Here is a 59,176-nt window from a genome sequence, read left to right on the forward strand (position 1 = left end):
TAAAAGCCTGATGGCTGAAACATCAGAGGAGATCTGAATAAAGCATCTCTCATGGTATAACATCTTTAAGAGTACAATAAGTATAAAACATTGTATAGACACTCAATAATGTTTTACTCAATACCACGGAGGGCTAGATACTGCATGTATAACATGCATTACAATTTATCACAGTTATGCTAATATAGATGCGTTAATCTATATTTCTGCATCATGTTCTTGCTTATTTGAAAGAGAAGTATTTGACCTTACACTAAAAGTATACATTGTTGTAGACTGAGTTCTGTTTAGTTTATATATCCATCACAATCACTCATAGATTTCACATCTTCAGGCAAGTTGAATTTCTATCTTAATGCAATCGTTGTTTTTTTCGATGACAGCTTTTATTTAAAAGATTGAACTGATTGTACTGAAGTAGTTTTATGGTACTGAAATAATGGTCAAAGACATGCAGATAATGCCAGAGAGATGGTTCCATTAAGAGAAACCAATTAAATTTCCTCTTAATTTGTCCATTCACTTCTCTAATTACAGCATGTTAACTAAATCTGCATAATTAGACTTTCACTGATCTGTGCTGCCTGACTGACATTTAAATATGTCATCTGAACAAATTAGCAATTAGAGACGCATACAGCAAAAAAAAAATGATAATCAGCCCTCATGACTTCATTAAGAAACTAGTGAGGTAAACCCATGACTGCTTCAAGTCATAGGTGACAGAAAGAATCAGAGTCATGCTGGGATAACAGAAAAAAAGTCTGTATTATTACTTTCACAGGCTTAAGCCAAGTCTGAGCTGGTTCAACTAAAAGAAACTTGCACTGACTGATCTTAAAATATGTCATTACCTTTGTTTTGTCTCAAGATGCACAACAGTAATGTTTTTTATCTAAGTACGTTTATAAAAATTACTTAAATATACTAACTGAACTATGACCTAGCTTAGTTTAAGCCCTGTCCATGAAACCGGGCTTTAGAGTGACAAAGAAATCAGTCAATCAAATGTCTCCACATTTTCTGCTATTTTTAGACTGTTTAAAAAAATAAGAGTGTCTTCCTGTATAAGTGGGTGGATCTTGGCTGGAATAGGCTGCAATATGGACTCAATCTTATTTAATAGTAAAGTTCAGGGCAGGCTACATGAGATTAGTGGAAGTTTATCCCTATCAGATTTTTGAACATTTTAGTGACCGATAGGCCTGCCAAAAGTGTTAGAGCTCTTTTAGATCTTCAGAACAATGCTTAAGAAATGCTTACCTAAATCACAGCTTTTAAACTTTTTCCACTGTTCTACTTACTTATAGTTACTTAACTCTTCATTTTAAATAAAAGGTTCCATTCGAATTTAAAAATATTTTCAAAGCTGGATGTCATAGAACATTTTTTTTAGCCTGGTTTAGGGCTGGTGCTCTAAAAGCAGGGGTTTTCGAACTTGTTGATGCCAAGGACAACCAAATATAATATACAGGCAGCTATCTATCTTCATGTACAAAGACCCAAACTGTGAGTAAAATATATAGATATATATATATATATTGTTCTAACGGCAAAGCAAATTATTAAACTATTATCTGGAAGATAGAAAACACATTTTCGGTTAAATAAAATAATTTTCCGCAATAAATTTTCTTCGAAAGCAGATTTACAGCCATTCAGACTCCCAGTAAACAACCCAAAGGTGACTATGGCAAGGAGAAACTCCACAGAAACATGACACAAACTGTGATTAAATGTATGTACAATACAATGAAAAGAGATTTAATGACTTATTTTGAACAAAATCAAACTATTACTATGTGTTAGTTAAATACAGGGCTATCAATGAAATAAAATAATAGCTATGATGTCCATTCAGCCTTTAGAAAGTGAGATGAAACAGTATCAGATTTGGTTAAAATGTGTTAAGGCCATGTTAAACATTTAACTAATATTTTTTAGTTAACGTTAACTTTGACAGCCCTAAAAACTGCGTTTAAAAAAAAAAAAATGCAGAAACTCTTGCACCCCCTGGTGGTCTCATGGGGGCCCCTGAATCCCAGTTTAAAACCCGTAGAAAACATGTATTAAAATCGAGACAGTTTAAGTCTCCAAAGAACTCAAGAACCATATGCAAGATGATTGATAAGAATAATGTATTATTCTAGTACTCAGCTGAATTATGGTATATTAGCATTACTTGTAATGTTTTGTTTAAATGTCACAATGGACAAAAGCATCTGACAAATAAATAAACTTAAATGTCTATGGCTATAAACAGAGAAACTGTCCAGACATCCACAGTCTCTTCAGTCCTTCACAATATAAAGGTCGCTATTAAATCAAGAAGCCATGTACCCCAAACAGTAGAGCATGAGATGCTTTGATGCCCAGGAAATGGATGAACAAATAAAATATTTACTGCTAACACAATGTACATCACTTCGGATAAAAGCGTCTTGCCAAAAACACAAAGATTTTTTTGGGAAAATGTGGTCTGAAGGCCTTCTATATTCTTTAATGAATTATCCTTTTCACTTTTAATTATTAGATTTGAATGTACACAGTCTCGTATAATGGCTACAGACCTTGGCTTTCTCACATCCAGCTGGTCAGGGATCTCCTGTGGCCATCAGGACCTCTGGCATTACGTCCGGCTTTCTGAAACACCTGCTTCTGAATTGGCAAAGAAGTGTGGGATCCTGAGAGATTGGAACGCAGCCATCTGTTCCTCTATGCCACTGCACCCAAAAAGTGCCTGTCCAGCATCGCCTATAGAAGGAGACAATGCAGGATGAAATAACCTGTTAAAATATCCACTTACAGAATTACATAATTAAATGGTATTATGCGTTTCTATTAGGGAGACAACGGCAGGTGAAAGCCAGTTGGTGGTAGATATTGTGGTGGTAGCATTTCTGCTAAGGGAGAATTCTCTTAAGCTGCTAAGGGAGACATAGATTAATTTATTTACTTTGAAATAGACTGCCAAAATGCTAAAATACTACAGACACCTCACAAACAAGCTTGTTTAGTAAGTAGAAGGTACTTAAATGACAATGTGATCACTTGAGTTACTATTAACCCTGCTGAAAAAACAATAGACACCATTACAAAAATTGTAATGGTTTTACTGGTTATAATGGAACTTGTATTGGTTAATGGACCCTGTTGGTCTCTACTGGTAATTGGTCACCTTCTATTGGTGGCTTGTTAAAACCAATAAATCATAATGGAATATGTCCCAAAACACACTACAGAAAACCATTTTTAATAGTTTTAATAAATAAAAGTTGATAGTTTGTAATGTTTGTAGTGGAAACCATTAGAATTCACTGTAATGGTTCTATTGTGTTTTTTTCAGCAGGGATGCAGCTACTGTGACTAAGGACTAGATATTCTAGTGTGAGGATGACATATTTCATCAGTTAGATAATAAAATGATAAGGAAAATGTCATATTTTTACCATGTAGTATCAGTTTTACAACAGCAATAAGGTATTTGATGTTGAGTTAGTAAACATATGTTTGCTGTCCCTTACAGCACTTTTTAGCGTGACTATATTCAAAACATTAAACCTTATTGCTCAGATATAACAAGCTGAAACAAAGCAACGTTATTTAGCTTACAAGTTATTATTAAACAAACTTAAACATTCCTTGCGTCCTCTTCACGTCTCCATACCATGGATGCTGCACTGAGAGACTGCATTTCCCACAGACCCTTGTGGCCGCTACAGCTCTTTGCACATGCGCAGTGTGAGGCGCGAGTGCCGCTTCTCTGTGCGCATGCGTAGTATGCTGTTCTGTGCGCATGCGCAGTGTGAAACGCGTTTGTAAGATGGCGGTGTGAGCGCGCGGCCTGCTCCTGTATGCGCGAGATTCCCGCGGTCATCATTCAAACACTTGATACTGTGTGTGTGGCGCGAACGGTTGGCGAGAGACTGTGTGAGGTATGTGTAGAACTTCATAAAATAGTGATTTGTTTCACACGGGTCCGTGTTACATCATATTCATATTTACTCAAAAACCGGCCCGTCATTAGCACATTTAAAGCATCATATTCACATAAACGTACTGTATCAACAGATAAGCACATTGTGATTATAGTATATTGTGATTTGAATCAGATATTAAGCGATTAAAATCATTTCTGAGCTGTCTAATATTCATCTGCCGGTAGTTTGCGCAATCGGTAACGTCATTCAAATGAAATGCGCTTTAAAGACCTAATTAAGGAGTCATATTGTTAACATCTAAGGGCTTTTTAGCACTATTTGAGTTGTTTTAGTTATTATAATGTGTTTTGAATGTTCCCTTACCTTTAATGAGTCAAATTTAATAGTACGGTTAAGAACAGAAGACTAAATTAGGTCTGTTACAGTCAATTGATATTTGAATATTGGTCTAGGACCCGGTCCTGCTTGTGTACGTCAAGTAAAGCTAGTTAACAGGCCTGCAAAACTGACGTTAACCCGTTTCAAATTGTCTGCTCTTTGAGTATGCTTCTGTGGTGAAAAACAAACGTGAAGATTGTTTTTCTTTGTTAAACAAGTAACCTTTAACGTTACTTTGTAATGTAATTTAGCCTTTCTCCATTTTATTTGTATTTGACATGTTTATATTTGACAGCTGAGCTGTGATGGCCAAGCGGATAGCGGAAAAAGAGTTGACGGACAGGAACTGGGATCAGGAAGATGAAGGAGAGGAGGTGTGACGCTTTTGTACACTTCTACATTTCACTGTCAAGGCTCTTTACATTTGCAGTGGAAACACTTTTATCCAAAGCATCCTAAAGTTAATTGTTTCAACCAAGAACAATTTTGTGTGAAAAAATTATCTTGTGTCCTCAGGCAGGAACATTTTCAATTGCGAGTGAAGATGTGATGAAGAATCGCGCCATCAAGAAAGCCAAGCGTCGTAACGTAGGAGCAGAGGTAACGAGTCTCTCATGTCCCGGCAGACATCCAGTTATGTTTTCCAAGAGTGTTTTATAGATGAGGTTTTTTTTGTTTTGTCACAGGGAGAGAGTGGAGGGGCTTTCAAAGCATTTAAGGGGTTCTCTCTGACCCCTAACACAGGGACGGCATCATTCTCTGGCTTTGGTAATGGTGCTGGTTTCAAACCTCTGTCCAGCCTGACCAATGGCAGCGTAGCACCGGTGGCCCCATCCTTTGCTGGTTTTAATGTTCCCACGTCAGCTAAAACTAACAGTGGTAAGTTTTTTACATTTAATGGGAAGTCCAGGGTCCAAAATAAACACTTTGTCTTGGGCCAAATCTGAATGAAATTAGGTTTGAGTGGTAAATGAAATGAGTTACTGGTTAGCTGATAACTTAATTATGGTTTGCAGAAGTAACCGATGATATAAATAGCAATTCATGAAACAATAGCACATGGATTCTTTTTCCAATAATCACTGTGCTGCCTTTTAATTAATTAGTCTGGAGAAGTTGACGCAAGTTAGCGAAAATTTTTATCATTGTTTTATATTTTATTTAATTTAAATTTCGTTTTTGCTAGGGGTGACCCCGAGTAGTTGATGATTTGATGCTTCAATAGGATGAGCCTGATTTGACTACCAATTTCTCAGTCGAATCTTCGCAGAGGTGTTACGAAACAAGGATCATACCATTTTGGCTCTATGCGGGTGCTCAATGACTGAGACAGAAAGACACTTTTAATAAATATTTTTAACGTGCGTGAATAAATCCAAACATCCTTGTGACAGATTCAAGTTTCACTTTCCATGAACCGTAGTCTTGGCGGCAGGGACTTAAATCTTTTACAAGACTCAAATTGACAGACAGCAGGCGTGTTTCCATTACAGATTTGTGCAAAACTTTGGCGATATTTTATAAATGTCGATAAAAAAGTATTGTGAAATGTCAAAGTTTCCATTAACCTATGTTATGCAACTAAAACGTAATTTGTTCCTCTTGCGATAAGTCATGTCAACGGAATTTGGTGGGATTTAGACAGATTTTGGCTTTATTTATTTGAAAGAGGCGTATGCGTGTATCTTTACAGAAGCAGCGCAGAGAGCCGCTTCAGAAACGTGTGCGACGCTGCTGGTTTAAACATAACATCAGCTCCAGTGACTGTGTCGGAGCCGTTACGTGCCGCAGATGCGTGCAGGGTACATAGTCTAAGCATTAATATCAGGGAAAGCCCCTTATACTTGAGAGTGGCTACGTATGAAGTGTTTCTTGAAGTTTATGGTACATTGAAGAATGGTCATGTGTCTGTTTACATATGCCATGTGACCTGTAAATGCGAAAAAGCAGTTTCCATTGCAATTTTGTGAAATATTCCTTTTTCGAATTGCCTGAAAAACCACCTCATGCAAGCATGAATCCTAGTGAATCCTAGTGAACAGAATTCTTAAATGCTTATTAGAGTGTCATGTTCATACCTTAGCAGTATGCTAAAAGTCAGGTTTGATGCGGTTGTAATGTAGTTCTCGCTTTCAGGGTTTAGTTTCAATTATCTATCCATGTAGATAGACAGCAATGCAGCTCACTACAGTTAGGTCTACACTGCTTTGCTGCAAAATAAGGAAGCAAAACTGCTTAATTCAGTTGATTACCAAAAAAAAAAAACCTTACAAATTCCCCAAGCAAGCATAGCAATGTTGTTTTTTTTTGTTTTTTTTTAATGTCGTTCCAAACCCTTAAAACCTTTGTTCATCTTCGGAACACAAATTTAGATATTTTGATGAAATCTGAGAGCTCTCTGACCCTCCATAGACAGCAGGGGTTCTACCTAATTCAATGTCTAGAAAGGTACTAAGAACATTGGCAAAATGGAATGTGACGTTAGTGCTTCAACCATAATTTTGTGAAGCTACGAGAATACGTTTTGTTAAGCAAAAAAACTAAAATAACTTTATTTAACAGTTCTTCTCCTTCACGTCACCTTAGCGCCATTTTGGAGTTTACGTGCAGATCAAAGCACATGCATATGTCGTAGTACAAAATTGTGCTAGGGTGATGCAGAGGAGAAGAATTGTTGAATAAAGTTATTTTAGTTTTTTGTGCAACAAAAAGTATTGTCGTAGCTTCATGAGATTATGGTTGAACCACTGATGTCACATGCACTTTTTTGTCGATGTTAATCTAGGTGCCTTTCTGGACCTTAAACATGGTAGAAACCTTGCTGTCTGTGGAGGGTCAGCTCTCAGATTTCATCAAAAATAATCTTAATTTGTGTTCCAAAGACAAATGAAGGTCTTACGGGTTTGGAATGGCATGAGGGTGAGTGAGTAATGACAGAATTTTCGTTTTTGAGTGAACTATCCCTTTAATTGATTTTTTTTTTTTTTATATAATTTTATTTAGACATAGAGCACGATCTAGCACATATGATGTGCTACCGTTTGCCTCAAATCCGAGGGTGAACTGATGGAGTACTCTGACAATATTGCTCTACATTCACAAATCATCTTGTAGATGGGGCTCTTTCTACCTTCATAAATAATCCAGTTGTTTGTGGCTCACTTTGGATATGGTCTCAATTCATATTCTATTTTGAGCAGAAGTGTTCTCAGCTGCTTTTGTATTCCAGCTCTTCATTTGGCAATCACAGGGACTGTTTATCCTAAAACCACAAACTATTATTTTTAGTGTTGTGGCATCAACCAAATCTGAAATGATGCCCAGCACTGAGCACATTCAGAACTGGCTTCCTTTCAGTTCAGGAGTTTTACAGTCACACAACCAAGGGAAATGCATTAGTATGACACAAGTTTTGACAAGACATAATTTTAAAATTAATTGGTGTGTCCATCTAGCTTTGATGTAATACATAATTAAAAAAATATATAAGTAATTATAACTGGTAAGTGTTACCCCTGGTAAGTGTTAAATGCATTTATTTTATATATTTAATATTTAAGTATAGTTCAAGTCTATTAACATTTACTGACATATTGCTCGAGACTTACTGATATAAAAATTATAATTAAACTTTATTTGGAGTACTACTTGTGCACAATGCACATTTCTTAATATTAAGCCTAAAATATGTTTTAATGTCACTATTGACGAGGATTTTATGATCTTTAAATAATATCAGTCTGTAAATGCGAAATATTTAAAGTGTACCGAAAGTGTACTTGTAATAGTTCCACTTTAGCACAATCTTAAGCATATCTCTAGTTGAACTTCAGCACTACTTCCGCACACTTGAAGTGCATTAGGTACAAAATTAGATATTTCAGTTTAGCAGACTTTAAATATACCAAGCACAACTGCATGGGTATTTTTATTAAGTACATAATACGTAAATGTACTTTTAGTATACTTAGCATGAAATGTATTTTAGATGTATATTAATTTTTGACTAGGGACACTAAGGGAAACCAATCTATGAATTTCTTCTAGTCACTGCATACTACATTGGCATGTGATAAAGTATTTGAATTCTGGCACATTCCCCTCCTCCTGCTTAACATTTTTAAGAAAACCAGAATTTGTCTATAGGCGTTGCCTTTCAGTGCCCTTATATGGGTCACATATCTGTTCATGACTTAAAATGACTTAAACATTGGCATTAAATCAGGTCATATGGCTTGAATTGGCTGCACTTGTTGTAATATTACAACTATTACAGGTGGTCACCTGATGTCTCTCCTTTCATCCTCAGCTCCCTTAACGTTTAACAGCTCCACCCCATCCAAACCCACAGATGATGTCACCTCTAATGGCTCCGCCCCCAGCTGTAAAGAGTACAACCGGCAGCTCACCGCACTAAACTGCTCTGTGCGAGACTGGATCACCAAGCATGTCAATGACAACCCCCTGTGCGACCTCAACCCCATCTTCCGTGACTACGAGCGACACCTGGCCAGCATTGAAAAGAAATATGGCAGCGGCGCGTCAGACAGTGGGGCGGAGAGCGCATCATTTGGAGGAGAGCAGAAGCAGCTTCTGAAGAGCGGAACAACAGCTTCTGTTTCCGGCACGAGTGCTACTGTGACCGCGTCAGTCACCAGTGCAGCGCCACAGCTCTTCTCATTTAAAGACAAGGATGCTCCTACAGCAGACAAACCAGCAGCGGTGGCTCCTCCAGGCGTCTCCTTTAATTTCGGCCAGAAGGTGGACAGCTCTGTGCTTGGTGCACTTACGTCCAGCGGAGCACCGTCTTTCTCGTTTTCTTCCTCTTCCTCCTCTTCAGGCGTGTCTTTGTTTGGATCAGCAGTCAGTAGTATCAGTCCTGCGGTGCCATCCTCTCTGAATGCAGCCAGCAACAGCCAGTCTGCAGGTACGTTAGCAACATGTGCTGAGTGTGTTCACTAATTGACAGTCAAAAGACAGGTTCTCACTGTAAGTGACGTGTCATTTAGTTTGTATTTTAAGGCAGTTTTCTGTTTCATTTCAGTTTATTTAGTATAATATATAGTATTTATTGTAGAAGAAATGGACAGTCTTTACCAGACCTTTATAATTTCATTAATGTACAGAACATTCTTCATTCGTTAACAAGAAAGAAAAAAAGAAATTTAGGCTGCAATTAACAACTATTTTGCTAATTGGTTAAATTAAATTAAAATTAAAAAAATTAAAAATATCACTTTGTTTTTGGGGGAAATTGTTTTAAATAACAGTATTTGAATAGCATATTTTATATTTATATTTATATTGTCCATTCTAGTTTTAAAACAAAATCTGCAAATTGAAGTTTCTTAAAAATCTAAAGATATAATATCAAGATATACATCGTTCATTGTGTAAAAAACATTGTTTTTGATTTTCGTATAAGTGTTTTTGCAGGTTGCATTTATTTAATTATTTATTTATTTTAACTAAACATATTAGTTGTCTAATACATATTCAATATGGGCATTAGGTTCTAACTGATGATGAAATTGGCTGTGGGCTTTCATTATCGATTTTCCTAATTAGAACTTATGCATAGTTGTATAATTTAACATGAGAGTGCTCTCACAGAGCTAACATTTATAACAGGATTTTTATTTTTGCTAAATGTTTTTGTAAAATGTTTTCTCATTACTTTACTGTGAATTTTTCTGTTTTAGATGAAAATGGGGAGGAATCAGACGAGCCGCCCATTCCTGTGGTGAAAGAGATCAAGGAAAAAGACGCCTTCTATTCCAAAAAGTACACATCATGCCCAGTCACTCAATCTTTAAACACATCTAATTTCTCTCATACGTCATCTTTCAAATTGTCTTTCTGCAGGTGCAAGTTGTTTTATAAGAAGGACGGAGAGTTTAAGGAGAAGGGGGTCGGAACACTGCATCTGAAGATGGTGGCTGAGAGCAAACTTCAGCTTTTAGTGCGAGCCGACACCAACCTGGGTAACTGTCTGCATCTGTGTGTCGTCAGTGAACTGAATCTAGATACGTATTTATCTTATATGAAACTTTTAGGCTGATAATTGATGACAATAGTTCAGCTCTGTGTTAAAGTGATTGTGTTAATTGTGAGATACCAAGTCACAGTCACAAGAAGTAATCACAGTTATCACTGCAATTTTATCTCAGAGTGTCAGAAATGAAGTTGCGGTTGTTAGAAGGTGCATGGTGTGTTTAATTAACAGATCAATTATTAGAGGAAATCTGGATCCCCCTGCAGGGCATTTCATGACATGCAGTTAACTATTTTGTAGTTCAATTAGTTTAAACAGTGGCAGTCATCACCAGGTATCGTTAGTTAACAGAACATTGCCAAGTTGTCACTAAAGCGCTCCCTAAACATTATTCTTCTATGCTGATAGAGATGGGTACCGAAACCCAGTATTAAATCGGCCCCGGTGCTAAATTATGAAAGACTGGAGCATCGATAAACTCTGACGCTTACGGTTCTACTATCGGTACTGGAGAAATTAACAAAATAAACACATTTATTATTGCTATATATACATTATCTTGCTAATTCTATCTCCCCAGAGTCACCAGCTGTTTTTATATGTAATAATATGACATTTATCTGTGATGCATTTTTGCTATTCGCAGTTTAGAAGAGAGATTGTGCTCACGCAGAGGACCTACAGAGCGCACAATATGAAAAGCCCTGTTTAATACTGATGATAGATGACAGAGCTATACAATCAAACGTCTGCTTACATTTTAGAAATGTGGCTATATGATAGTAAGCCAATTTTATTGTTGGTTTCTAGTGATCATAAAAAAAGAAGATAGCCTATGAAGTAAAGCTATTCTTTCAACTTCTTTACCTTCACAGTCTTTACCTGCACAATTGTTCTTCCCTAAAACCCAAACCTAATATTGGAATCAGGACAATCTGTGATTGCTTCAAAATGCAGTCTTTACTGTGGCTAAATTGCAGAGCATGTTTGATAAAATGTTGAATCACAATCCATTTGAAAGATGCTGTTCCCCAGGCTGAATTGTGTGTGCTCGCGCTCCAAAACGGACAAGCAAAATACACTTTGGGCTTCGATTGTGCCTCCAAATGATCAAATACACACACAGTAATATGTCAAAGTGGCTGGCTTGGAGAGTATTCATTTAAAGGAGAAGTTCACTTCCAGAACAACAATTTACAGATAATGTACTCGCCCCCTTGTCATCCAAGATGTCTTTCTTCAGTCGTAAAGAATTTTTGTTTTTTGAGGAAAACATTTCAGGATTTTTCTCCATATAATGGACTGATATGGTGCCCCGAGTTTGAACTTTCAAAATGTAGTTTAAATGCAGCTTCAAACGATACCAAATGCGGTTGTAAATGATCCCACAATATACTTTTTAATGTCAAACGCTCGTCTTGCTCTTTTCAACCTCTGCTTTTTTCTGGTTCATGACAGTTAGTGTATGACGACAAACTCCTATCTCATGTTACCTTTTTTGTTAAGGGTGTTTGATCTTTGCATGTTTACTTTGCAAAGACTGGGTTGGAACTTCTGCAGCGATGTAGGATGGTTTTGAAATGATTTTTGAAGTTGAGGGAGAAAATACGATGGGTGTTTTTTGACATACCCTAACTGTCTTGAGCTAGAATACATAGAATTCAGGGAGAGCAAGACAAGATGTGTGTTTGAGTTTAAAAAGTATTTAAATTGTTTTTTTTTTTTAATGAAAATAACCGATCGTTTCGCTAGATAAGACCCTTCTTCCTCGGCCGGGATCGTTTACAACTGCATTTGGGATCGTTTGAAGCCGCATTTAAACTGCATTTTGGAAACTCAAACTCGGGGCACCATATCAGTCCATTATATGGAGAAAAATCCTTAAATGTTTTCCTCAAAAAACACAATTTCTTTACGACTGAAGAAAGAAAAACATGAACATCTTAGATGACAAGGGGGTGAGTATATTATCTGTAAAATGTTGTTCTGGAAGTGGACTACTCCTTTAATGTGTTTATGTAGTACAGATCACCAGTGGTACAGTTACCACTGTTTTGGCCCCTCTGTTTTGTTCAGCTCATTTAATTATTACATTACACAGAGTATAATTTAAACACAGTTTATGTCTTGGACGAGAACAGCTGTGAGAAAATCGTATCAATAATCACGAGTTTGTGTTTCTATTTGGCATACTATTTATACGCAGAATTTGACTTTGGTGTGCATATGATATGCAGTGGCTAGGATTAGGGGTGGGGGGGTAGGTGTGTATTATTATTTTTACGCCAAAATTGTGTATCATATGCACGCCAAGACATTGCGTATCATATGCACATCACAACTGTGTATCATATGAGTGGCAAATTTTGTGCATCATATTCACGCAAAAATTGCCTATTATATGCATATTATATTATATATATTGCTTATAAATAGCACGCAAAAGAAAATCCCTCACAGCTCCAAATCTGAATACGTTATATTTAATAAGCATTAATCTATCAACTTTTGCAGTGAAAACTATGCTACCATTTAGATGTTTAGGTTAAATAAGATAATAAAAAAAAGACAAATACATCAAGAACACATTCAGCTGATCAAAAGTGACGGAAGAATATTAAATTCTTTTTTGAACTTTTCAACTAGTTCATAATAATATGCATCATAATTGTATCATCATCACTTTCTTTTCATCTATTCATTTTTCTTTTCTCTTTTTTTTTTTTTTTTATATGCAGGTTTAGTTTGTATACATAACAGAACTACACATAGCATGTGATATATGTGTACTTACTGGCTTCTCTGGTTTTTCATAGGGAACATCTTGCTGAACATCATGGTGCCCTCTTCCATGCCCTGCTCACGAACTGGCAAAAACAACGTGATGGTGGTGTGCGTGCCAAATCCTCCTGTGGATGACAAGAACCCCAGCACACCCGTCCCAGTGCTCATACGTGTGAAAACGGCAGAGGATGCAGACGAGCTGCATCGAATCCTGCAAGAGAAAAAAGCCTAAAGCAGCATCCACCCCCACTCATATGTGTTTGACTGAATGTGGCTCGTACGACCCCATTTACACGACACACACATTTACTCTGTCTGTCTGATCTAGAACTGTTCGTTTGCGTCCAGTTAATCGTCTAGAAGAATGACGGAAACCGATCGGTTCACCTACTGTGAAATCACTCGTGGTCCTACTGTAAATGCTGCTCATTGTATCAGAGATGGTTGAGAAAAGTCGATCAATAATGATGACGGCCACATTTGTTATAGCAAAGACACGAGTCTGGATTCATCGACATTCCTTTGCTTTTTAATTTAGCTGCTATTTAAGGAATTCTTCGAGGTTTAGATGGAGCTGACTGTTTTACAAGAATCGTTTTGTTAATTTGTTTTTAATTCTGTGACTCGATTTTCAAAGGCAAGTGTGGAGAAGATCAGTTCTGTACAGTTTTCCGTGCTTGCGGGAGGAATTGTTTAGAGGTCAGTATTACATTGAAGATCTTGAAATATTGATTTGCTTCTAACTTTTTTTTTTTTGAGAACAAAATAGGCATCAGCACATTTCCACTGCTCTAATCAAAAGTAATTCCCCACAGTTCTTCATATGAGGAAGTGATCAGATAGACCTAGTTATTTTTTATATATATATATATCTCATTTTTTCACAGTACTTTCTGTGATGGTATTTATTTGGGATTATGGCATGTGTGGATGTTGTGTTCTGTACATTGAATGATCTGATGTATGTAAACCACAGAACTGCTGAGGTTGAGAATGAATGCTTAATGGCAATCTGTCTTGAAGATGATCTCTGGATGTTTTTTTTTTCTTTCCCCTGTAAGTGGCCTTTTTACTGCCTCACACGATGAGGTATGTGTTTTACGTGTTGAGCAGCACTAGATCTACCTTGCATTCATTTACTGGTGAATAAATCAAATGAACCTGACATGATTTGTTTCATTTCCAGCACACGCATGGTGGTGTAAATCACATTTTTGTACAAATGGGTATCCTACTTGCTGAATGAATCTTAAAGATTAAAAATAGTGTTCTAATTGACAATCTGTTGTATTTGGTAATTTATTGCAGAAAAAAATTTTAGTAACAACATGCTGTCATCAACTTACCATGTGATACTCCCTACAACCCAACATTTTGTCAAAAACTTACTAGTACTTAAACAGTAGTTCAAAGAAAAAAAAAAGGCTCTGATCACTCTCATTTCATTTAAAGCATTGTATGGACAAAAAAAAAAATCTTGTGCAAGGCAGGTTTAGATCAACATGATGGTTCTCAAACCACAGACCCAAATATCAGTAATAAGGTTGCAAACCTCATTAAACAAGTTAGTTAATACAGCAGCTTATTTAGTAGTTTGTCTTATGGACCGTTGATTTTATGTATTTTAATGGATAATGTATTCTAAAGGTTAAGCACCTACTTTCATTTGTTTGTTAAAGAACTGTCTATTAAGACAGCAGATTTGTGTTGTAAGATTCTGTTGAAGTGCTGCCCCCTTGTGTTTATGCAAGTTTGAACTGGAATCACTGACCAACCAACTCCATATCACAAGCATGAATTAAGAGATCCTTGAGTTTGGATTCATGATTTAATACCACTGATTTTCAAGATATATTTTCAGATGTATGCAAAACACAACCTGACATGCTTCTGAATATGTATAGACTGTAAATATTACGAAGTTTTTCTTTGAATAATTTTCTAGCAACAATAGAATTAAAATTAAAACTATGAAGTTAAAAAGATAAACAGAACTGATAACAGGGCTGACAAATCAATGTTTTCAAACAGTGGAAAGCTGCTGTAGAAACTAATAATGTTAACCATTTAGTATATACAGTAGTCAACATTTGATGTGGATCAAAACTTTTCATCAAAGTTGTCCTAAAACTAAAACAATACCTGTTCTTGTCTCTTTTTTTTTTTAATAATTTAAATTATTTTGTTGTTTTAATTTAAAGGGGGAAATGCTGAAGTAACATGCGAAATGCGGGAGGCAGTCGGGATATTGTTGTTTTTTTTTTTATTGATTGATTTTATTTATTTATTTGTAAAAAAAAATCATTTAAAATTCATTTTTACTACAATTAATTTTGGTTCAAAAGATTTTTGATGCTGAATTGGATGTGGTTTTATAATGGTTTGCTCACTGAGTTCTGTTTGTACATACAATCACCAACATTTAGCTATATAAATGACTTCACATTATTATGAGTTCACGGTTTGTGAATTCAATCTGAAAACCACTTTCTATTGCATTGTCATTACTGTCGGCATGCAGAAAACATACAGCATGATGTGCTGGTCAATTTGTTCTATGCAGTTCTTTTTAGAGAATCAATTGAATCAAACAGTTGTCAGCCTAAATCAATGACTGCCACAAATCATAGAATCGTGAAACTGTTGCAGATATGTACACATGTATACTACAAAAAAAAATCTGTCTAAATAATGTTTTGCAAAACAATTGCAAATCTATTAAATGTATTTATTAAATGTAACCTACAAATAATTAAATATATATATATATATTTGTAAACTGTAGTGCTAATTTTATGTTTAATTGGCAAGGCTTGGCAAACTAAGCAATTAAATATTGCTTTTTTGTATTATGCAAGCATATATACTAAAATTGAACTGAAATAATTTTAAAAAGAACCACATCAATGACATTTAGCGGCTAAGCATCAGTACTTCGAAATGTTTATAAACCAAAGTTTGAAACAGTATGACCAAAAAACTCCAAGGCCAGTAGTAATAAAATCATCTGTTTTGCCCAGCAGAGCCTTGTTTGCTGAAATTTCATGATGTGGCCAGTTCAACAAGCTCTGAAACAGATTGGAAGCTTCATATAGCTGTCAGTGTTTCGAAAGTGCCCATCACTAATCCACATCAGTAAGAGGATTCAGTTTTGTTGTACATTGTACAGGTGCAACTCAGAAAATTAGAATATTGTGAGAAAAGTTTATTTTTTGTTTGTAACTTATTTCAAAAACTGAAACTTTCATATATTCTAGATTCATTACATATAAAGTAAAACATTTCAAAAGTGTTTTTTTTTTTTCATAAGGTCAAATCAAGAAAAGGATTTGCAAAACAGAAATGTTCAAGTTCTTTAAAGTATGCTCATTTATGCACTCAATACTTGGTCGGCAGCGCAAATGACTTGCTGCTAGCACAAATTACAGCATCAGTGAGGTGTGGCATGGAAGTGATCAGCCTGTGGCACTGCTGAGGCACTACTGAGCCTTCAGCTTGTCTGTATATTGTTGGATCGACTCTTTCTCATCTTTCTCTTGAAAATATCCCATAGATTCCATATGGGGTTCAGGTCAGGCATGTTGGCTGGCCAATCAAGGACAGTAATATCATGGTCAGCAAACCACTTGGAAGTGTTTTTTTGCACTGTGGGCAGGTGCTAAAGTCCTGCTGGAAAAGGAAATCAGCATCTCCATAAAGCTTGTCCACAGATGGAAGCATAAAGTGCTCCAAAATCTCCTTGTAGATGGCTGCACTGACTTTGGACTTGATAAAACACAGTGGACCAACACCAGCAGACGTCACGGCAGCCCAAATCATCACTGACTTCACACTGGACTTCAAGCAGCTTGGATTCTGTGCCTCTCCAGTCTTCCTCCAGACTCTGGAGGACCATGATTTCAGCATGAAATGCACAATTTACTTTTATCTGAAAATAGGACTTTGGACCACTAAGCAACAGTCCAGTTCATTTTCTCCTTAGCCCAGGTAAGATGCTTCTGACGTTGTTTCTGTTTTAGAATTGGCTTGGTAGCCCTTTTCCTGAGACGTCTGAGTGTGGTGACTCGATGCGTTGACTCCGGCTTCAGTCCACTCCTTGTGAAGCTCTCCCAAATGTTTGAATTGGCTTTTCTTGACAGTATTCTTAAGCTTGCAAAATATCCCTGTTGCTTGTGCACCTTTTTCTACTCAATTTCTTCCTTCAAGTCAACTTTGCATTTAATATTCTTTGAAACAGCACTCTGTAACAGCCACCTCTTTCTGTAATGACCTTCTGTGACCTATCCTCTTTGTAAAGGGTGTCAGTGACTGTCTTCTGGACCATTGCCAAGTCAGCAGTCTCTCCATTATTGTGGTTTCAAAGAACACGAGATACCTGGAATTTATACTGCAGGGATGGACATTTAATGAAACTCAAGTGTAAATATTCTAATATTTTGAAATACTGGAAACAAAAAAACTTTTGAAATATTTTACTTTACATGTAATGAATCTAGAATATCTGAAAGTTTCAGTTTTTGAAATATTTTGCAAACAAAAAAAACTTTTTCACGATGCACCTGTATGCTAATACTACTGGGCCTCCATAATAAATTATTTTTACCCCAAATTTTCATAATTATTCTTATTGTCAGTATACATTTATACTGAAATTCACAGTTTTTGAAATTAACTGAATCAACACTATACTAACCTGAGCTGAATAATAACACTATTGTATATTTTTAAAGCAGCAGGATTTGAATTTGTCTCATGTTTGAGGAAGTTTGCATCTGGTGTTTCCTTTGAAACAGTCTGTAGCCCTACATAAATCAAGGTGATCCCTACACATTTTGCAATCTCCAAGAATTTGTGTGATGTCCCACAATATACTTTTAGTAAAAGAGCAATAAATTTCAACAAGTTTTTTTTTATAATGTGTATTTTCATAAAGATGTACAGAAAAGGTGTATATATATTACAACATAAATAACGACAACATGCACATTTACTGCTAAATTACCACTTGATACAAAAGCGCATGTAAAGCATTTAACAAACTGGGACTTCCTTAAAAACAGCCTTCCACTGAAGCTTTGCACCTTAAGCAAAAAACAAAATAAAACTGAAGACTAGGGTCTTAAAATAGTTTGAACAACATTTTTGAAATGCTGCTGGCAAATCTGCCTATCAAATATCAAATAGATATTAAAGCTGTCGGATCAGTTATTACATTCAGCTGACACACATGTACAAAACAAAATAATACTGACACTTTGGGTTGGCGATACATGTTCAACTCCAAAAGCCCTTTAGTGCAAAAGAGTTTTCAAAACTGAAACTCAAAGACGACAGTCACCAAACTCGAAGAAACACAGCAAATCCAAAAATTAAAAAAAGCAACGTCTGCTGGGTGGGATCGTGTGATCTAGTGTCACGTTTAAGGACAAAGTGTCTTTGTGGACGGAGATGTTTCCAAAAACTGTGCTCAGGTGGTGTCGTCATCCATCTACCGGAAATGGCTTACGGCCTACGAAACCGGCCTACGAAACATGCGTCAGAGTCTTCTCAGGAGATACGTCATGTTCGCTAGTGTTTGGAAATAATGAATCCCCTCAAATGTATCAAGTAATAGACAGTCTTATAAGTACAGGAGGACATCTGCTGGACATCTGCGATTCATTCAGCGATGGGCTATTAAAAAGACGACGTTTGATATATATTAGCTGGTTAGTGATGTATTAAGGCCTAGAGCTGAGAGGAAACGTCCTTTGGAAAATATACTACACACAAAATCAGTAATGTCGTGAAACCTACGAGTGTCTCTTGAAGGAGGGTTGAAGGGAGACGGCTGTGGTCGGTACATTTCACTGAGTATCTAAGCAGCAGTGTATTTACAAGAACGACATTCGTTTATTAGGTTTCATTTCCCAATAAACATTTCCCTTTCGTGTCACAGTCTAGTGCCACTTCAGTTCCAGGTCTCGAGCCATTCTGAAGCCACAGGCAGAAGAACATGTGGAAGAGGCACTTCTTGATGGAGTTTGTTCCTTAGGTTTCCCTTTTCCTCTTCTCGTTCACTGTTGCGTATTGTTCATAGTTTTTGTTTTTGGTTATCTGTCCATACGCCACACGGCGGTTCCTCGGGGGCCTGATGTGAGGAGGCACTTGGTAACAAGGTTTTTGAGGAGTCAGTAAATGCTATGTCATCAAAATAGGCTTCTGTCTCACCTCCAGAATATCTAAAAAAAGAAACAATAGAGCCACTTAGAAACTATGATTCATGGCTATCAGATGCAAATGAAGCATGTTTGTATGGAGGGCAGGTCTACTGTACCTGTGGTGATGCGATGCAAAGGAAGAGTCACATAGGTGAGATGAGAATACAACAGGAAATACTCCTCTTTTCTATTCAGCTTGAGCCAAGAACCCACAAGAGAGCGACCCGTTCCCGATAGAGAGCGGGAGCGCAAGTTTGTGGCATTGCACAAGTCTGAGGAGAGAGGAAAGTACCTTTAATTTCACTTTGGATGGAATAAAGCTGAACGTATTATTTTTGCGAGGAAGGAACATATATATATATATAAACATACATATATATATAGACAGTTAATCATATATATATATATATATATAAAAATCACATATATATGCCACTAAAACTGTTCAGTGTTGTTAAATTTAAGTACTGTCCCCGTGTGTTCGTGTACCTTCATCATCCTCTTCTCTAAAAAATTCCTCACTGTCGTTTGCCGAGTGGGATTTCTTCATCTCAGCAATTCGGTTTCGGGGCACTTTCCGGCGGAGTGATGGTGAGAAGAAGGAGGGTCTGTTTTTCTCTGGGGTCGGGGGAGTGCTAAATGAAGTCACCTATGAGGAAAACAGGGCTATCAATTAATTCAAAAACGGAAATTAGTTTCATCAGATGTCATTACGTGATGATTTTCAAATGCAGTGAACAAAAGGTTAACTATTCATTAACTGAAATTGCAGCGTGAAATTGGGAACAGAAAACGTGTTTAACGGACCCTCTCGTGAAGAGGGGAGTCTTGGTCCTCTTCAGTGCCGCAGGGTGAGGTGTCTCCAGTCGGCACTCGACTCACAGCCATCTCAGCGTGACCTTTCCCCTGAGGACCCTTCATCCGCACAAACTCCATGTTGTTGTACTTGTAGAAGCCGAATGACATCCGCTGGGCCATCTTAGCAGCCACACTCACCTATAAAGACGTACACACAGGAAACACCATGAAATATACAAAGGAAGCATATGTATAAGACAATAAATATTTTGGACAAATGTAAAAGGAAGCATACCCGGTTATCATAGACCTTTTTGAGGGCCTCGTAGCGGATGGAGCCCTGGAAGATGACACCCTGGAATGTGTTGCTTTTGTCACTGGCCACCAGTTCCACACATACCATCTCACCTTCTCCAACAGTCATATCGCTGAAAACCTGCCCAACACACACAACAATCACAGCCAATGATGAAAATTACAGCAATGGTGGTTATAGAGAACTACCAATTAAAGGAGTATTTCACTTCCAGAGAAAAAATTTACAGATTATGTACTCACCCGTTGTCAAGAAGTTCATGTCTATCTTTCTTCAGTCGTAAAGAAATTATGTTTTTTGAGGAAAACATTTCAGGAATTATCTTCATTGTGGACTTCTATGGTGCCCCGAGTTTGATCTTCCAAAATGAAGTTTAAATACAGCTTCAAAGGGCTCTAAACAATCCCAGACAAGGAATAAGGGTCTTATCTAGATAAACGATTGGTCATTTTATTAAAAAATGTAAAATTTATATACTTTTTAACCTCAAATGCTCGTCTTGTCTAGCTCTGCGTGTACTCTATGCAATCCGGTTTGATACAGTTAGGGTACGTCTCATTTTCCCTCCAACTTCAAAATTGTCCTACATCGCTCAAACACCCTTTACAAAAAAGGGTAAAACTGCGATGTAGGACAATTTTGAAGTTGGAGGAGAAAATGAGAAGAAGTTTTTTCAACCTACCCTAACTGTCATGAACGGGACTGCACAGAGTACACACCAGACAAGCCTTGGAGGTTAAAAGTATCTAATTTTTTTTTTTTTTTTTTGAAAAAGACCCTTATTTCTCAGCTGGGATTGCTTAGACCCATTTGAAGATGCATTTAAACTGCACTTTGGGCACCACAGAAGTTCACTATATGGGGATAATTCCTGACATGTTTTACTCAAAAAACAATTTCTTTACGACTGAAGAAAGAAAGACATGAACATCTTGGATGACAACGGGGTGAGTACATTATCTGTAAATATTAGCTCTGGAAGTGAACTACTCCTTTAATGTGTTTATGTAGTACAGATCACCAGTGGTACAGTTACCACTGTTTTGGCCCCTCTGTTTTGTTCAGCTCATTTAATTATTACATTACGCAGAGTATAATTCAGCAGCCACCCAGCCATGTGTAGTGGGAGAAAAACACACTTTGTCTTGAAACTCCAGGCAGTTTACGAGCAGAAGTATTATCATGACATTACACAGCATGACAAACCATGATGTTCTCTGATCTGATCAGCATGAACAGGCTGATAAATCAAAGTACAAACAGACCATAAAATAGAAAGTGGGATTATTATCATTAACTAAAACAAAAACCATATAAAACATGTTCATTACTTGAAATAAAATAAACATTACTGGAAAAAAAAATAAATACATATATATATATATATATAAACTTTTTCATTTCAACTAGGAAAGGCTGAGCTAGGTAGCAACAACACCAGGAAAACCACGTAAACCTGTCTAACCTGTTCCTACATACCTCAGGACGATATCATTTTGAAAACCAACCAGATATAGCTTACTTCCTTATGTTTTATGCCACACATGTCTCTCATTTGATTAACCTGATATTGCAGCACACAGCTCTTGAAATTACCAGCAGGTTTGATCAAGCACCACAATGTCATTTGAAAGCCTAAATAAAGGTTACCTCCTCAAAGTTGTCAATCATGAAGAAGATGTTGGGGTAGCTCATTTTTGATTCCTCCCCTTTGCTGTCCATTGGGTGTTTGCTTGGAGAGGCAAACACTTGCTGCAAGTAAAGAGATCCACTGTTTTCAGTTGCAAATACATAGAAATAACAATAAATCATTCAGTTATGACATGTATGTGTCAATACCCTTAGAAAGAAGTAAACTCTTCAAGGACTAATTCATGTCTGTTATCAGTTTGTTTAGTTTGAGTTTCTGTTTAGATGATTATGATGGAGAATGTATGGAAAGAAAGACTTTTTTATTATGGTTTTGTGCAGTGATTGTAGAGTAGCTTGTAGTCTCATAATCCTATAGTTTTTCTGATAACGACTGACTGAATGGTCTAACTATCAAACCTGTTACGATTATTCAGTGTAATAAACAACTGATGCTTTATGCTTTAAACTTATAGTCTGAAACTACAATTTGTAGTTTCATAACCTTATGATTTGCCTAATAACAGATTGTTACTATGATTTTGTGTAAACAAGACATTAGATTAAGCATGACTATGTCAACTCTATTGCTTAGTTTTTTTTGAATAACTGATTACAAAAAAGTGCATTAAATTATCTAATAATAAAACACCTTCTAGTGTCAATCTTTAGCTAAAGCTAATAATGGATAACTGCAAGACTCTCAACCCTGTTACTATGATTTTGTGCAGTAAACACCTTATTACTAACAAGTGCACACAATTCCTTTTATGATGATCATGTTCTAGTATCATAACCTTAAGTTTAGACTAAAGACGTCTAACTAAACTGTAAGACTGCCTACCATTCTACCTTGCATCTGAACTGCGTAGTTGTATCCCAGCTGCACAGATGTGGTCTTACCTGAGATTTCTTTTTGTGGATGTGGATGTCTCCTGCATCTGAGCGTGTGCAAACTGCACATGTGACCACATAATCCAGCTGTGGGACACAAGGACTACATGAGCAAAATTATACCAAAACAACATTATGAAAACTTCTCTGTCAGAGAAAGATTAGTCTTTGGTTTATTGTTTATATTTTAGAGCAATTAATTTTGTTTACATTGTGCATATACCTTGCAGCATCTGATCATGGAGGTTTGCTTACTTTTTGCAGGATGAGATTGAGATAGACGCTCTCCTCCCAGTCGATGTCAGGATCACCGAGTCCAGGCAGCTTTTTAGAGTCTCTTCTGTAAACCTCGACCTCCACCTGAAACCAACACAAGTCACAGCAAATTAAATCCCAGTTCAGATGCTCCACACTTGTGCTTTGACAGGACAGGAATTTTTGGTGGAACATCTGATTCTCCTCTGCATTCAGTCTAGGTAGTGCCACATGGGACATGTTAAAATGGCTATATGTAACGGAATTGGTCTCACACACTTATTTCAAACCTTTTTTGATGATCTCAAATTTTCATAACATGACATTATTAATGTAGGCAAGATTAACTGTCTCAGAAAGACTGTTTAGCTTTAGCAGGTACTTGCCAACTACGGTTTCAAGTTTCGTAAATTAGCTCTGCCAAGTGCATCCAATATGCCCATCCAACATTCTCTATCCCATAAATCTCATGCCCAGATGATTCATTATAAAGCAATTTCTCTGTTATCTAAGATGTGTTTGTAACTTTATTTAGTCTCTAATTCTTTTAACTGTTTGGGAGAAGGTTATTATAAAGATAAAGTAAGGAGATAGGACATAATAGATGTTAAAGAGACACTTTACCAAAAAAAAAAATAATAATAATAATTCTGTTTTCATTTACTCACCCTCATTCAAAACATGTACAATTTTTTTTTTTTTTGCTTAAATGGGATGAAATTCTGAACATTCTTTGAACTGTTTTGAAACAAACCAAAACAACACTTGACACCAGTTACTTTCATTTTTCTATTGCAAGAAAGTCATACAGGTTTAGAGCAACATGAGAATGAGTAAAAGATCTGAGTAAAAGATCTTTCATTTTTAGGTGAACTAACCACTATATAAGTCTTTGTTTGGGACATAATGAAAAATGCTACCATTTATAAGTTGCAGCGCTCAAAAAAAAGGTAGGGCATGCATGAAACGGTCTTACTACCAGGTGTGAAATTTGTGGATCCATTCTCTGTTTTCATCTCTACACCTCACTCAATGACAATTAATAGCTTAATCTTACCTTCTTCCCTTCTGTGTTGTCTGCACTGACGTAGGAGAGCTTGCGGCGCACATAGAAGAGCATATCATCCTGACGGGGTGCCCATTTCTCCATGAAATATGTGGAGAACATCCATGTCCAGAACACTATGCGGTCATCCTTGAAGCACCCTTAATAAAAAAAAAAAAAAAGAATCAAAATTAAATACAGTGAATTTCATTTAACCTAAAAGCACAGAAAAGGCACTTGTGATGCCTTCTTAGCAATATTTGGTGCCTTTTTTTTCTTTGCTTACTTTTAGTATGCAGTATAATAACTGACTGCAAACCATTTTTTAAGCAGATTTAAACAATTCTGACTATTGCTGTCAGATGTTATTGGTGATTTACAATGTTTTTGCAAGTTTGACAAACAGTTTTGAAGATATTACAGTCAATATGAAATTCATCCAATTTACTTGCTTAATACACAGTTGGTCTGTAAACATCGTAATGATGTATATTATTCTAAATTCTCATATTTCATCACAATTGTAAAAAGTTGTTTCACCTCTGACATGACTTGTTTTTCCACTGCATGGAAAATATTTAACAAATTAAAACTGTCATTGAGTTATTGTTTTAGCATTTTAGCATTTCTGGTTTCATTCCAGTATGAAAATACCATTTTTCACCATTCAATCAATTTCCAAAGAATAACATGGGTACACAAATAAATAGACTTTACATAAGATTAAAAGTTTTGGAAACACATTTGAAAAACATTTTAAAAGAAATTGAAGTCAGTGTCTTTATGTCATTATTAGCTGCAATTGTACAGGTGATTGGTGACACCTTCAGTGACAAAGTGTCAATCTATCAAGACTGAGAGTTGTTCTAAAAACCGGAACACTTCGAGATCTGCACCAGCGCCCGTCATCTGAAAAGGAGCTAAAGTGCTGCTTTAGTAACTCCTAACATGACCTTTACTCCCATGCTTCTCAATCTACAAAAAAAGAGAAATGATCATAGGACCTAGACTTCCACATCCCCATTTAGAAAGAGGAAGATACTGCTGGATATCTGTTCAGTTCTGCCTGAGGATCCACTACTCAACAAGCTTAAAGGGATAGATCACACAAAAACGAAAATCATCATTTACTCACCCTTAAGTTGTTCCAAACCTGTATGAATTTTATATTTTGCTGAACACAAAAGATATTTTGAAGAATGAAGAAAAATCAGCAGAAATGAATACAGGTTTGGAACAACATGAAGGTGAGTAAATGATGACAGAATTTTCATTTCCAAGTGAACTACCCCTTTAAGCTTGTTGAGTGGTGGATCCTCAGGAAAACTGAACAAATATCCAGCAGTACTTCCTCTTTCTAAATTCCACTACTAAAGGTGATAATACATTGCTCAAAAAGCTGCCTCTTGATCATCACCTGAAGTTTTAAATCCATGAGCTGAGATTAATTTATCTTTGGTCACAAACAAATTAAACAACCAGGACAAGTGTTATGTCAAGTTATCACAGTGAAGTCCAGTATCTCTGACCTCTGAACAGATGCTATAGATCAACAGCAACAGACAAACTTCCACACTCAGATACCATCTAAAGCACTTCCAGCACAACAACATTGCTTTTTCTTCATTCAGTTTCACTACAGCTACTGAAATGTTTCAGTTCTTCTGCAGCTAGAAACAAAACAGAATTTAATCACAGTAGACAGAACAATTCATTTAAGGATTTATTTTATTATTATTATTATTATTATTATTTGTAATACCTTAAAGACCTTAAGGTCTCATTTTTACACTCTGGGACTTTTGTCCACTGGAAATTTTTGGAAATCTTTTGAATATTTTGTTGGGTAAATCGTACAGTTGCCAAGTTACTGTTACTGTCTAATTCCTAGTACTGAACTATTGGGATTGAAAGGGTTCAATGACATCACAGACATGTTCTTCAGATGGAGCTTGCTTGTTTAGCTGAACAATTTGAGGACAACTTGGCCTAAAGTTGTGATATTCACAGCTACAGATAGTTACCCCTAATGGAAACGTTTTAAACATTTTAGAATAAGATGAAATTCTGTTAATGCAGTAGATTACTGTACTTTTATAGCATTTATTACAGTGGGTTAATGCTAATATCCACATTGCCATTTTAGATTTGCAACATTAATAAACATAAATAAACATTAGTTAATGTATTATGAAAAAGACACAAAATAAAAATGAACAATATTATAAGTTAAGCATAACATTCTTCTTGTATAATAAAAGCCGTAAAAACAGTCATGTATTAGTTTATAATACATAAAGTTAACCTTCTACTAAATTGTTACAAAGAAAAAAGACATCAAAAACAGCAAGTGTAATATTTCAATACTAGGCATGCCGGTTGTAACCAGAGGAAGATGTTCAAGAAGCAGAAGTGAAGTGCTGTGCAAAACTCTAAACATTAAGAGTGTCGCACAGAGAATGAAATATTAAAAAGGGACAAATCATCAAAGAAAGATGACGGAGAGAGAGAGAGAAGCACAAAGACCACACCACCACATCATAATCAAAGATGTTTTTAAAAATGGCTAAAATTACTTTTCTTTGTATAGTCTGGTTTAAGTAAGGAAAACTGAAATATCTACAATATACGATTCAGAATGATTAAGAGCGAGTCACTCTAATGTGTTTGCTGTGAGTTTAGATGATGAATTCGTATATGACTTAAGTTACTCAGTAATCACAGGAACTCTGACCCTGACAACAAGACACAAGTCCTTTAAGAGTAATATGAGATGGGATATCTCCTCAAGGAATTTTCAGGATTTTAGTAACAAAACCTAGTCTTAATGGATACAAACACGCATTATGATGATATGAACCATCAAATTCCTTGTAGAACATCACCAAAAACTTCAATCAGAAACCTTGCCATTCTTTTCTGTTAATAAGATGGGAAATCCCCAAGCCAAAGGGAATGCCAATGAAACCAATCAGACAAAGTGTAATTTCACAAGGAATTTTTATAATCATTCTGTGTATGTAGCCGGTATCATACATTACAGCACAATGTCATTTTCAACAGGTGTTAACTAAGAAAGAATTGTGTTGTGATTTAGTCTACCATAACAAAGTAAAACATTTAACGTTATATGCTGACATTTAATCCGATTACACAGACTGACAGACACGTAGTCAAAAAGGATAGATGGACAGATAGATAGATGTTGAATTCTAATGCTGAAAAGAGCGGACAGGACTATGACATCACAGGCGCGAGAGAGCGGCGGCACGCCTCGTGAATTATGATGTCATAAAGGACCATCAGCTGAAACAATAGTAGATGACCGCGGCCTGTTTTCGCGTTTGATCGTCATAATAGAATCAAGTTATGCGGACGTGTCTGCAGCGTTAAAGAATGACAGAGACTGTGACAGGCTCGAGGGGTGAGTGTTTACGGTTGAATGTACTGACCCAGTCCGCTGAGGTCCTGTCTGACGTTCAGGCGGTTCCGCTCGTCCGCGATGGCCTTCAGCATGTGCTGCAGGGACTGGTCCGGTTCGGCGGAATCATCGCTCTGACCCGATAGAGCTGCCATAATGCTCGCGGATGTCATGACACGATCCTACCGCTCATCTCACAGCAACCTCACAGACCGCCGTACATGACACAAGCCGAGCACAACAACACAAGCGCTCTGCACTTCCGTCAGCTGCGACGCGTTGCGTCGGGAACACCCCATGCTTCGCCCGTGATGTCACGCCGTAGGCGTCACTTAAAGGAGGCATGCCACTTCTGATATTACTAATCACCTTATAAGTGTTTTATATGTAAACCGTATGTTATTTATTGGTTTAAAAAATACTTATAAAATATTTTTTTAAACACTTAATAATAATAATAATAATAATAATAATAATAATAATAATAATAATAATGATAACAATAACTTTATTTTTATATAGCGCCTTTAAAGCAGTTTCTCAAGGCGCTGTACATAAAACAAACAAGTAAAATTGAAACTAACATGAAGTTTCGTTCATGTTTTTATTTAGAGTGCTCCCCTCTTGTGTATGAACCTTGTATTACAGTTTCCTGGATGTACTGAATGTGTTTATAAATGTAATAACTAATTCATTATTACTTAGTTTTCATTTTTGTTAAATAATTTCAACCACAGTGTCTCTTTTTATAACATGCCAACTACATTTAGTCTATATGTACTGTTCTATTAAATTGTCTGTTTTCTCTAACACATTCTCTCTAAAGTGCATTAGAATTGTTTATAGTATTTATTTTTTTTAAGGCAGACTTAAATTTATTTTATAGTCTATTGTTGTGAGATTGAGTTTTGTTCTGTTTTCTAATTTGCTGACAATAAATTGTTCTAATGTGATGTTCAATGTTCAACATTTAATATTCTAGGCATTGTTATTGGTATATATCAGATTCACTATATTAGCATGCTGCATATCCTACAAAAAGCAAAAAAAATGACAAACGTCTCTGAAATATTTTATTTTTATATATAAACTGAAGTCACATTAATTCAGAGAATGACATTTCAAATTCTTTTTCAACAATTTATGCTTTAAGTGGTTAGCAGATACATAAAGAAAATGCAATGAATGTATGAAATATTCAAACGGTGTGCTGTGTATGTTTGAAAAACAATGTTTTGCACTGTAACATCATGTATGCAACAGTAAAATAAGCAGCAAAGACATGATTTAATTCATAAGCAGTTTTATCAGTGTTATCCTGGACATGTGGCTGTTTATATTCATATTAAACACACACATCAATCAGCTAGTTTGCACATACAACCTCAGAAAATACCGAAAAATAATGACACCGCTCCAAAGCAACCATCTCAGTGAGCACTCAGAATATCAGTAGTAATACTGCCACCTTTGAAACTTGTATCCACAAAAGGACATGGACATAAGGCTTCCTCATCTGAACATATCAGCACTTTATTCAGTACAGTGATGTGGACGGTTTCCAACTGAATGCAAAATAAACTGGATGGAACATAGTATCCTTAAGAAGATTTTACTTTAGAAAAGTCACACACACAAATGTTGTCCATTTATAACTTAACTTGCTGGTTTTACTTCTTACGTAACAAATACAGGAGACCGGGGCTAGTTGTCACAGGGAATATTATAATTTTGTAATAAAGGTTGCACAAGTAAACTCAAAACCACACTGACATTTGTAGTTTTCTATGATGTGTGTGTTAAAATGCTTTAAGATTTAAATTCTAGTGAAAAGGAATTTAAAGAGCCTGAAATCTTACTTCATCCAGTATGACAACATGCCACTATATTGAATGAACTGTTTTTTTGTTTTTGTTTTTTTCCAGGACAGTACTGCTAAAAATATCTCAAAAGTTTTCTCAAGTTTTTAAGGTTTATGTCTATACAGAAACTGATTAAAAATAAACCCCTGAGAATAGTCACTACAGTAAAAAAAAAAAAAAGCGACAACTAGCCCACGTCTGCTCTAATGGACCTGTAATTTTTTAACATGAGCAGCACACATTCACTGCGTTGTTTTCACAGATTTTTTTTTTTTATCTGCTCGTACTAGGCCCAAAACTTACTCCAAGCAAATATGTAAACACAAAGACTTCTTCCAAAATTTTTCACAATGCAACTGGTAAATGCAAGTGCGAGTGCGTTCTCAGCTTTGCCACAAGGGGCTCTATAGGACATTAGCATGACCGGTCTATGGTCCGTTCCAAATAATGAAATAACACAAAATAAAGCAGCAGTCCTGTGGTTGAGGTCAACTTATAAAGATGATCTCGCAGGCATACTGTAATGCACACGACACAGACTGTAGCCTATTAAAAGCACTTCATTGATACCGCAGTAAACACACGTACGATGCCGAGATGCCTGTTGAAGAACGCATAAAGTTCTAAATATCGTGTATAAACATTTTGAAAATATCTGATTCACAAAAATTTCACAATCATGAATGTGATAAACTGCTAAATGTCAGTATAACATCAGACAGGAAACATTTTAGAGACATATGGTATATGAAAACTAATACACTGATGTCTCGGCAACGTTGAGCTTGTGTGCTGTCAGGGTGGCGAAAAAGGCAAAATATCAGCTGATAATTCAGTGAGAACAGGAGCCTGAGTCAGACATGTTGTTGGCTGATAGTCTGCTTACAAAGTAACTACAAAACACACTCATGACACATCCTGCTACTGCATCAGCATCAACTCCACTATCTTTTACAAATTATGAAGAAAATGACTAAGTCTGTTAATTAAGCCTGTAATCAAGTGCATAAGTCTGTTAGTGTGACACAATGCTCTCTGATGGAGAATGACAATCAGTAACACTTAAATAACCATCTCTAATGTGTCTATGATGTGTTCACTTTGGCCTCTCATTTCATATTATTGCCAGTCCGATGAATTAAGATCCCTGTTTATTACATTTGTTCACATCTGCACTGAGAATGAACACATATCCAACTACTTCATGACACACAACAACTGTCAACACTGAGAAAGAAACCTTGAATCAAGAGAGAAAGAACGAGAAAGAGAGAGAGAGTAAAAAGACATTGTTGGAGCAAATTGATGATAAAAAGATTAAAGATAGACAAGGAGACAGATAAAGAGATAAAGACATTGATAGTTCGTTAGAAAGATATAGATGGATTGTTAGACAGGCAGACTGTATACAAAGAGTGTGAGAGAAGGAGAGAGACAGATATGAAGAGATACAGACAGATTTAGACAAACAGAGGCAGAGATACAGATAGATTGTTAATCAGTTTGCTAGACAGAGATATAAACAAACAGAGATGTAGGCAGATGTGTTAGATGAACATATAAACAAATACAGGCAGAAGAGCAAAAGAGATACTAAATAGTTAGACAGCAAGATATAGGCAGAGATATGGAAAGACTGTCAGACAGACTGATATAGACATCAACAGAATGAGATACAGACAGCTAGAGAGGCTGAGAGATAGCCTATAGATAGATTGCAAGACAGACAGACAGTTGGTTAGACAGACAGAGATATAGACAGATTGTTAATCAGTTTGCTAGACAGAGATATAAACTGACAGAAATGTAGGCAGATCTTTAGACAGACAAATACAGCCACTGCTAAACAAAAATGGTTATAGGCAGACAAAAAGACAGATTGTTTGATAGACTGGTAAAGAGACATAGATATGTTAGAAAGAGGGATAGAGATAGAGATGTGTAGACAAACAGATGTAAAGAGATATAGACTGTTTGTTAGATAAAGAGACAGATGTAGACATTGTTAAATTAAGATATAGGCAGACTGAATGGAAGAGAGATAGATAGGTGCTTAGATACAGATTTTGTTATAAAGTGTTAGATGAACATATAAACAAATACAGGCAGAAGAGCAAAAGAGATACTAAATAGTTAGACAGCAAGATATAGGCAGAGATATAGAAAGACTGTTAGACAGACTGATAAAGACATTGAACAGAATGAGATACAGACAGCTAGAGAGGCTGAGAGATAGCCTATAGATAGATTGCAAGACAGACAGACAGTTGGTTAGACAGAGAGAGATATAGACAGATTGTTAATCAGTTTGCTAGACAGAGATATAAACTGACAGAAATGTAGGCAGATCTTTAGACAGACAAATACAGCCACTGCTAAACAAAAATGGTTATAGGCAGACAAAAAGACAGATTGTTTGATAGACAGTTAAAGAGACATAGATATGTTAGAAAGAGAGATAGAGATAGAGATGTGTAGACAAACAGATGTAAAGAGATACAGACTGTTTGTTAGATAAAGAGACAGATGTAGACATTGTTAAATTAAGATATAGGCAGACTGAATGGAAGAGAGATGATAGGTGCTTAGATACAGAGTTTGTTATAAAGTGTTAGATGAACATATAAACAAATACAGGCAGAAGAGCAAAAGAGATACTAAATAGTTAGACAGCAAGATATAGGCAGAGATATAGATAGACTGTTAGACAGACCAGTATCTTCAAAATATAAAGTGAAGACGTTTGTTAGAAAGGCAGAAAGTTAGACAGAATGATAGGTTGACTGAAAGACAGACAGATTCAAGGCTTTAATCTGAAGTGCATCAGTGTTGTTGTCCATAATTTATAAGTAACAACAGACCTTGATTTATTCTAGAAGTTTCCATTTGTAGGATCTGCTTGCCTTCTCACAAAAGTTCATCAATGACTTCTAATCAGTTTATTTCTCGGCACCTTTGTCAAACACCACTGATAAACATCTTATCAGATCCCTGAATGAATGGATGATCACAAGCCGTGCCTCCTAATGACCCTGCAATTTCAGTTTCACTGAATACATCCATAAAGGGGCTGTCACACAGCACTCCTGGATCAGCTCATGACAGTTATTTTATCGATTTGCTGAACAATGTGCTCGGCTAGCTGTTGTTATCCACTGTCATGTATTTGAGTGCGGCGAAACCATAGCGCCGGGACATATTCTGCTGAAACTCCTCCTTCAGTGTCTTCAGACAAGCACGGTACTGTTTGTTCGAGCGAAACTTGGTGATGTCAAAACTGGGCGCGTGGGGCATGTGGATCATGTAGGCGTTGGGTAGAACCACAAACTCGTACTCCTGAAAATACAGAACAACATTTTGTATCCTGAAAGACCAGCTAATTCCCAGGAAACAAGAAAATAAATAACTGTTAAGAACAGTCGAAATGCTTCATCATAATATGTGAAAAAGGAATGGTTGAAGAAAAAATAAACGTTTGGTGAAAATTTGCTCACCCTCAAGCCATTTAAAGAAGTCTACTTCCAGAACAAAAATTTACAGATAAAGCACTCACCCCCTTGTCATAAAAATAATACAATTTATATATTTTTTAATGTCAAACGCTCGTTTTTTTCCGGTTCATGACAGTTAGGGTATGTTGAAAAACTCCCATCTCATGTTCTCCCTCAACTTTAAAGCCGCATTTAAACTGCATTTTGGAAGTTCAAACTCGGGGCACCATAGCAGTCTATTATATAGAGAAAAACCTGAAATGTTTTCCTCAAACATAATTTCTTTACGACTGAAGAAAGAAAGTCACAAACATCTTGGATGACAAGGGGGTGAGTACATTATCTATAAATTATTGTTCTGGAAATGGACTTCTCCTTTAAGATTTCGACAAGTTTATGTTCTTCATTGGAACATATTTGGAGAAATTAACCATTCCTTACAAGTCGATTCTCTGCAAAAAGTTCCAACAGCAGATAAAAACATCATAATCCACAAGTAATCCACACAACTCAAATCTATCATTTAAAACTGTGTTAAGTGAAAAGCTTTGTGTTTGTAAGAAACAAATTCATCATCAGGTGTTTTAACTTTTTTTTCCACTACTGGCCAAAATATAGTGAAAAAGTCGATCCATGATGTTCTCTTGCACAAGGTCACGGCATCAGCGTAACCACTTCGGCTCTACTCTCCTCACTCAGTGTTTCCAGTATGGGAGGCTGGCATAGAGAGTGAGGTTTACCCACACAGCTCTTACCAGCTGGTCTTCATTACAGATAGAGGAATCATATTTTAAACAGAAGCAACAATTTGAAGTTTTGAAAAACATCTTGATGGATTTGTTTCTTACAAACATGCAGCTTTCTTTGCGAAATGATAATTGATGAGCTGAGGTTGTGTGGATCACTTGTGCGGATTGTTGTGATGTTTTTATCAGGTGTTTGGACTCTCATTCTGACGGCACCCATTCACTGCAAAGGATCTACTGGTGAGCAATCCATGCAATGGTAAATTTCTCCAAATCTGTTTTGATGAATAAAAAAAACTCTACATCTTGAGGCTGCATACATTTTTTTTTTTTAGCAAATTTTCATTTTTAGGTGAACAATTCCTTCAATGAATGTAAGTGTTACCTGAGCATCCAGCTCCATGATGTGAGCTACTTTATTCCACCCAAACCCCACGAAGCGCCGGTCATACTCTGGGCTTTCTCGTCTGACCATTACATAAGGCTCAAAGTCAGCCTCCCACTGAACTCGGTATGGTGTTGTAGCTGTTCTCCATTTGGCAAAGTCTGTTGGAGCATGACCTTTTGTCCAGACATGGTATCTGTGGACAAGAATAATACTTATCATTATTAAGTGAATGTCAACATTATTATGTCATTGTGAAAGTGTCAAGAAATTGCACAGTACATAAAATTAAAAATATATGCTATTCAGAGAAGTTTGTGATTGGTAGGTTCAATCGAATAATTAAAATTAACCGAAAAGAAATCATGATCATGATTCAGTCACATTGGAGAAAATCTCATCTGCCATTTTTTTTAAATGTTTTTTTTTTTTAGATGAATTACCTGAATGTGAATAGAGTGCCCATGTCGAGCTGTGAAAGGAGCTCTGCTTTAGATTTGGGAAAGGACAGTCGATAACGCAGTGTTTCAAACGCAGGAACCACAAGAGCCTTTTTAGTGTTTGCCATATCAAGCTGAACAACCGATTTCCTGAGACAGAAACAAAATAGATCACTTATGAAATGGATCTCTTTTACAAATCACATTCACAACCTGAGAACATCTTGTTGACTCTGAAAATGAAAAACATGCTTTAATATGCATTATATGGGTTGTTACTCTTGTATTCCTTCCTATGTCAGACCAAATGAGTTTTACAATTAGCTTTCATCAGATACAATGGTACTCGCCTAGTATCTTACAAATATGCACTCCAGAGTTAGTTTTCAGTTGCAGATCTGTTTTTTTTTCTCCCTGTTGTGTCATGATTTTTCTCCCCTTATAATTTTTTCTCACATCATATCTAACACAACAATTTAAAAAAATGTTGAGCACATTAATCAGAGACAAATTTCTCTTACAGTCTTTATCAGTATTTCATTGTTATATTGTGAAGTTCAGCTGTTAATTTTTTTGTTCAATTTTAGGTGATTAAATATATGACAAAACTTTGTGATACAAAATCTTCACTACATTCTTGCACTAACTGAATAATTTTACCCCAAAAGATTCAGAAAGCAGCCATATGCACAGATTTAGAATTATAGGTAACAATTTAAGATTCTGCCACTGAAGAAGTCGGTTCCTATTAAAAATTATTAGTATCCACCTACGCCCCATGGCGCTTTGCGCAAATTATGGGTGTAACCTCCATTACGCTGTAAACAATCAGTGAAATGTTCGCTCTATGAAAACAATATGTTTGTTTGTTTGTTTTAAACTGGGTACTATGAGATGACATTATTCTACTCAACCTTTAACCATCAAACATTTAAATGACATTTAAAAGTGTAAAAGCATAAACAAGGTACTTTTAACAGACCATGAATAACCGCAAAAGCGTGATTCTTTTCACAGCAATAACGGACGGGTTAAATATCACTGTAGTAATATATGAAGAGTTCAGATGCAAAACCAGCTTAAAAACCACCTTGGTCAAAAATGAGATAATGATACTGAGTGAATGCTTTTGACACATAGTATACGTCCATCAAATACTTTTACTTCAAACTCGCTAAATCCCAGCCTCAGCTCAATTAGAAGTGCTGGTACTTACACAGAAACCTATTCATAGGAGCCTGAAAAAAAAGCTTATTTTAAAGAAAAAAAGAGATGGATTTAGAGGCTTTTGCATTTGAACTCTTCATATATATGTATGTATTACTTCATATATATACATATATATATATGTATTCTGAGACATACATTGCCTTAATCTAAAATGTTAATTAAATTCAGCTTTGTGTGATACTATTTCGAAGTAATTTTCCATCATTTTGACAGATAATAAATCGGATAATAAACCTGGAAATATATGAGAAGAAAAATGAGAGATTCTTTGTGCATCCCAGTAAATTATTAACGGGATATATTGTAAATTAAATTGGAAGAACACAAATGTGCAGTGTATGTTGTCCTTTTTCATACTATTACATTAAGGAACGCAATGGGAGAAAAGAAAATAATCATAAGGAAAGAATGCAGCTACAGAACAGAGCTTTTGTCATAGATATTCTTGTCATAACATGTCATGTTAAAATACCAAGTGTTACAGTATTCTCATGATGTCTGAAAATAAAACATAAAGGAAAATTGACAGCTCATTCAGCCAAACAGACAGATAAGCTTTATTTGTAGGGCAACCTTGTGATTTGAAAAGATTAGTTTCAGTCTTTTTGAATGGAAGTTCCCCAAACCAGAAGCGCCACCCATAATTCAAAAGCAATAAGCTCGTCAGGAATAAGGTGGATATGAATTTAAAATGTACTGTTTTGAACAATGTAGCAACCGGAGCTTAGTTTAAGTTTTTGGACGATAAAAACTGATACTGTGCAAGGCTGTAACCACAGATCTAGGATTATGGGTAACATTTGAGATGAGGAACCGAAATCAGCCAACATTGTTTTGCCATCCTAAATATAGGTTTTGTCTCACCTGAGGTACTCATAGAGTCCATACATGGGCAAAAAGTCAATATCCGACAGAAACATGTAGGGCGTGTTGACCTGCCCCATAGCAACATTACGCAGCAGATTAACAGGGTAGAACTGGCCTTCTTTATAGACTATGTGGTATCCCACGTTGCTCCTGCTCATCAGGACCTCAGAGCCCTGAGCGTATCGCAGGAACTGCTGAGCTTCGGCATCTGAGAGGTAGAGGGCCAGACTGATGGGCCCTTCCCAGTGTTTACAGATGGCCTCTAGCATCTGAAGCCTGGAACAAAGAAACACTCTAGTAACTCTCCAAAAACATAACACATACAATTTTATACAGTGGGTCTGAGATCTCCTTTAGCTTTCATCATCAAAAGCGCTGGTGCTGACTTGAACAAAATCTGATGATTATGTCATCCAGCATGATAATGATGCAAAAAGCATTGTGCTTCAATGGAAGCAAGGAAAGGGTTCCCACACCTTCTGACCAATGAATTTCCATGATTTTTTTCAGATGTTTGTAATGACAGAATAGGATTAATAAAAATAATTTTAACAGTGTAAAGGCTGATTGGCCACTGATCTTTATCGGCCGATAATCATGTTAATTTTATTAATGTTGATCTGTACACATGGTAAACAGCGCTACTCTAATGACTGAAGCACAACACAGAGTCCACTAAAAGGTGAATTACTGGCAAATGTTAGCATTTATGACTTCACAGATTCATGTTAGACTGTAATTCATATGATGTCAGTTTGTTTCAAAGAAATATATAAATATTAAATGTGTATGCATTCAAAAGTCATTACGGTACTTTTTTCTACATGTTGTACAGTTTGAGGTGTAGAGTACAAATATCCTGAAAATGTAAGCAAAAATTATTATAAACAAATAAAGAGGTAAATCTGATAATTTAATGTTTAATGATGAATAGACAGTGTGGAGTGATATAGACCATTTAATAGACATCTCTTTCACTTAAATGTGTGTAATCTCAGTCTCTCACCCCACTAGTCTTTGCACAAGCTGTGGAACCGACACAGAAGCAACTGTACCAATACTCATATAGTGACACATTATCACTGTATTTATATATTAAATACAGCATTAACAGACACATACAGAGATATGCCTTTACATACAGCAATAACAGTTTGACTGCACTGTCATCTTAACAACTGAATCTTTACACTGTTGCTTAATTAGTGCTTTGCTATATATATATATATATATATAGATAGATAGATAGATAGATAGATAGACAGATAGATCTTAAGTACACATAACAGTACAACATACTAAATGGACTGCACTTCTGTCCCTCAGAGCCTCACTTTCATTCAAGTCTGACTAGATGTGGCATCTACTCTTGACAGGTCTTTGACAATCTTTTTGCCCTTCCGTGCTATAACTTGGCTGTCAAAGAGGGTATGCCCTCAAAGTTGACAATAAATTGTATCCTATAGTGTTGACAAGGATGATAACCCTCTGCCACTGGCACTGACTGATGCGAAGGCTATCTGGGTTTCTGGAGTAGCCAATACATGCCTGAATAAACACAGCCATCTCTCATTATACTGATAATAAAAGTTGTGAAGCTTCAATACATTTGAATCAGGTTTATTTCCAGAAGCAATCTGCCAGTTAATGTCATCAATGTGATTAATGATGACAAAGCAGCTTATTTTAAATGAGTTCAGCCCAAAGCGTGAATGCCATTGAGCATGACTAGAAGTAGATTATAGGATACAGTGTGGTTCATTCACCAGGAAACTCATTTCAGTGTTCATTTACAGCATTAACACAACCATTGTTACAGTTGCATGTTTATTTAGATATTTCATGGTCTAAAAGGGTTGTGATATTCTCTTAATGAGTCATGGGTGTGTTTTGGGCATAACATGCATTAAACCAAACAGAGTCTTATCTCCCATTTCATTTAAGAGCCAGTTACGCTCGCGCCATTTTATTACACACAATGCAAAAAAAAAAAAAAAGTTCTGAATAGTTCTTTTTTATTATGTATACACTATAAGGTCACACACAGCAATAAAATGGGTTGGGGTGGGGCATTCACAGGCCGAGTGCATTCAAATGAGTTACTGTGCACCCCCTTTTCATCCTCTCCTTGCTGATTGTGATCGTTTTCGTAAGCAAAAGTGAAACTAAAAAAACACCTCGCATAAGAAAGCGATTGACTATCCATTTTGATATGTAGGCATTTTAATATTTATGTACACAATGATAATCTTTTACATTGTAATCCTTTCATTTTTAATATTTTGTATGTTTGTGTGCTGCTGCACATCCCTGTGTGTGTAATAAGCAGAGTGTATGTCTATTGTGCACCTGCCTATAGGTGCATATTGCAAACAAGCTCTTTAAATAACAAAATAGAAATATTGCGCCATTGACTTTAGACCAGGTTTTAGTTGGTCAACGGCAACACGGCAACAATGCGCCTAAAAACACACCTCGTTTTCACACCAGCATGCCCATGGGTGCACAAATGCATTTGCTATTTAAACAACGTGGCGCAGGACATGAAAATGATAACTGCGTCAAGCCGAAACTAGCAATAAACACTTCCATCACGCCTGGCGCCGCAGTGCGCCGCATGCATGATGGGGCCCCATTTGTCATTGTGACATCTGTCATTAAGGGACTTTAAAATCTCAAAATACAACCAATGAAAACACCTAAAATGTTTATTATTAAATTATCAGTTAGAAAATATGGAACCCCTAACATGACATTTGCACGTTAAAAAATACATAAGAATAAAAATGTAATAAAAATGTAATAAAATTAATTAAAGGCAGAAAAGCCTTTTCTTTTTTGGTACTGTAAATGTCACATAAGGGGCTATGTGGGTTAATATAAATGAACCCAATTATTTCTTTAAAAGTTCTTAAAAAAATGATATCATCCTCTAGGAAGTTTTGATCAACTTGATTTAATGTGCCTTATAAAAGGCTCTTTTTAGCATTATGTATTAAATATCTGTTGGTGATTGGTGTCTTTAAGAACGTAAACGCAAGTATGTTTTCCTACCTGTCCATAGATAGCTGGGCCACCAGTGTCACGTCAGTGTTATCTAAGGCTGGTTCGTACTCATAGTGCAGGAAATAGACATGTGTGCGGTGCACTGTGAAGCGCTCCCGACGAAACTCATAACATGGGTCATCTTCATCCAGCTCAGATAGGGTTTTTTGAAGCTGCAGGGATATTAGGAAAGCAAGTTTAATTCCATCATGCTGCCTGAAGGAATCACTGAAGAACTATGCAACAATAAAAGTAGCAGTTGTCAACATGAAGGGTGTAACATGTAAGGTGAAACTCACATTCTCAGAGTTGTGGTCTGTTTCGCTGGGACAGCCAAAGAGCTCTCGCCTCAGCAGATTCCCATCATACTCCAGGAATGTCAGATAGAGATTCCTGAAGAACTCCACATGTTTGTTCTTTACACGCAGTTTCTTCGGAGAGTTCCAGTGAATGACCTACACAATCCGATTCAGAATTTCAGAAACGTGAACTGTGCTTGACCCCTGTCTCAAACTGAACTGCTTGTGTTTCTTTATGCAGAAGTATCAATTCTATACTAAGCACACATATACATTAAGTGTTTGTCCCAGCAGCTAAACAAGAAATTTTACAAGTGATGTCACCTTGAGGTCAGACACATCTTTGTAGCACTTTTCGGAGCGAGTGTGATCCGACAGCTGAACATTCCAAAAGCAGGGCAGCTGGTGCACCAGGAACGGGTTTTGCTTGATTACAGCATTGAAGATGTCCTGCAAGCACAATATTATTTTAAATGACACATAAAATAGATTCTTAGGCTGCAGTTTTATTAAATCTTTTTCTATACTTATGAATAGAATAGCCCTGATTATTTACCCCCAAATCTTTGCTGACAATCAAATGCAGACAAACAGCTGTCACTGTTATATAAAGATATGAACTACATAAAATCATTTTCATTAAAACATATTTCACCCAATGTTTGTGTTCCATATGTTTAGTACTGTAAGTATCATGGGTTTAACTTAACAACTTAACATAAAATTTAACTGAAATCAGCACATGGTAGAGAAACTATTTGTATAGTATTCGGATGGTAATTCTTTCTCATGGGGACGCAAGTGATTTTCACCATTTACAGGGGGGTGTCAGTGATTTAACTGCTGTCTGAATGTCTGTGTTTTTCTCTCACCACCCTTGTAAAAATCCCCGGCCAAATTACCTACTGTTGACAAACACCAAGGTCATGTGGTAATTGAATTGCTGTCTGAATCCACATCTATCTACAAATTGATTAAAAATGAAAATGTTTAATACCTTTTCGTCTACCGCCGAACACCATATGTTAACTATTGTACTTTACTGTAATTTTCATGCATATTTATTACTGAAATGCTAGAAAATGTTTAAAGAACAACACTTCGTAACTGCTCCACCACAGCGAGCGGGAGCAGAAAAGCACGTAAACATTTTAAATGATTCTTTATTATGGCAGCAGCAGGTATGCAATGCAATTGTAAAATGTGTGAACTATATCGTGTATAAATATATACATCAATATCGCATCTATTTTCCTATTTTTAAACAGGAGATTTAAATAATCAAAATGATAAATAGGATTATATGTTATAAAATATGCTTGGAATAATAAGAATACATTTTCTTTTTAATTTTTTAATACATTTTACACAATAATAAGAATACATTTGTAAATAAAATTCATTTTATTCATAGCAGACAATCATGTGACTGTCCACATGGGCAACACATTTCTGGGTTTACAGGATCACAGAACTCGCTCCTTCACTGTGAATAAGGTGATATATAAATTTATTTTTACAGACATCCATATGGGAAACAATTACCGTCTGAATAGTGCTTACGATGTATGAAATATACCATAGGTCTTCAACCCTGTTCCTGCGAACCCACTGTTTATTTCCAACCTGCTTCAGCACACCTGGCCTGTGACTTATTAAGTGATCTTGAAAACATTGATTAAATGGTTCTGGTGTATTTGGTTAGGGTTGGAGCTAAGCTCTGCAGGACAGTAGGTCCCCAGGAGCAGGGTGGAGGAACTATGAAATATACCATTGTCTCTAGTGAGTTGAACATTAAAATATGTTAATATCTAAGTAGACATCAGGACAGATTAAAACAGAGTTTGTGTGTTTACCTGATCAGCGAGTGATGTAGACAGCATGCTCATGAGCTCCCTCTCTGCTGTCAGCCGCCACATCTGTTCCCACTTTAGTTTCCTCAAACGATCCAACAACAGCAGAATCACACCTTTAACACACATACACACTATCATTTGCAAGCCATTTCAGTAATTAAAATAGTAAAATTGTACAGTTCAACGTTGTAAAAACATGATTAAATACATCAGGATCCTTTGTATTTGTTCTAAAACTGGTCTTCCCCTTCAGATAAGTCAGATAATCAGAAACGTGACTGGCATACCAGTGTTAAAGCCTCTGCCCAGCGCTGGCCATGGCCGATGGTTCTTCCACAGGTTCCCCAGGTACCAATCACTCTGATTCTCTACCAAACCAAGAACCTGCTGACCTGAAATGCACAAACACCCCCACATTGACATTAACGTGTCTGTATTGACTATGGTGAACTATGAACAAAAATCTGTGTGGTTCATTTAAAGCCCTTAAACATGTTTTGGTCAATGACATAGAAAAAAGTAAAGTCTATTTTAATCTCCTTTAAAACAAATCTACTCTTTGTATTCATGCTGGATTCATATGGTTTTGGAAAACATCCATTATATTTTCAACTCTAAAAATGTCATGTGGTGGCCAGTATCAAGTAAAACTGTAATTTTCCTTACACACTGAACACAAAACATTTACAAAAACATTAACAAAAACAGGTAAAAAGTACAGTCAGGTCAGGCTGGTGATGTGTGTATATGCAAGTCACAGGCCATTGCTCTGTTGATAAAGCTTTAAGAATGAGGTCAGAACAGAAGTAGTTAGTCACAAATGGTGGTTCATTACTAAAATCATTGACCACTTTCACTGTGGTTGCTGTGGTCAGTGTCTGGTTGAATAATCTCTGGCATTATTGATCTGAGCTGCAAACACATGCCTCATTGAAGATTTAATGATTGTCACATCTGACAAAAATTGTCTTTTTATGGCAAGTATTCCTGTGGGGTGCACACAGTTTTCACAGGTTATCTGATCCTCTGAACGTTCACTAGCCACAAAACTTTATTTAATTAACAACATTAGTGAATGACAAATGACAAATAAACTTAATCATTTCAAATTAATGTTAATTCAAAAGTACCTTTGAACTTGTGGAAGACGACCCACAGCTCAGCAATGTCCGTGGCAAAGGTGATGTCAGTATCCAGGACGATGACCTTCTGTAGGTCAGAGGGCAGTGTCTTGGTCAGTACCAGCTTCATCAGCCCGTAGATGCCAGAATAATGCTTATTAGGGATCCAAGACACCTCAGACTGACAAACACAATAAGAGCGAATATAAAACATCAAATGAAATCAAAAACTTCAAGACAGCAATAAAGAAAAAGCAGGAAACAAATAATTATAAAGCAACACAAATGTATGTAACATCACAGCCCCACAGTGGGTAAAAGTCAAGTTCTCGAAGTAAAAATCTGATTATTTTTTAAAAATCTGAAACTGTTTTTGGAAAGCCTTGCATGTTCCCACCCGAACTAACCCAAATGGTTCTCATGCCAAAGCTGGTGCTCAGCTGGCAAATCTCTCTTGGGAAAATATGCAGTGAAAGCAGCAGGGCATGTTTAACATGGGCAAGTCATGTTCACATTTATAGTTTATCCTGTGTGTGGTAAATACAATTGTGTGTCACTGTTGAGGTCTACTGAGCAAAGCAGTAGCTGCGCAAACCTTCAGCTCATCAGCGTCATAAAAGTTGACATGAACGGCCGGCACCATCCAGGTGTGGAAGAGATCGGCCAGGATCTTCCGAGCGATGGAGTCGGTGATGAAATGGAAGTGGAGTGGGTTCCGTCTGACACAGAAAAGAACAAATATTTCCTGTCATTTACCATTAACTACTTCACACAAAAATGAAAATGCTAATATCATTTACTCACTTTTCATTACTTTTTTATCATTTACAAAAAGCCAGGATATTCAGAAATTTACTTTCTATGCCAAAAAGGTCATTAGTTTGAAAGAGCATTAAGAATAAAAGATATCATTGTCATTGCTAGCTGAACTCTTGCTTTCATCTTTGCAAACAACGATGATCAAACAAGGCAGCATCCTAGCTGAATCCGGCTCACTGTATGGAGCAGTGAATATCCTGTGAATATGGACAGCCATAGACTCTAAATTTACCTGTGAAACAGAACTGACTTGACCAAAGTGACAACATCTCTGCTCGCATTGTAACCCGCGCACACAATGGCAATATGAATGGTCTGTGATGAGAAAGAAAAGTAGTATTTAGAACAGTTTAAAGCAACATTGATGCAGTCAGTTTCGACGGCACAAGCAGGCCCAGCTACTTTGGTGGCCCTTCACCCCCACCCCTCCAGTTTGTATGGGCTGGCACCGACTCTGTATGAAATACATACATTTAAGTTCACAATTTCAAAACATAACACTACAATTTTATCAAATCATATCAAATTTACTAAATAGACCAATGAACAGACACTATGTTTTCTGACAAAACAAAATAAATGAAAATAAGAAGGTTGCTATACAGTTTCTAGAGTTTCTCAATGGTGTCTGGGGTGTTATGCAGTTGTAGAGTGTTCTGGGTGATATACAGTATAAGGCATTGCCTGATCACTTAGTTAAAAGATTAGTTCACTTCCGGAACAAAAAATGATAAATAATTTACTCACCCCCTTGTCATCCAAGATGTTCATGTCTTTCTTTCTTCAGTCGTAAAGAAATTATCTTTTTTAAGGAAAACATTTCAAGAATTTCTCCATATAGTGGACTTTGGAGTTTAAGCTCCCAAAATGCAGTTTAAATGCAGCTTCGAAGGGCTCTAAAGGTCCCCGCGTCTTGCATTTAAAATCATGTAATGCACGGCAAGCCGTTGATTATTGCTTACTTAACTACATTAGTTAACATGAACTAAGAATAAAAATATTTCTACAGCATATTAATCTTAGTTAATGCTAATTTTAGCAGGAATGAATGCATTATTAAAATCAAAAGTTGTGTTTGTTAACATTAGTTAACTGTGAACTAACATGGACAAACAATGAACAACTGTGCTTTTATTAACTAACATTAACAAAGATTAATAAATAGTACAATAAATGTATTGTTCATTGTCCATTCATGTCAGTTAATACATTAACTTATGTTAACAAATTAACTAAATGATTTACTATCAGTTCTGAAACCCCAATTCCAAAAAAGTTGGAACGTTTTGTGAAATGCCATAAAATCAAGAATATGTTATCTGTTCATTCTCTTTAACCTTTATTTAATTTACTAAAGTACAAAGAAAACAGTTTCCAGTTGCCAACTTTTATTTAATTTTGTAAATATAACCCAGTTTTGATGTTCAATGGCTGCAACACACCTTCAAAAAAAGTTGGGACAGAGGCATGTCATGTGCCTATGTCAACTTTCCTTTTAATTACAATGTGTAATTGTTTGGGAATTGAGGATACTAATACTTCAAAATCGTTTTCCAATGCAGCTTCCAAGGGCTCTAAATGATCCCAACAGAAGATAATGGGTCTTATCTAGCGAAATGATCAGTAATTAAAAAAAAACAAACAAAAACAATTTATACAATTTTTAACCACAAATGCTCGTCTTGTCTAGCTCTGCGATGCGCATGTATACTCTGTGCACTCCGGTTCAAGACAGTTAGGCTATGTTGAAAAACTCCCATCTCATTTTCTCCTCCAACTTCAAAATCGTTTACATCGCTGTTTTACCTTTTTTTTGTAAAAAGGTGTTTGACTCTCATTGCACGTTCTCTTTGTAAACACTAGATTAGTACTTCTGCAGCAATGTAGGATGATTTTGAAGTTGGAGGAAAAAATGAGATGGGAGTTTTTCGACATACCCTGATTGTACTGAGCCGGAGTGCACAACATACCCATGTGCATCGCAGAGCTAGACAAGACAAGCATTTGAGGTTAAAAAGCATTTTTTTTTAGAAAATAACTGATTGTTTCACTTGATAGGATCCTTCTTCCTTGGCTGGGATTGTTTAGAGCCCTTTGAAGCTGCATTTAAACTGCATTTTGGAAGTTTAAACTCGCAGGCACCACAGAAGTCCACTATATGGAAAAAATTCCTGAAATGTTTTCCTCAAAAACATAATTTCTTCACAACTGAAAAAAGAAAAACATTAACATCTTGGATGACAACAGGGTGAGTAAATTACATGCAACTTTTTCTTCTCAAAGTTAACTAATCCTGTAAGTAACAGCACATCTGTTCTCAACAAAACATACAATTTGAGAAATCTGAGGATGAGTCAGGGTCTTGATAATGTGTGAATCTGTACAGGGTAAGGTCTTGATTCAGCATACTAACCTCACATTTGTTCACCACAGGCTGAGGCACACAGTCCGAGCTGTTGCCTGAGGCAATTCCTTTTTTAGCCTCGCTATCACCTGTACCCTCTTCTGTGGAGTGGGTGTGTAACTGGTTGCCTTGGCGACTGTTGCTATGATGGCTGCTATGGGTTGGAACCCTGGGTGGCAGGCTACTCTCTCTCCGCAGCGCATGGTTATGTTCCTCCACATCTCGTAGCCGCAGCTCCAAATCCTGATGCTCAGCGGCCGCTCCAATCAGCACAGATGACTGAGGATCCAGCGGTGACAGAGGCAGCGGTTTGACTGGGGGGAAACACAGAGATGGTCGAGGATCAATAAACATCTGTCCAGCAAACCACAACTACTGCACTAAATCTGTCAAACGTCCATTTTTTGATTGCAGATGTCACTTTTTAAGGAGTCTGAATTAAAAATAAAATAAACAAAGAAATACAACATGACCTGTGTTGTCTGATTTACAGATGAATGGCTCTTAAACAGATTATTTTAATCAATCACACATACACATATTAAATATTTATATTATAAAAGATATATTATAAATATAATATATTATATATATTATGTATTTATGTTATATTTATACTACAATACTACAAATAGATAATTATTATAATAATTACTACAATAACAAATAAATAAATTCCCTAGCAAAAAAAAAAAAAAACCTAATGCTTGAAATTCACTCACTGTGTATACTATAAAAAAGGATTATATGTTGAGATACTTGCAGTCTTTTTTTTACAGTTAGAAGCACAAAAACTAAAGTGCTCAGTGCATTTAAAATGCAAAACAGAGGTTTCAGTCAAGCATGACCTTCCACAGTGTTCACATTATTTTAAAACATTTTATCTTTTATACAAATCCATTTCAATTCAATCAATCATTTATAGACCAATTACTCAACTGACAGTTGGCAAAATATCCAGAAGAGGAAGAAGGGAATTAGTTAATTAACCAACACAACTACCTTCACATAAAAGAAAACTGGACAAATTAGTATCTTTATTTGAAACCATCTGATTGCACAGTATCAAGATGAAAAATCCATTTACTTTCAGTTTGTAATAATTGTAATAAGTCATTTCATACTGGTGTAATGAAATAAAAGGTCTGAATTCAAATACGAGTTACTCACAAACTTTTTGACTTTATTTCAAAGTATCACAGCATTAAATAGGAAAGTAATGGAATCAAACCTCAAATATGAGGCAAATCCAAATCCTGTTGTTAAGCAGCTCTAACAAAACAACAGTCTCCATTATTCAGATCCAGCCAGTGTTTATTAACAAATATTATAAGATATATTACAGCTATAAATCAATGAATATACCTTCTGAATTAAGTAAATACAAATAAAAAAACTGTATATTACCAAATTCCATTTATAATATTTCTCTTTTAAAAGGATATGGATATTTAAGTATACACTCTGTGTTACTTCACAGAATGACCCTGGAGAAACAAACTTCAACACATTATTTGAGCTGTTCAACATCAGTGAGCATGAATCAGAGGCGTAATAATTAATTCACAGTTAATAAAGTGACAGCAAAGACATTTAACTTTCAGCGAAAAGTCATTAAAAGCCACTGAAGTAAATCATCAGTTTTAGATAGGCTACAGTGACTCCATTCAGCACACAGTGTAAAAATGCTTCAAGGGCCCTGAAGTGCTTAACCAACTTGAAAGTACAAGACTAGCGGAATGAACTTGAACATGTTTATATCACTACTTTTTGCAGCACATTACACAAAATCTGAGATGCTGACAGAATGTCACATGTTAACATTTAGTAGCCACACTTACGTGTGTACTCACACTCACAATTATTATTACTTGACAAAATTAAACACAACAACCAACTTTATAGCTTGTTTTTTTTTTTTTTTAGATGAATCCAAACTGAACAGATGAACAGATGAAATGTTCTTTATTCTAAAAAATGGTAACAATTTACAATAAGGTTCATTATCATAGTTAACAGTAGTTATTCCATGGTCTGTCTGAATACTGGATTCTGATTTGCTGGCAGGTTTGCAGTAAAACCGTTTAATGCACAGGTGGTTCCAAGTCTAATCACCATTCTATATTAATGCACTGTTTTAATTGATGCACACAAACACACACAAACTGAGAGAGAGAGAAAGAGAGAGAGGGGTCGGAGATCGTTGTTTGCACTGCTAACACACATAAACTTGATGTCCGCGCTTCCCCCGCAATTTTTATTAATGAAATAGCCTAGATAGTATATCGCTACATGGTATTCCTCAGCAACTAGGTGGTAAAACTGCAGACACGCAGACGCAGGTATCGCACACACAGCTGTCATCTCTCTCTCTCTCTTTTTTGAACAGTAATTAATAATAAAAAAATGCTATAATTCGTTGAAATTAATGTGATCTTACCGTTATACGGAACACGTTATTGTGAAGTGTTACCAAAAAAAAAAAAAAAAAAAAAGATTTACTATCAGTTCTACAACCCCAATTCCAAAAAAGTTGTGACGTTTCATGAAATGCCATAAAATATGCCATAAAAACATTTTATGGCATTTTAGGAAACGTCCCAACTTTTTTGGAATTGGGGTTGTATTTATAGCACTTCTGTGTTTATTAATACGAAATCTCAGTTAGCCTGATTTTGTATGGAATGGAAACACTTTACACTGTATTTGAAGGAGAACGGTGATACAGTGATATAAACTATAAACAAAGGAGAATAAATCTGTACAGTTTGCCAGTTTCCTTTTAAAATACTCTGGGGTTTTTAATGCTTTAATATGACTTTTCACATAAAGAATGGAAAACTCTGATATATAGAAGATTATGTTGTGCTGTCACTGTATTATGTAATCCAGTAAAATGTGTTATTTCAATAAACTGATTGTTGGTAGCTAGCAACGTATTGGTGTGCATCAATGCAAGCTCAGTGTGAAATTACATTTCATGAAATGACAAAAGATGATGAGAATGCTTGAACTCATCTTGCTGATGCATCATGGCAAAATAAACCTTTAAAAAAAATTTACATTACACATTTTTTTTTTTTATTTAAAAGCATTTATGGACACACAGGTAATGACAAATTAATAACAACGTTGAAATGCAATGAAATGAAATGAAATTGAAATGAAATGAAATTAAATTAAAAATGTGACAGTGTGACAAAATTACACAGAGAAGAACTGGTCAACCGACTTAAGCTCCATTCACACCAAGAACAATAACTATAAAGATAACTATAAAGATAATGACACTAGCATCCACACCTGCAAACAATATCGTCTGTTTATTTTAAGCGCACTCTCATCTGCCCCTTCAAATTCTTAAACTTGTTATAGCAGGATGGATTCTGACTGGGTGTCAATGTTTGTTTTGCTCATCAGCTGGAAAAAAAAAAAAAACATTCTAAATGTGTATCCAACAATATGGTTTCTCTGTGCCTTTATCATTATAGCTGTTTTTTAATATTGAGAAAGATTTTTAGAATTATATTTTTATAGTTATCTTATTAGTTATCGTCATTGGTGTGAATGGGCCTTTAGTCTGGTTTCAGTAATGTTATCGATTGCTACTTCAACACTGTTACTGAACTGAACTGAATCAACACTGAACTGACTCAAGCCGAATAACGACACTACTCTCTTCAGTTGAGCTGCTTATCTCTGAATTGAAATTGTTTTATAATTGATGAACTTTACACAGTTATTGAACTAAACAGAATCAATACCAAACTAAATGGAGCTGTATAATGACACTATTGTCTTTTTAGAGCTGCTTTAAAGCAGAATTTGGATTTGTCTTAAATTTGACAAAGCTGGCATCACCTGATCATCTGATTCTGTTATTTCCATGTTTAATGGTGTGAAGCTGTTCTCTATTGTACAAAGTGCTAAGGTTACTTGACTTAACCTACTCTGGACTGCGGAGTCACACTTTGTGGACTTACCTCTTCAAGAACACTTGCAGGACACTAAGACTGTAGGCACTGTTTTATGGTATGTTGCAAACCGACTACACAATTTTAACAACCTAAATGTTCTTGCTTTTATTTTGTTTTACCTTTATTGTGGATATTGTAAACACCATTCTTTTTAATTGTTTTAGGTGCAGAGACTTAGAAAATGTAAAGATCATATGACAGAGGCACATTAGTGAAGAAACTGTCTGAGAAATGGTCTTGCATTTTAGCTGGGTGTGGTAAATATATAGAAGAAGTAAGGGCGATGTTTACACAATATAAGATTCTTTACAGATACTAACACACTCCATTAAACTTTTATAGAATGAAACTGATGAATAATTATTTATGTTGGAAATGCCAGCTGGAAGTAGGTACCCTTTTACAAATGAGAATGCAGCCTTGTCAGACCATTCTGGCTAAAGGTTATGGATGTTAAGTTGCTGGTTTGGTTACAAAATATTTTTAACTCCTAAAGTATGCCTATTAGGTGACAAGTTCCAAATACCAAGAGTATGTACCAAAATGTGTAGTTTCTGTTATTAGTACAACAGTTTTATTCTAGGACATTGAAAGACAGCGTGGAAACTGCATCATATAAAATCATACTCAGCAGAGAAAACTGTGTTTGTTTACTCTAAAACACACCCAGAACTCACACAGTAAGATATGACCTCGGTTTTAACTAAGTTAACATTTGATACAAAAATTATATGCATCTATTGTGTTCAAGAAAATATGTGACCCTCGACCACAAAACCAGTCAGGGTACATTCTTTTTTAATCAACGATGAAAGCTGAATAAATAAGTTTTCCACTGATGTATGGTTTGTTAGCATAGGATAATATTTGTGACCCTGGACCAGAAAACCAGTCATAAGTGTAAATTTCTCAAAATTGAGATTTATACATTATCTTAAAGCTGAATAAATAAGCTTTCCATTGAGGTATGGTTTATTAGGACAATATTTGGCCGAGATACAACTCTTTGAAAATCTGGAATCTGAGGGTTAAAAAAAATCAAAATACTGAGATTGTTGTCAAAATTAAGTTCTTAGCAAAGCATATTACTAATCAAAAATTAAGTTTATATATATTTACGGTGGGATATTTACTAAATATCTTCATGAAACATGAGCTTTACTTAATATCCTAATGATTTTTGGCATAAAAGGACAATGTATAAATTTGACCCATCCAATGTATTTTTGGCTATTGCTACAAATATACATGTGCAACATAAGACTGGTTTTGTGGTCCAGGGTCACATTTGGCCAAGATACAACTATTTGAAAATCAGGAATCTGAGGGTGCAAAAAAATCAAAATATTGAGAAAAGTGCTATTAATGTGGTCCAAATGAAGTAAAAAAATACGTTTATATATATTTATGGTAGGTAATGTACAAAATATCAAGGAACAAGATCTTTACTTCATATCCTAATGATTTTTGACATAAAAGAAAATACAATAATTTTGACCCATACAATGTATTTTTGGCTATTGCTACAAACATACCTGTTCTACTTAAGACTAGTTTTGTCGTCCAGGATCACATATTGTTTCTGAATAGAAATTCCTAATAAGTTAAATAGAATTCCCACCACGAAGTATTAAGAATTATATTATTTTTTCTATCCATCTAATGTAATGTAACTATTTACAAAATGTACAACATGTTTTATGTTATATATGTTATGTTTGTATCACATCATTTGAGTTTGAGAACTTTTACAGAAAATATTATTTGTGATGTGTGGTGACATACCTGTGAAATTTGCGGATGACAGATAGAGCCAGGTGAGGGCCGGGATAAATATCACGGCGAGGGAGGCAGCCACAAACTTCCTGCGCCCACGACACATTCCCAGCATCCTCTGCAGCCAGAGGGTGTCTGATCAGAGACCTCTATGTGGGCATCAGCTGTTTGGACGGGGGGTACATGGCACTGCTCTGTAAAAATACAAAAAAATGTTACTCATCTGCTAGAATACGTAAAACTTTGTGCAAATGTCACAAAAATGAATTCAAGGACTGCCAGTTCAAACAAATCCAAACAGTCTTTTGCTTTGAATCCAAATGATTCACAAGTGAAGCCGTTTTGTCAAACCATTTAAGATGGTTACTGTACATGAAGTGTGTTTTTTGGGACAGTCCCCAGGTTTCAAATTAAAGAGAAAATAATCAGATTAAAATCTATTTTTAATGCATTTCCAAAAAAAAAAAAAACTGAAACCTTTCAGTCAGCAACCAAGATCAGAAACCACTACAAAACCTTAGCATTGATGAACTACTACTATGTGTGTTCAGGTTCCTTACTGCAGTGCTAAAGAATAGGCTAAAACATTCATCATGAGGTTGGTTTTGCCTTAGATTTAGCAGCTGCTGTGTCAGCACTAAGGACAACATTCAAGCTGTGGCAATGCATTATACTGTTTGATCATGCTGCCGAGACTAAATCTGTACAAAATCTTCATAAACCCAGCTTATGCACTAAAATACAGGTAATAGCTGCTACTGATGGTATCCTTCCTAAGTAAACCAATAATAAACACCAGATATCCCTGTCTATAATACAGTTTATGTACAACTACAATTATGACACTACTCAGCTATTTTTAAAGAAAACTGTGATAAATTTTCACCCTTCCTTTAACTATTATTAAGCTTTCTTAAAAAAAAGTGCTATTAAGAATTCTATTTATAAATAAAAGTCTGTGGTACATTTTAATTTGAAAATCTTTGCGTCTAATATTTTCATGCAAAAGTTAAAAATTTAGATCTTGATACCAAACATGCAAGTATGAGTAAATTTCCACCTCCGAAACTCAATCTAGCAAAACTGTATAAAATAATTAGAAGGAACATCCTAAAACACCAGTACAAATATTTATATACTCAAAGCATTCATGTAAAAAAAATAAAAAATAAAAAATAAATCAAAGCCCCCCCACTCCAAACAAAACACTTACAGTGACAAATCAGACTGTGGGTAATTAAACTATGATAAATTAATGTAAATATTATTGCATGAATAGATTAAGGAAACAAAACACTATTTCAGGTGACTGATTTTGATTATTATTTAAAGAAGTACGATGACACCTACAAAGGCTGAAATTTAAATTATTATACTAACAAGTCACTCCAAATGCCATGAATACCATTGATAATGCAGTAAAACTGTGGTTAGTAGCATTGTCAAAAAAAATGGAAGAAATTTGTTGAGATGGTTTGGAATTTTATTTATTTGTTTGGTTATATGCACTAAAACATTCTTTGAAACGTTTTCATTTGTTTTGTTTTCGACTTTTATTTATTGACTTAGATCGACCAATATTTTTTATAACCGATTTCTACACAATCGTTGTTTCCTGTTGAACAAACAGTTGTTTATAAACTATTTTAATATTTATTGTGTGAAAACAATGCACAAATTACAATGTCTTAAAATGCCATACTGACAGTGAAATTAGCCGTAGCAAGATAAAGGAGTCGGCCATTTTATTACCAAAATGTTTAAATTTTATTTTACTTACACAATGAATGGTGATTTAAGATGTGATGGAAAAGATTTGGAAAAGAACGGTTCACGGGAAATGACGCAAATATGTTCTTTGTTGAACATTTTTAGCGAGCGAGTAAAACAAACTAACCAGAGGGTGAGAAGTGTTTTAAAATAGTTTTTAATGATGAGTCCACATAGTGGCATGAAGAAACAACCATTCACGTATTATGATTTACAGGTGAAACTGTAGGGCTATTATATGCATGCTGTCTCACCTGTGATGTTGAAATCACTTGTGACTTTACGAGTCCTTTATTGTCACTAAAATAAACCCACAATGACAGACAAACAGATGATCTTCAGTATTCCTGCGATATTTGCATGAATGAAGAACTAACGCCTTTAATGTTAATCGTCTTCCCAAATCCAATAAGAATCACCGCGAGGAGATACCACAGATATGTGAGTGTCTCAGGACGCGTTTGTGTTCATTTTAGATGCAAGATCAGCGCGTAAAAATGCCGCATGCTGGATTTGATGGTGGTGGTTTGTCTTCAGTAAAGATCTGCGGGAAATATCGTCTTCTGCTTCCTTGCACGCTAGTTGTGCATTCCAATCCGCCAAACGAGCCGTTTATTCGATCATTTTTGTGATATCGATGCGTATAATATGAACACTGCGGCCTCTAGTCTACACAACACTCCCTGTTTGTTTCCCAGCCTCCTCCAGTTCTCATTCCCAACATATCCTCCAATCACTGCCTCAATCCACAATCCACAATCCAGTCCAGGCGAATGTGTTTTCACTACGACCTGGAAAGAATGGATTGGATCCATGCTGTCATACAATACATTTCAATGTAATTTATTGCTATATATATATATATATATATATATATATAAGATATACAGATTTAAAAAACTAATTTTAGATAATCATTGTGTAAGTAACTAGAACTAAAAAAAAGGCTGTATAACTGTTAGACAAGAAACGAATTGCGCAATTACACCCACAATTACACCTTTATTACAAAGACTTAATGAACTGCAATATATGCCCAGGGATGTCTTAACTTCGGTTTTTAGAAGTTGTGTTATAAATGAGTGGAAAATATGTTTATTTTTGTCATTTTCATACAACACATTTTAATGCAATATGTACATAAAATTTCAGAGACACAAAAATGAATATGTGGGTGAAGTAGCAATCAAGCCTAGATCCAGTTATTCAATAATCCAGCATTTTTTTTACATTTAATTTTACTGATGCTCATTTTAAAATCATGATAATGTAGGGTAGGAAATTTTGTGTTTTATGCCCTCCATCAAATGGATGGTTTTCATCTCCGTATAAGTAGTCAGACATAACCGGTCTTAGATTGTTCATATAAACAATTCAACAATATTAGCAGTAAATAACTGAAACTATATTTTTGTTTCATGCACGTTGACTAGAGAATGACTTATGTGCAAATAATTCCTTTGGATACGATTTCTTTTTTTTCTTCACTAGTAGGAAATGCCATTTTTCTTTTTATTATAAATGTGAATTTTTTTTAAGACTCCATTGACTGGGCCTATATTTCAACTGTTCAGACATGACTTGCCTTTATTTTCCAAGAGATGTGTTCACTATAGGAATTTCAAAATTACAACACAGAACTCCAACAGGAATTCAACTGGAAAATAAAAATAGAATATCATGCTCTACATAGAGGCATGTATTTCCGCAAGAAGTATAATTGTCTCACAAAGCAACAGAGGACATCCCCCTACTTACATCACTTCATTTACCTACCCTCATAAGAGGAAGCAAGGAAGAAAGAAGTTTTTACTTGCGGGGAGAAGATGAAGATGATAATATGCTGACTGAATTCAAAGTGAAAACCTCAGCATTGTCTATTCATGTTTAATGCCAACTGCAGAGACAGACTACATCAGTGCAAAGGTGTTCTGCTAAGTAAGTTAATTTGTCCTAATTCAAAATTGCTTCAGAAATAGGTGGAAATGCAGTGTTTTCATCTTATTGTTTTTGTTTCTCTCCAGAGAAATGGGATCAGATTATGGTGTCATGGACCGAGTGCCATATGCTCATCCCTTGACATTTGGTTTATCTTTGAACCACCAGTATTCTCCCTTCAAAGATGCACTGAAAAATTCCCAAAATTACCAAGAACAAGTCAACAGTCAACGATACTTTGGATGCTTTTCCTACCTGTCCTACCATGGGAATTTCAATGTGCACAACTACTCTTTGGAACCTGCATTTATCCACAAACGTAACGAGAGAGAACGGCAGAGAGTTCGATGTGTCAATGAGGGATATGCGAGACTCCGTGAACATTTGCCACAGGAATTTGAGGATAAAAGACTCAGCAAGGTAGAGACACTACGGGCTGCCATAAACTACATTAAACACCTGCAGAACCTTCTGGAGGTCAGTCTACCTCAGTAAATGTCAGGACTGTTTTCAGAGAAGGGCAGATGAACTCTACTTGCCATTAAATTCTTTATTGTTTCACTGTTGATGACACTTGATGCTTATTAGATGAATGTACACAAATGTAATGCTAATGTAATGTAACCAGTATCTTAGAGGTGCTTGTATTGTATGCATAGGATTGATCCTTTTGTTTAGAATGTGTGTTAATGTTGTTCTGATTAAACAATTAATTAAAGGACAAATAAATAAAAGTTAAATGTTGATTTTAATGTCTTGATCTTTATGCATTACAATCACATTTGCCAATTTAGAGCTGTTTTTTATGTTTTTAAATATGAAACATTTAAAATATATATATTTAAAATAGGGCTGTCAAATGATTAATCACAATTAATCGCATACAAAATAAAAGTTTGAGTTTGTCTAAAATATGTGTGCGTACTGTGTGTAATTATTATGTATAAAAACATGCACATTCAGGTATATATTTAAGAAATATTTACAAGAATATACATTTATTATATTTTTTATAATTTATATTATATATAAATAAAAGTATTTTCTACATAAATAGTATATTTCTCTTAAATATATACATAATAATTACACAGAGTACACACACATATATTAGGCAAACTCAAACTTTTATTTTGTATGCGATTAATCGCAATTAATCATTTGACAGCCCTAATTTGAAAGTAAATTAAACTGTTTATAAATATATTTAATGTTTAATTGTTTATTTAATCATTCTTTTAGGATGATAACTTCAGTAAAGCTCATGACAATTGTCAAATCCAACATACAGTGAGCAGCTACTTTCAGTCATACTCATGGTCTGTTATTTGATTATAAAAAAAAAAAAAAGTAATGTTTTCGTCTTCTCTTAGATTCGGATAAATCCTTATTTGTCAGTGGTTTAGGAAGTGTTTCTCTTGTCTCAATGACAGTAGTTAACTGCAAATGACAGTCATGCATCAGGTACATATTCATTTGGTTTAACTTCTTAACTAGCGTTAAGAACTAGCCTCATTTAAGTTTTACTAGCTAATGTTTTTTAGCTAAAAATATGTGTAGCAATCTGATGTCTTGGGCAATGAAACATCCGCTTATTTATTTATTTATTTATTATCAGGGCCCTTGCCCTTATTATTGAAAGCCTAGAAACACTCCTGATGCTATCTTCTGAGTTTTTATGACAGGAGGTTGTATATTTCCATTTTCTTTCATTTTGAAAGAGAAGTCCACTTCCAGAACAAAAATGTACAGATAATGTCCTTACCCCCTTGTCATCCAAGGTGTTCAGGTCTTTCTTTCTTCAGTCATAAAGAAATTATGTTTTTTAAGGACAACATTTCAGGATTTTTCTCCATATAGTGGACTTTTATGGTGCCCCGAGTTTGAACTTCCAAAATGTAGTTTAAATGCATCTTCAAATGATCCCAGCTGAGGAAGAAGGGTCTTATCTAGTGAAATGATTGGTTAATTTCATAAAAGATAATACGATTTATATACTTTTTAATGTCAAATGCTCATCTTGTCTTGCTCGCCCTTTTTTCTGGTTCATGATAGTTAGGGTATGTCGAAAAACTCCCATCTCATTTTCTCCCTCAACTTCAAAATCGTTCTATATCGCTGTTTTGCCTTTTTTTGATAAGGGTGTTTGATCATCTTTGCATGTTCACTTTGCAAAGACTGGGTCAGTGCTTCTGCAGAGATGTAGGATGACAAGTTTTTCGACATACCCTAACTGTCTTGAACCAGAATACACAGAGTTCAGGCAGAGCAAGACAAGACGAGCATTTGAGATTAAGTATTTAAATTGTATTTTTTTATGAAAATAAACAATTGTTTCGTTAGATAAGACCCTTCTTCCTCGGCTGGGATTGTTTACAACCACATTTGGGATTGTTTGAAGCAGATCTCAGAGTTCAATCTCAGAGCACCATAGCAGTCCATTATATGGAGAAAAATCCTGAAATGTTTCCCGCAAACTGAATTTCTTTACGACTGAAGAAAGGAAGACATGAACATCTTGGATGACAAGAAGGTGAATACAATATCTGTGAATTTTTTGTTCTGGAAGTGGACTTCTCCTTTAATATTCTACGCTTCTAGGTAAACTAACAGATACAGTTTTAATATTGTAAGGGAATGAGTCCTTTGTGTTTAACTTTAGCCTCATGGACACTTTGAAATTCTTCATTGTGCTAAATAGGGTTAAGAATTAATATTGGCTCCTTGTGTGTTTGTGTTATTGGTTTACCAGCTTTCATTATAATATTATTATCATATTCACCATCTCTTCACCCTAAATACTCCTCAAACACTTACAGCCTATGTGGACATGCAAGCCCGTCTGGATAATATGTTTTGGAATGTATTCATAACTTTGTAAAAGGAACTGGAGGAAGTATAAACCACATTAAGCTACAAAAGCCCCCCTTCATCTCAACTCATTCTTCACGCTTTAGCTAAACTACAGGGAAGTGGTATGCATGTCCTTTTCTTGCTAATGTACCAGCAAACTTCTAACTGCAGTAACTGACCGGGAATCAGTGAGAGACAGAAAACCAGCAAAGGGGAAAACCAATGAACCATAAAGGCTGGAAGAACGTTCTGTCAAGGTGGAATGAGAGTGTCGACAAAGAGCATTCATGGCTTCCGTGTGAATAGGAGCTGGTAATTAACAGAGTTGCTGGTACCCTGACTGTAATGGTTCAGTGGCAGGCAGAGAGAGGGAGGAAGTTAAATCACATTGCAAGCACAATAATAGCCTTCCTTAAGATCACAATCACAGAAACACCACCAAGCTAGTAACACAATTTTTTCACAAATTTGTAGAAGTGCATGAGTGCACTTGATCTATCAGATGAAACGTGAATCAAGTGTGAACAAACTTTGCCTTTTACTTCCTGCTGGCAAGATTTTATTTAAAGTTCAGATTGAAGATAGTATGAAGATGTCAAAGGTTATGTTACAATAGAATACTTAAACTGATTACTAAATAC

The 59,176-nt window shown here is 35.7% G+C and overlaps 4 protein-coding genes across 4 annotated transcripts in view; 1 reads left to right on the forward strand and 3 right to left on the reverse strand.

Moving 5' to 3' along the window:
• Positions 1–2,694, reverse strand: part of phf21b (PHD finger protein 21B) — a 63,183-nt gene extending 60,489 nt beyond the window's left edge. The window contains exon 1 of the mRNA XM_051107668.1: positions 2,571–2,694. The gene's annotated coding sequence lies outside the window, so the exon portion shown is untranslated. The remainder of the gene's footprint in view (positions 1–2,570) is intronic.
• A 1,105-nt stretch (positions 2,695–3,799) lies between these two features.
• Positions 3,800–14,263, forward strand: nup50 (nucleoporin 50). The gene is made up of 8 exons (XM_051107681.1): positions 3,800–3,935; positions 4,615–4,693; positions 4,836–4,919; positions 5,006–5,198; positions 8,629–9,246; positions 10,022–10,103; positions 10,185–10,303; positions 13,131–14,263. The coding sequence occupies exons 2-8, from the start codon at positions 4,625–4,627 to the stop codon at positions 13,328–13,330; spliced, it is 1,365 nt and encodes a 454-aa protein (XP_050963638.1). The 5' UTR covers positions 3,800–3,935; positions 4,615–4,624; the 3' UTR covers positions 13,331–14,263.
• Positions 14,264–17,985: 3,722 nt separating this feature from the next.
• On the reverse strand, positions 17,986–27,967 carry kiaa0930. Its single transcript, XM_051107682.1, has 10 exons — positions 27,688–27,967; positions 24,248–24,396; positions 23,191–23,295; positions 22,945–23,022; positions 22,063–22,164; positions 20,392–20,532; positions 20,106–20,294; positions 19,788–19,947; positions 19,415–19,570; positions 17,986–19,319 (listed from the first exon to the last, which is right to left on the reverse strand). The coding sequence occupies exons 1-10, from the start codon at positions 27,827–27,829 to the stop codon at positions 19,279–19,281; spliced, it is 1,263 nt and encodes a 420-aa protein (XP_050963639.1). The 5' UTR covers positions 27,830–27,967; the 3' UTR covers positions 17,986–19,278.
• A 755-nt stretch (positions 27,968–28,722) lies between these two features.
• large1 (LARGE xylosyl- and glucuronyltransferase 1) lies at positions 28,723–54,460 on the reverse strand. The gene is made up of 15 exons (XM_051107660.1): positions 53,999–54,460; positions 51,984–52,168; positions 46,231–46,535; positions 44,050–44,132; positions 43,594–43,717; positions 43,008–43,179; positions 42,165–42,269; positions 41,878–41,990; positions 40,346–40,471; positions 40,022–40,177; positions 39,732–39,895; positions 36,675–36,953; positions 34,584–34,730; positions 34,141–34,336; positions 28,723–32,854 (listed from the first exon to the last, which is right to left on the reverse strand). Exons 2-15 carry the CDS (start codon positions 52,087–52,089, stop codon positions 32,657–32,659), a joined length of 2,274 nt encoding a protein of 757 aa, XP_050963617.1. The 5' UTR covers positions 52,090–52,168; positions 53,999–54,460; the 3' UTR covers positions 28,723–32,656.
• Between the last annotated feature and the right edge of the window lie 4,716 nt (positions 54,461–59,176).

Source organism: Labeo rohita, chromosome 4 (assembly GCF_022985175.1).
Source record: "Labeo rohita strain BAU-BD-2019 chromosome 4, IGBB_LRoh.1.0, whole genome shotgun sequence".
Taxonomy (NCBI): Eukaryota; Metazoa; Chordata; class Actinopteri; order Cypriniformes; family Cyprinidae; genus Labeo; species Labeo rohita.

Bases quoted from the DNA above. Each gene is read 5' to 3' on its own strand.
- nup50 (XM_051107681.1), top strand. From the start codon at position 4,625: ATGGCCAAGCGGATAGCGGAAAAAGAGTTGACGGACAGGAACTGGGAT. The intron at 4,694-4,835 runs GTGTGACGCTTT...TTGTGTCCTCAG, and splicing joins AGGAAGATGAAGGAGAGGAG to GCAGGAACATTTTCAATTGC. The intron at 10,304-13,130 runs GTAACTGTCTGC...GGTTTTTCATAG, and splicing joins GCGAGCCGACACCAACCTGG to GGAACATCTTGCTGAACATC.
- kiaa0930 (XM_051107682.1), bottom strand. From the start codon at position 27,829: ATGACATCCGCGAGCATTATGGCAGCTCTATCGGGTCAGAGCGATGAT. The intron at 22,165-22,944 runs GTAAGACCACAT...CTTTACTTGCAG, and splicing joins TCCACAAAAAGAAATCTCAG to CAAGTGTTTGCCTCTCCAAG. The intron at 19,320-19,414 runs GTACAGTAGACC...TTCTTTTTTTAG, and splicing joins TTTGCATCGCATCACCACAG to ATATTCTGGAGGTGAGACAG.
- large1 (XM_051107660.1), bottom strand. From the start codon at position 52,089: ATGCTGGGAATGTGTCGTGGGCGCAGGAAGTTTGTGGCTGCCTCCCTC. The intron at 43,180-43,593 runs GTTTGCGCAGCT...TGTGTTTGTCAG, and splicing joins ATGACGCTGATGAGCTGAAG to TCTGAGGTGTCTTGGATCCC. The intron at 40,178-40,345 runs GTGACATCACTT...CGGATTGTGTAG, and splicing joins AAGATGTGTCTGACCTCAAG to GTCATTCACTGGAACTCTCC.